A 72,089-nucleotide genomic window follows, 5' to 3' on the forward strand; every position below is an offset into this window, starting at 1 on the left:
CAGTTAACTTTTAGGGTAAGTTTAGAGTCGAAAAATAACCGCGTCCCCATTAAGCTTTGCTCTCTATTCGCTAAAGCTGTCCATCAAATTCGAAAAACCCTGGAACATTTTGTAAACAGCACATCCAGCCCGGGCACGTCTGCGGAGACCCGAGAATATGTGCACGTCACCCACTCGTTCCATTTTTAAAGATGACGCCCGACGATATCCACTCGATGGTGGGTTCTGCTTGGAGTTTTCTAAACCCCTGCTAGAATTTCATTGACTGACTGTCACCAAGACGGAGACCCCCGCTGATGGGCTTTAAAGGGGAGCACAGCAAGGACTTTGCTCACTCCATCTCACCTCCCTGGTTGCTCTCAAGCCCGGGAGCCCCTGTTTCACCTGGTTACGCAGCTTCTATCAAACCGAGAGGCACAGAGAGCTCAGTGGGGAATCCTGTTCATTCGCCGTCTGGAGCCAGCGGTAACTTGGTGGAGCTTTGTATCCTTTGATCCCTGAGAGTGACGGCTCGGCAACCGGTCCCCAAATCCTTCTCTGTCCCGATAAAGGGACTCGGAGCTCAGAACAGATGCACGCAGAGTATTTACAGCCTATAATCGGAAGCCCGGCTGAGCAGTTCAGTTCTTTGCAGAGAACCAATATCTGCATCACCCCCGAGAAACTCTCCCTACGTTATAATAGGACCTCCATCGTTTGCCGGAAGGACCCAAGATTTCAATAATAGCGACTCCTAGGAGAGAATATGAAGGCGAGAGTCGAAACCTCTTTGTCGTTTTGATTTGCGTCTTCCTTCTGATACGACTTCGTCACATGCCAGGTCTTCTTTTAAATGTGTTTATTGAGGTCTATGGCTTTTTTTTTTCCCCTATTGGGTTATTTGTGTATCCATGGAAAAGAAAATGTAAGAAAAACACAGATAAAAGAAGAAAGGATGCAAACCTTTCGTTCAGAGCAAAATCAAGAGAAAAAGGGGAAAGAGAGAGAAAGGAACAAGAAGGTATGTAACTTTTACCAAATTTTACCTATACTGATAGTTTTTAATGATAAAAGTCACACCAAGGAGGGTACAAAATCAATGCAATATTCAGAACCACACCACAAAGAAAGCATGCACAAGGAAGCACTGGAGTCTAGCTGCCACAGGTAAATGCGATTGAAGAGCCTGCATTTACCCCTTCAAGAATATTTACAAATGGACATGCCATAAGATTATTCTTCTTTATGGCTGAATAATATTCCCTTGTGTGCAAATGGACATAACTACACATGCTTTGGGAATCTCGTTAAGGCAGTCTGGTCCTAAGCCGACCTGATGAAGCTTGAGACCCACTTTTTCTTCTGTTAGGTGCAGGGTCTCTGGTCTCATTTCTAAGTCCTTGATCCATTCTGAGTTGAGTTTTGTGCAGGGGGAGAGAGAGAGGTTTCATTTCATTTTACTGTGTATGGATTTCCAGTTTTCCCAGCACCCTTTGTGGAACAGGCTATCTTTCCTCTATTGTATGTTTTTGGCACCTTTGTCTAGTGTGAGGTGATGGATTTATGTGAGTTTGTCTCTGTGTCCTCTATTCTGCACCATTGGTCTGCCTGTGTTTTGGTGCCAATACCATGCTGGTTTTGTTACCATTGCTCTGTCTTATAGTCGCAGGTCTGGTATTGCGATACCCCCTGCTTCACTCTTCCTGCTCAGGACTGCTTTGGCTATTCTAGGTCTCTTATTCTCCCAACTGAATTTCATGATGGCTTTCTCTCTTTCTATGAGGTACGTCATTGGGATTTTAACTGGAATTGCATTGAATCGGTATGGTGCCATTGGTAGAATGGACATTTTGACAATAATCCCATTACTACGAACCAGGAATGAAAGAGAAATCGCCAGAGAGAAGAAAAAACAGCAAGGACCATTCTCAAAAACAGAACGGAGAAAAGATGCTCAAAGTCTGTGGTTCTCTATATTAGCCACTGATCTAAGGCATAGCATGTGCTATGCAATTTATTATTATTATTATTATTATTATTATTATTAAATGAGCTTTTAGTTCTGGAGATCAAACCACAACCTCACAATGCCCGTCGAGTGCTCCACCACCGAGCTACCCGGCTGTTCCCGTTGCTGGGAGGTTTTAAATTCTTTTACACCGAGCATGAATTTTTGCAACGGCTCCGTCCTTTAGGATTATCTCAGCCATTTAGGTGCATGAGTTTACCCATGTCTCATTAGAATGTGTAGCCCCCAGCCCATCCCCTGCAAAAACAATTCCATGGCCCTCAGTTTCATATTACGGCTATGTAATAAATGCATCCCAATTTCGTCTCAGCGCTGGGTGTCTTTAAATGCGACGTTTTATGCAACAGGTGGGTTTTCTGTGCCTGTTTTGGTCATTGTGCTCTGTTATTTTCAGCTGAAAATATGATTCTTGTTCTTTTCCTTGGGAACTAGATGTTGTCAACAAACACAGGACCCTGGGACATGTTCGCTCTCGTGAAGAAATTTCCCAAGAATATTCAGGAAAAATGCTGCTGATGGGCACTTGGATCATTCAATCAATTTCGGAAACACTAGAAAGAAAAATGCTGGTTTTTAGTGCATGATCAGGCGATGCATGAAAATGTTCGCCACCGTCTCTGGATCCAGGCAGTGATCAACAGGTTGGCGTATTTAAACAGACTTTAAAGTACGGAACTTTCTAAGAATCTCCATCCCATAGAAAGGATCCAACTTGTTGGGCTATGATGCTTTTTACATGCTTGTGAATCATTTCGAGGGGTTTATAGGAGAGAAAGCAGCAGAGGATTTTGCAAGAAGGGCTGATGCCTAAGTATTTAATGGTCGTTTCTGCAAAATTAAACTCTTCCTTGACTTTTCCTTCTCAATGGTGACATGCTTAGCGCTTAGAACCCTGAGCTGTGAACTGAGAGAACTTTCTGAGGCCCTCGGCAAACCCTTCCCATCCTACAAGCCTGTAAGAAAATTATGACCTCCTGTCTTGTGTTCTCCAGAATTAAAAATGCTCATATTCCTGTAACTTCCAGTTGGGAGGTATTTTCTCTAATTTTTGGTTCTAGAGGAACATTGAATCAGGCGCTTTATTTTAATGATTCCCTACTGGGCATGATTCTCCCTTGTTTCCCATTCTACAGGAATGCAGAATGCCGCTCCTCATTGCAAGACCGTTTCTAGATGTTTCTTCAGGAATCTGGTTCCTTGTCCACTTACTGCAAAACACTGTATGGTCGCACCCGTAAATCAGGTGGCTGCTCTGCTGTGTGTAATTCTATGAGCTAATGTTATGGTTTAAATATGAGGCGTCCCCTCAAAGGTTATGTGTGAGACAATGTGAGAAAGTTCACGGGGGAAATGATTAGGTCACATGAGGTGTGACCTCATGTGTGGATTAATCCACTTGAATGGACTCGCTGGGTGGTGACCGTGGGCAGGTGGGGTGTGACTGGAGGAGATGGGTCAAATCCCTTGGGGACTATATCCTGTCCCTGGCTCCTTGGGGACTATCCTGTCCCTGGCTCCTTGGGGACTATATCCTGTCCCTGGCTCCTTGGGGACTATATCCTGTCCCTGGCTCCATGGGGACTATATCCTGTCCCTGGCTCCTTGGGGACTATCCTGTCCCTGGCTCCTTGGGGACTATATCCTGTCCCTGGCTCCTTGGGGACTATATCCTGTCCCTGGCTCCTTGGGGACTATATCCTGTCCCTGGCTCCTTGGGGACTATATCCTGTCCCTGGCTCCATGGGGTTTAGGTCTGGTCCCTGGTGAGCAGAGCTCTCTCTGCTTCCTGGTGCCACGTCCTGAGCTGCTCTCCTCCTCCAGGCCCTTCCGCCATTTTGTTCTGCCTCACCTTGGGCCAGAGCCATGGAGTCGGCCCACCATGGACTGAATCTCTGAAACCATGAGCCCCAGATGAACTTTACTTGTTCTGTGGTTCTAAAAAATATTAGTTCCATTTTAGATGGATTTGGAACTGTTAATAGTTGCCCATTTAAGTCACAATGTATAACTGCATTTTTTTGAAACTGATATGACTGGCCTATGTGTTTAAAAATAATAATAACCTAATATTTGGGTTTTTCCCAAGTTTCTTTAAAAAAGAAAAAGGATAGTTTATTTTATTATAGTCTTTCAAGGATAAAAGAAATGCCAGATAAGACCAGAATAAATGAGGGAGTGTGATTTTCTCAACTGTTTGGGGTACTTTTATAAGTTGATATGGAAAGTTGAAGCTTTCTTTGTTTTTTTTTTTTTTTTTAGATGAATCGAAATGAAAGACCCAGCGCATGTCCTAAGACAGCACCCTATGACATGTTTGGCTGGCTATGGAAACAAGAAGGCTCGTGTAAGTAGAAAACACAGAAAATGAATCGGCCGGATATTCAGCTCCTGGGGCGTCAGGCTACCTGAGCCGAGGTGAGCGGAAGTCCTTTTGCATGACTACTTCTTCTCTATTCATATGCACGTGAAGTCTGAGCTGCGGTCTACTGTCGTGTACAACAAACTGGAACAAATAAAAGAATCATTTTTTAAAAAAGGAGAATGAGCTGGAACCAAGTAAAAGAGGTGATATTCCCCACGGTAATGCTGACATGTGTCTCAAGGAGAGAGAAAGATTTTTTTTTTTTTCCTGCTGAGTATTTCATGGGAATTGACAGCACAGGAAAGTGTGCCAGGCAGGGTAGGAGAATTTTGATGGGAGCTAAAAATAAAGAGAAAGAGCTTATGAGGCTGGGCACACGTCTCAGGCATCCGTCCCTTTGCACACAATCGATTCTTTGCTGTGATCTTCTCAAAATGTCCTGCCGATTATCAAATCTTCCCGTTCCATCCTGGCCCGGCTGGCCATTGGCACCAGATCTTACGTCCTCCTGAACCGAGATGGACGCCCTGATCAAACAGAGGAGAATATGGATGACCAGGGACCTGGAAGGGCCGGACAGAGGGAGGAATAAATGGATTTTGGACGATCCTATCAAAATCCAGCGAGAAGCAATGAGCGGTAGCTGACTGTCAATCACTTCTGAGAAGCTGGGACTGACTCGTGCTCTTGACTAGAAAGATGTGGGCCCCCACGTTCCACGGGCTGTCGAGAGAGATCCGGTAAAAGTCCGTCAGCACATGAAATAGGAGATCTTTCTTCTCGAATTGGAAACGAAGGTTGGTTGGCTAATGTGTTTTGTAGCCTCTGTGGACGTGTTTGGAAAGCATCCCCAAGGGGGGCGTTTTGGTCCTCCCTGGCCATTGATTTCCAGCAAAGTTACTTTGCAGATTCGTGATTATTTTATTAAATATATGTAGTTAATCTTTTATGAAATGCAGATGATATTGATCTACCTTACATTGTCCTATTTGGAATTATATATATAATTTATTTTTTATTGTATAATTTTGTATAGTTTGTATATATATATGTGTGTGTGTGTGTGTGTGTGTGTGTGTTATCCAAAGGGTATTGAAGGAAAAGAGGTCATAATCTTAAGTAATTCAAACTCTAAATGTTGTCTATCCAATAGGGATTTTTAAAATGATCTTTGAAGTTCCCGATTTTATATTTTTATTCTTTTACTCAACTTAGAAATTATTTTCAAAGTCTTTTTATATGATTGAAATCTTCAGTCAGCATTTATATGATTTTATTATTTGTTTGATTTCCAAATTTTTTTATTAATTTTTTAATTTGTTCTAATGAGTTGTACCTGACAGCAGAAGGGATGGATGCATTTTGACAGATCAGACATAAATGGAGGGTCGTCTCTCATCTTTCTGATGGTCTGTGTTGCAGGATCACATGGTCATGCAGTCACACAGGTATGTGAGGTCATAAGTAAATATTTGATTTCTGCAAAGACCCACAGAAAAGATTCCTGAGATATTCATCAACTGAACAGGGTCTATTGTTAAAATTTGGGGACGTGCACATTTATATTTGTAAACATCTACCTTAGCAAACTGTTAGACGCACGCAAAAATCTCTTTTTATTAATTCACTAATTTTACATAACAGGCTTCTTTTAAAAATATGTTTGAATACTTGTAATTTTACATACAGGGCCACGTTGCTTGTGAGAAAGCCACAAATGTATTACATTAATGAATACATAATAGCGGATAAGAAAAAGGAAAGCAAAATTGAATGCCAGTTTCCATGTGAAATTCCGTTTTCCAAACTATTTGAACACATACCCTAATATCAAAAGCATCTTTGAAAAACGTGATTTAGAGAGTGTCTGAATGGTTTCTCTGAGAAGTAGGTCTCAGAACACTGAGTGAAATACATAAAAATCCCTAATTAAAATACCTGCCTGCTCATACAAATCTGGTCCCTGCTGCTTCCACGGAGATATGGATTCTGTAAATTCCCGGCCGGAAGGCCGTGTTTTCAAACGACTTGACGAGGCTGAGGATGCTGCACTTTCCAGAGATACCTGGCTTTCATATTTTAATGAGATGATGCATCTGGGTTCCTTCCAGGTTTCTGCCATGATGTGGATATTTAATGTGATTTTTTTTTTTTTTATGTACATGAATCGCGGGTGTATAACTGTGTGTTATAGTGTGGATTTCCCCGTATTGCTCCATGAAAGGCCCAAATGAGCATTATCATCCTGAGTGTCTTTATTGCTAAGCAAGAACAGGAGTAAAAACAACGTTGGAAAGAGAGTAAAGGTCGGGTGCTATTTGACCAGTTCTGGTAAAATCCTTCTGGAATAGCTCGGCACAGGGATTGAACCCAGGGGCGCTTCTCCACTGAGCCACCTCCCCAGCCTTTTTTATTTCTTATTTCGAGACAGTGACTCACTCAGTTGCTCACAGTTTTCCTAAGTTGAGGCTGGCCTCCGACTTGCGATCCTCCCGCCTCGGCCTCCCGAGTCACCGGGATCGCAGGGTGCACCACCACCGCTGGACGCCATTTTAATTTTAGCACGTCACGATGTCCCCCTCTCTCTCCTGCAACTAATGGATAACCATTTCCCTAAAGCCAAGTTGAGGGTAACACTTTGTCACGTCTTAAGATGACATGCTCTCTTGGAGGTTTTATTTATTCATTTTTTTTCTTAGAACTTTCCACGCTCTCACTCGATTTTCATCTTTAAAAAGCAAGCCGCGAGCTGGAACAGCTTCCTTCCACGTGGTAATTGCGTTGTGCGACTCGTGACTGGCTGTGTGTGTCTTTGGGGGAAAGGATTTTCTCCTTGACGATTTCGATTTTCATTTTTCCTGGGACCTAGGAGGTTTTGGGATCGCATAAACACTGGGCTCCGGACGTCTTTGCCGGAGAAGGTGGAAAGAGCGTCCAGTTGCCAAAAAGACTGAGGAAAACCCGCAGCTGAACAGACTGCAGGTCGACCAGGAATTCCAGAGCTGTGTGGACACCGTGTGAGGCATGACGCGATTAAATACGCTCTAGCAAGTTCCTGGCCACACCCTGTCCCGGATCCCTTCTAACCAAAGCCGGTGAAGGTGTCCAGGGGTAGCTGGCTCTCTTGCGGAGCAGGTCTGGATCTGCAGAACGATTTGCTCCTCGGAAGTCCCTTTAGTCAGAGAAAATAACTTGGATACCACCTCCACTCAAATGTGTGAAGATATCTCACGTGGCTTCCATTCCACCAGAACAAAAAAATATCTCTACCTTTCAAAAAGAGTTTGGCTGCACAGTGATTCCGTTTGCCTTGGCCTTTCTCGGCAATGTTCTCTCACTACTAGACAGAATCCCTTCATTAAAGCCGGAAGCTGGCAACTGAGACACAATTCTCGGGGCTCCAAATTAGCACAACCACTTTGGAAAGTCGTGGAGAGCTTCCTCAAAAGACTCGGAATGGAACCACCATGTGACCCAGCTCTCCCGTTCCTGGGTTTATATCCCAAAGAACTAAAATCAGCGTGCTGTCACCGTACAGCCACAATAACCAAGCTGTGGGACCAACCCAGAGGCCGATCAGAGAGTAATGGACGAAGAGAATGTGGTATATACACATGGTGGAATATTACTCAGCCATGAAAAAGAGGTGACATCCTGACCTTTGTTGGGAAAGGGATGGAAATGGAAAACTCTCGTGCTAAGTGAAATCAACCAGACTCACCGAGTCCGACGTGAAAGCTAGAGCACAGCAAGAAAAAAACAGAAGCGGGGCAGGTCCTGGGTGAATTGGAGACCAATAAGGTGGGGAGGGAGGAGGGACAGAAACAAGGAAAGACTGTAGAATAAAACAGTCCAGGTTATGCTCTGTATGTACAGGGATATCCCACAGTGAATTCCACATTTTTGCATTTCTGTGAAGCACCAGATGAAAAGACTGATAAATAAACACACGGAACACCAGTCGAGTAGAGGAAAGGGGACAGGGACAGGGGCGAGAAGAGGGGAGGGGAAGGAGAAGCCCTGGGGACTGAAGTGCAGCGTATGATATTCCACACACAGGTGATTATGTCAGAAGGAAACCCAGCGTTGGTTATGACGCTAACGCACTCAAGAAAATACCTTTCAAAAGTAAAAGCTTGGTCTCGGGTCATGAGCCACCCATCAGTTCACCATGGTGGACGGAATTTGGTTCTGGGACCAGGCTGGATGGTTTTTGTGAGGACACATGGGTCTTCTCCATAAGCCAGTCCCTCACCTGCAGAATGGCAGCCACCAAGCGGCTACGTGAGGAAGCGCATCAGAAATGACTCTTCTTCAGTTATTTTGAACCTCCATGCAGAGAACTGAGGTCCATCCGTCTTCAGTCGGGCTAGATGGTTAGAGATCCCCAACTCTGTCCATCAAGGTCCAGCCACCCAGTCCTTCCAACCCCACATTGTCTTCCAGGGTCAGCGTTAGACGGCACACGCTGGGTTGAAAAGAGCAGTGCCCAGTGGCGCCTCAACCAGGTTCCTCCCTGTCGATCTTCTTTCCCAAAACTTCACTCCCCTTGACCTGGGTCCCTTAGCTGCATGTCAGATTGTGCATCGTGATGACCAAAATACCAGACGAGAACAAAACAGAGGAAGGAAATTTATTTGGCTTCATGGTTTCAGTGATTCAGTCCATGGTGGGCGACTCCATGGCTCTGGCCCAAGGTGAGGCAGAACAAAATGGCGGAAGGGCCTGGAGGAGGAGAGCAGCTCAGGACGTGGCGCCAGGAAGCAGAGAGAGCTCTGCTCACCAGGGACAGGATATAAACCCCATGGAGCCAGGGACAGGATATAGTCCCCAAGGAGCCAGGGACAGGATATAGTCCCCAAGGAGCCAGGGTCAGGATATAGTCCCCAAGGAGCCAGGGACAGGACATAGTCCCCAAAGAGCCAGGGACAGGACGTAGTCCCCAAGGAGCCAGGGACAGGATGTAGTCCCCAAGGAGCCAGGGACAGGATATAGTCCCCAAGGAGCCAGGGACAGGATATAGTCCCCAAGGAACCAGGGACAGGATATAATCCCCAAGGAGCCAGGGACAGGATATAGTCCCCAAGGGATCTGACCCATCTCCTCCAGCCACACCCCACCTGCCCACAGTCACCACCCAGTGAGTTCATTCAAGTGGATTAATCCACTGATGAGCTTATACCTCTCATAACCTGATCACTGTATCTCTGAACTCTCTTGCAAGGTCTCACCCATAAGCTTTTGGGGGACAGCTCACATCTACGTCAGCCATATGTATACATGAAGCGTGGTTGGAGCTGCTGGGTTCTGGCCTCTCCTGTCTCTGACTCTCCTCCGACCGCCCTACATATTGAATATCTAAGCTGTTATATTGTGACTGTGCAGGACCCCCCCCCCCCGTATCACTGAGCTATTAATATGAGTCTTCCCTAAGGCAGCCAGTGGTGCCTACTGGCTGCTCCCTCCTCCCACCCTCGGTGTGCTCCTTGGGTTTACTGACTGCTCAATGCAGTCTTCAAATTAAATATCCAATTTTCTATTGGGATTTTACCTTGAGAAATCCAATATGCATTAGTCTCCTTTACCTCATCTGCAGTTTCCAGGAATTTTCCTCAGCACCATTCGTAGGTGTAAAGGTGGATGGTTTCTTATGCCCTCCTGCACCCTACCCAGCACGATGCCCCAAATTGCCTCTGACGCATTTCCCCAATTTTTCTCAGGTAAGAAAATGCACACATTGCTCATTTCCTACATAAAATCCTATTTACCAATTCTCGAATTCTCACTCCATCTGGTAAACAGGTGGAGCTGGAGAATATCATGCTGAGCAAAATTCATGACGGACTTTCTTCTGATTCCCAATCATTTGGGGATCGCATGGAGTTCATGACTGAATTTGCCAAGAAGGTTTCTCTTCGGTTATTATTAATTTTTTTCCAGCTGCCAAAGAAACAGCTGGGAAAGACTCCCAGCCTGTAACACCTGGTCAATCCATTTTTATTAAGAAAGGAATGATAAGGATTCTGAATAGGGAAAGAAGATGCCTGTTCTATGATGCACTTGGAGGATACCCCACAATGGTCTGAATTCGATTTTAATCCACAAGACCTGCAAATATCAGCCCTGGTTTCTGATGTGGATTATCCACTCTTATCTGTGCTTCTCAACTCCCAGTTTTGAAATATTGGTTGACACACTTATTGGGGGTTCATTAAACCCTGCCGACATCTCGAGAGACCGTCTTTCAAGCCCACATGAACGCAGCCTCGTTAACCCTAAGACTTCAAGGCAGCCGCTCCTTCTCAGCCGTGCATCATGGCAAATGTCTCTGCAGACATTTCCAGAGATGGAATGTGTACCAGGTGCGTCTTAAGTGCACGTCCCTCATCTGAGACTCGTGCACGTTGACATGACGCCTTTGGTTCCTGAAAGAGCGTCAGAGCGGTTGTTAGTGGTAGAGCAGAAAACAGCACTAGTGACCTCTAACGAGGTCCCCGGAATTTTGAGATGTTATCCGTCTTTGGGAGAAAGTTGGGCATGGGAATATGAGGGAAAGAGACATTAGCATTCAGGTGGTGAGAAAAAGTCACTTCTATCATAAATCCAGGAATCCAATGAACTCGGCTTTCAAGTTTTAACGTCATTTAATTAGAAATTTGAGAACATGCCTATAAAATTGCGAAGGAGAATCTGTGACTTATTTAAGAATGTGAATACATTAAACCCTAAGGACTTAAAATCAGCACCCTACAGTGAGGCAGCCACATCCATGTTTACAGCAGCTCAACTCACAACAGCTAAACTATGGAACCAACCTAGGTGCCCTTCAGCAGATGAATGGGTAAAGAAACTGTGGTGTATATACACAATGGACTATTACTCAGTCAGGAAGAAGAATGAAATCCTGGCACTTGCTCGTAACTGGATGAAGCTGGAGAATATCATGCTCAGTGAAATAAACCAAACCCAAAATCCAAAGGCTGAACATTTTCTCTGATAGGCAGATGGTAATTCACAGTACAAGGCAGAGATAGGGAAGAATAGAGGTACTTTAGATTAGGTAGAGGGAGTGAAGGGAGGGAAGGGTGTGGGGTAGGAAGGACAGTAGAGTGAACAGACGTGATGACTCATGTGCATGTGTGACTGCATGACCATGTGATCCTGCAACATGGACAGTCAGAAAAATGAGAGATGACCCTCCATTTACATCTGATATGTCAAAATGCATCCGTGCCTTCTGCTGTCAGGGACAACTCACTAGAACAAATTTTAAAAATTTCAAAAAATAATGTGAATGCAGATAATCCTACTGACCACGGTTCACCTTAATGCCCTTTTAACCTCAGGGAGATCTTCGGCACATGTCTGAAGGAGGCTCGGGCGATCGTGGTGCGGCAGGCGCAGGGAGGTGGATTCACTGTGCGTCGTCACAAACTCAGCTGAAGGGCGGGTTCGCTGGGATCTAAGAAGGAACCAGTCCCAAAGCAGCTGCTCTGGTTGGCGGTGAGGGTCCCCCAAAAGCTCACATGGGAGGCCGGGCAGGGAGGTCCAGAGGAGGCGTGACTGGGTTGTGAGAGTCTCAACCCACCAGCGAGTTCATCCTTGAAGGGGTTAATTGAAGTGGTGGGGCGGCTGGAGGAGGCTGGCTGTGGGGTACGTTTTCTACCTGGAGGGTGGACTCCCCCTGCTTCCTGATGCCGTGAGCTGCTTCCCTCCACCACGATGTTCAGCCTCACCTCCGGCCCCGAGGAAAGGAGCCAGCCTGCCATGGACTAGGCCCTCTGAAACCGTGAGCCCCACGTTGACCTTCCGTCCTCTCTAACTGTGCCGCTCAGAGCGTTTACTCACAGTCAGGAAAGAGCTGCCGAGGCAGCACCTGCAGCTATTCTGCGCTCATTCCGGAGCCCGGCGTGGAGTGCACGGCAGTGACAACATTCCATGACCCTCATTTCCAACGCCTTCGGTTGTTCTCTGCTCTGGAAAGAAAAGTTACAGCCAGAGAGGACGAAGAGAGGAGCGGCACACTTCAAAGCAGCCACGGTGGCTTCCTCTTCGGATCCACTTCCCGTGTCTTACTTATATATATATATATTTTTTTTAATGCAAGTTCCCCGGAGGCACGGAGGCTGACCACCATTGGTAGGAGGTCCCCGGGCTCTCGGGGTGAATGTGCTCCATGTGCGATGCTTCCTGCAACCCGGACTGTAACGTAGCAAGAGCTTCGGAGGGAAATGGGCAGTTGGTGGACACTGTGGTCCCCCTTCTGAATGGCATCGTTAAGATAGTGACGTCCCATGAATCCACGTTGACTGACGCTCGTTCTGCCTGTCCTGAGGTCCGATTTTAACCCAGGATTGGAACTGTCTCTAGAATATGAGGGGAAAAATTTCCAAATTTCCCCAACAGAAACTCTTCCAAGACAAATGCTCTCTCTCCTCTATTGACACCCCGTTATACGTGCCCGACTCCTCGGCATGTGATGACTTGTTAGGGGGACAGGGGTTACCAGGGATTGAACTCAGGGGCACTTGAAACCTCTGAGCCACCTCCCCAGCCTGATTTTGCATTTTATTTAGAGACAGGGTCTCACTGAGTTGTTAGGGCTTCGCTTCGGCTGAGGCTGGCCTCCAATGTGCAATCCTCCTGCCTCAGCCTCCCGGAGCCGCTGGGATTACAGGTGTGCACCGTCACACCCTGCAGGCGATGACTTTTTTTTGAAACGATCTAAAGAGAAACTTCAATTACTTCTACCAGAAAATCAATTTTGAATGCTGTCTTTGGTTTCAATCTCTGTCATGACCCATTAGGACAGCAGAGTAGCCTGACTGGTTCCACATGTCCGGGTGGGTCTTTCCATGTTACCTGGACCATCTTTCTCTTTGCGGATTCCCCCTTCCATTTTCCATAACCTTGAAGAATCACATTGATGAAACCGGGTATTCCACCCAGAGGGATCGCCATCTAAAACTCGATAGATTGGAAGGCTTCATTTCACCTGCAACTGAATTCCCCTTTGAAAAGTAACAGGAGGTATTCACAGGTTCGCTGGGAACATCCTTTCGGAAGGCTTTTGTAGGTCTGATGAATGACCCCATCTTGGCCCACACCAAATCTTCCTCTCCAGTCCCAATTCTGAATAGGTCCCTTGAGGGCGCCATATTGGTTTCTGAAAATATTGGCTCTTGCCTCCCAAAGCCTGCAAACCATCGTTGGGTCCTTCGGATTTACCTCCCGAATTGTGTTCTCAGACTTCAATGCCTGCCGGGGGTCTATGGATTTGGAATTCTGGGATGTAAAACCATGTTAGATAAGAATCGTTCTTCAAGGTGCAAGATGGGTCTTTTGGTGACCAATCCAAATGCCAAGATGTGAGGTTCTGAGTGGTCAGGAAACTATAATCCCCTAATTTGCTATGAAACTAACATATACACACTTTACCTTTGATGTTCTCCCACCACCAGGTCAGGTGTGCATCCCATATCATCGAGCCGATTAATGCTTCTGAGCATTTGAAAAACTTCAGTGAAAAATTGAAATAATCATGTCAAGCTGGAAAATAAACTTTCCTATTTAATTTTTTTTATTTGCTCTAATGAGTTGCACATGACAATAGATTGCATTTGTGCCTTTTGATAAACCAGACATAAATGGAGTCTGATTTCTCATTTTTCTGGTTTTCATTAAGACATGAGCTATATGGCTGAGCTCACCCAAATGTTTTATTTGACGGCCAGAGAAATGAATCTGCAGAGGCTGAGAATTTTTGTGAATGTTCATAGGATGGCAATTTTTTTTTTTCTGTTTTATATTATGGAAGCCGTGGCAAAGAGTCTCCTGTGAAGTTAAACTCTCTGCAAATTTTATCCAGGTCTCCTGCACGCTGGGTAACGCTCTCTCTGAGCCCCTTGCCTGGCCTCTGGGCAGCGATCTCAAACATGACTCCAAGGGCTGAGGACATCACAAGTCAAACTTCACACCCAGCATCGTCCCAGTTTCTGTTTTCCATAGTGAACATTGACTTCGAAATCCTCTTCAGACACCAGGGGAGAGAATCTCACCGGCAGCAGCTCCTGTCAATCACCGGCACCTTAGGTCCAGGTGAGAGGCGCCCACTTTGCAAAACGCAAAGGAGTTTGCAGAAAAAGAAGCTGAGGTGTGCGTTGTGGAGACCTGACCCGGATACGATGTGATTCAGAGCCCATGAGAGTCACAACCCGACGCACAGACTGCATTTGAATATTTTATTAATTTCAGCACTGCTGGGGAAAAAGACATTCCATTAACAGACCCAGGGCATGATATTTCCATGCAAGCACTCTTGAAAAAGTCCAGTGCTCTGTGGAGAACGGTGTTCTTCAAGTCTTTGAAGCAATAAACTGCTGAAAAATCTTCCCTAGACTCTCCTAGGAAGATTACCCTACCCATTCAAATTCCCTAAAAGAATTATAAATCTTCTTTGATATGAGTAACCTTTGTATCAGCCAAATGATAACAATGGCCGGGTCTTCATCTCCTCACCTGTAAAAGAGAAAAATGCAATATCATCTTCCAAAGTAGAGTTGTCATCCCAAAGGGATCATAGGATAAAATTCGCAGAGAGTTTTACCTTCACAAGAGACTCTTTGTCTTACTCCTAGATGTATGGCATCCATCTTTCTCTGATCACCCCCCAACACAGACTTTGGTCATTCCAGAGAGGAACAGAGGCATAAGTGCTAACCTCACAATGTCAATCACCTGGTGGACAGAGAAAGAAAGTGTGGTACATGTGCACAGTGGAATATTATGGAGCCAGAAAAAAGAGTGAGATTCTATCACTTACCAACATCGATCGAACTGGAGGTCATAATGCTAAGAGAAAGAAGCCCAGCCAACTTATTAATAATAATACAGGTCTTCACACCTTACCTTGGGGTGGCTTATAATACCTTACACAATGTAAATGTCTTCTAAATAGTTGTCACGTGGTATTGCATAGGGAATGAACCTGAAACGGTCTGTGCAGGTTCAATGCGCACCTAACATTATTTTCAAGCACTTTCTAATCTGCAGATGCATGCAGGCAGCAGAGGATTGAAAGGGCAGGTGGTATCATCAGCTGGCTGTACCACGGAGCTCCCAAAGTCACCTGGGAATTCGTATGAGCTCAGAGCTCCCAGCAAACCCAAGCTCCATCTGCACTCTGGGTTTTCTGTCTTGATACCCCTTGTTCTTTGTGGTGCAGCATCGATCCTTCCAGTCTCTGAAAAGGCAGTGCCCGCCGTGATTCTGCAGCCCACCAGCCTTCGTGCATACAAAGGAAGCTCCAGGCGATTGCTCTCCGGATGCCGCTCTCCTGGACGAAGTCAGCGACCGTCAACCCAACTCAGCAAAGTTCCTGAGGATGAGAAATTAACCTGCTCAGTTTCTGCAAAGGGAAAGGTGTTCCCTGGTGGTCGTGTGGTGAAGAGCTCAGGTCTGGAGACCTTGAAAAGACGCCCCACCGTCCCTTCCCTTTCCTGCACACAGTGGCTAACTCGGATGCGTTCATAACTCATTACACTAAATGCCTTGGGACGTCCACTTTGCAGAACAGATTGCTATTGCCAAGGAATCATTGGCCAGCGGGGACTTTTGGTGGGGCCCTGAGTTGATTCTCCATTTCCATTTTGCTGGTCCTGGTGGGATTCTCTTTATCCCCGACATAGCCACCGATAAATGGTGGGAGATACACCTTCTCAGCCACTTAGCCCTGACCCACTGCGAGATTCCGCTTCTAAAACAGAAAACAGGGCTTCGAACGCAGCTCCGTGGTTAAGCACCCCTGGGTTCACACCCCGGTACCAAAAAGAAAAGATGTTTGCATGGATTTTTTCGTGTATAAATGTCTACATGTCGTGCAGACGTAGACACATCTGTCTGTACACGCGCGTATCCATCGATAGATGCAGAGAGAGATGCATCAGTTAATGCATCGCCTTTTAAATCGGTAGAAGAACAGATTTTGGAAAAGAGGACTTAGGGTGCGGATCTCAGCCTGGCCCCACAAATAAGCCCCAACGCGAACGCGCAGGACGCCTCCTGGACCCGCAGGTGTCCCCAGGGTGCGCCTCGCTGCGTGCCGGCCACCCGGGGACCCCGACTTCCAGGCCGGGTGTGCGTCCTGGATCTGATCCGCGCATCCAGCGGGGAGCCTGGCCCGGCTCCCTCTGGCCAATGGGAAAAGGGGGCGCAGAGTCCACCAGGTGCCCCTCTGGTGGGCGAAGGGCCGGTTCCCGCCCTCCGGCGGTGCCTCTTCCAGAACGCGCGCCAGGCAGCGTGGCTGCTGGCGGGGACCCTCGCTCTCTGCGTCCCCAGCACAAGGGTAGCTGGTGAGGTGGTTCCCGCCCTCGAAAGGGACCGTGGAGCATTCGCGAGCGCCCGGCGGGGGCTCCGCGGGGCTGGATCCCGGTGCGCGGAGCCCGGTCCTGGTGCGCGGAGCCCGGTGCTGGTGCGCGGAGCCCGGTCCTGGTGCGCGGGGCTTGGTCCTCGTGCGCGGGGCTCGGTCCTGGTGCGCGGAACACGGTCCCTGTGCGCGGAGCCCGGTCCTGGTGCGCGAACCCGGTCCTCATGAGCGGGGCTCGGTCCTTGTTCGCGGGGCTCAGTCCTGGTGCGCGAAACCCGGTCCCTGTGCGCGGAGCCCGGTCCTGGTGCGCGGAACCCGGTCCTCATGAGCGGGGCTCGGTCCTTGTTCGCGGGGCTCAGTCCTGGTGCGCGAAACCCGGTCCTCGTGCGTGGGGCTCGGTCCTGGTGCGCGGGGCTCGGTCCTGGTGTGTGGGACTCGGTCCTTGTTCGCGGGGCTCGGTCCTGGTGCGCGGGGCTCGGTCCTGGTGCGCGGGGCTCCGTCCTCGTGCGCGGAACACGGTCCCTGTGCGCGGGGCTCGGTCCTCGTGCGTGGGGCTCGGTCCTCGTGCGTGGGGCTCGGTCCTGGTGCGCGGGACTCGGTCCTGGTGCGCGGGGTTCGGTCCTCGTGCGTGGGGCTCGGTCCTCGTGCGTGGGGCTCGGTCCTCGTGCGTGGGGCTCGGTCCTCGTGCGTGGGGCTCGGTCCTGGTGCGCGGGGCTCGGTCCTCGTGCGTGGGGCTCGGTCCTGGTGCGCGGGGTTCGGTCCTGGTGCGCGGGACTCGGTCCTTGTTCGCAGGGCTCAGTCCTGGTGCGCGAAGCTCCCGGGCGCAGCCCCTCGGTGGCCTGCGCGGCCTCGCTGCCCATCGCTGCTTCTCTGAGCACCAGGGTGTCGGGCCGCCCCTGCGGTGGCTCTGCGCCCCTGTCACCCGTGGGGAGCCGGGACCCCGACCTGGGCAAAAAAAAAAAAAAAAAAAAAAAAAAAAAGAACCAGATGAATCAGTGAAGTCATATTTACAGTTCAAAATGAATCCTAGTTATTACTGTTTTTATTTTTTATTTGTTCTAATTAGTTGTACGTGACGTAGAATGCATTTATACATTTTGACGGATCATACATAAATGCAAAATGGTGCAGCCACTCTGGAAAGCAGTCTGGAGGTTCCTCAGGAAACTTGGAATGGAACCACCATGTGACCCAGCTATCCCACTCCTCGGTTTATACCCCAAGGACTTAAAATCAGCACACTACAGTGACGCAGCCACATCAGTGTTTATAGCAGCTCAATTCACAATAGCTAAGCTATGGAACCAACCTAGGTGCCCTTCAGCAGATGAATGGATAAAGAAAATGTGGTACATAGACACAATGGAATACTACTCAGCGATGAATAAGAATGAAATGATGGCATTTGCAGGTAAATGGATGGAGTTGGAGACGATCATGCTAAATGAAATAAGCCAATTCCAAAGAACCAAAGGCCGAATATTTGCTCCGATATATGGATACTAATTCACAATTATGGGGGTGGATAGGGAAGAATAGAGGTATTTTAGGTAGAGGGGAGTGAAGGGAGGGAAGGGTGTGGGGCGGGAAGGACAGTAGAGTGAACAGACATGATGATTCATGTGCATGTGTGACTGCATGACCATGCGATCCTGCAACATGGACAGTCAGAAAAATGAGAGGTGACCCTCCATTTATGTCTGATCTGTCAAAATGCATCCATGCCTTCTGCTGTCAGGTGCAACTCATTAGAACAAATGTAAAAAAAAATTTAAATTATAAAAATATATGACTTGTTAAATATTTTTAAAAATCAGAAAAATGCACATACAGTCAGAATAACGTCCCTTACACTTCCTACGCCTTGCACTATCCCACTTTTGGAGATTTTTGTTTGTTTGTTTTTGTTTGTACCAGGGATTGAACTCAGGGGTACTGGACCTCTGAGCTGCTTCCCCAGCCCTATTTTGTATTTTATTTTTAAAATATTTTATTTATTTTAAAATTTTTATGTGCAAGCAATAAAAACCACAATCTGCCTCCCATTGCAAAAACAAACAAACAAACAAAAAAGCCCTTTACAATAACACTGCATTGCTTCGGGCCTCACTTTTGCTGAGGCTGACTTTGAACTCCCGATCCTCCTGCCTCAGCCTCCTGAGCTACTGGCGATCATTCATTTTTGTGCATCAAATGCTGTGTCTTATTTAATTGCCTGACCCCAGGTAAGAATCTACGTGAATGTCCTTATGCACTTGGAAGCATCCCGTGACATGAATGTGTCACGTATATTCTTTTTTCTTTTCCAAATTATTTTTTTAATTGCCCGTACGTGTGGGGTGCAGTGAGATGATTCAGAGCCGTGGTCTCTCTGATGATCAAACAAGGGCAACTGGCTCTTTCATCTCGTAACCACAGACAGTTTTATTTTCAATTGACGCCTAAGCATTCTCCCCATTGATGCGGGGAGAATAATTTCCATAATTGGTTTCCCCATTTGCACAGTGGTAGAGAGTTAACTTGCTTACCGTTTTAGCAGTTGCAAGCAATAAAAATTAAAATTGACCTCCCATCCTGAAAAAAATAAATACATAAAAGCCATCAAGAAACGACAGTCTCTCTGTGCCTTTTCTTCTTCTTCTTCCGATGGGAGCATAACATGAGCTGCAGACATAAATGCCCACCCGGAAACAAAAGTTGAAGGAATGGCAGAGAGTGTTGGGATATATTTTATGGAGCCCTCTGTACAGAAGCGGGAGTGGACAAACAGGCAGAGCGGGAAGCAGCTGTGCTCTGTCCTTCCTTGTCTCTGAAATTCGGTGCGGATGGTGAATGTCCAGCGCATCTCCGTTTGGACTCGGCTTCAGTGAGCCTCCCGGGTCACCTGGGGGGGTCTTCCATCCTGCGGGGTCAAGTCCGTCCTGTGCCGTCTCCCCACGTGCTGCCCAGGGAATTGGAGATGCAGGGACGTCTCCGTTCCAGAGGGGAGAGGCTGCAGGATGCAAGTCCAGGCCAGGTGTGGTGGCACATGCCTGTCCTCCCAGCGGCTGGGGAGGCTGAGGCAGGAGGATGGGGAGTTCAGAGCCAGCCTCCACCAAAGCGAGACCCGAAGCAACTCAGTGAGACTCTGTCTCTAACTAAAACGCAAAACAGGGCTGGGGAGGTGGCTCAGGGGTCGAGGACCCGGGAGTTCAATCCCCGTACACCCCAAAGAAGAATGGAAGCCCAGTATCCATAGCACCCTTTTAACTCTGCCTCAACAGAGAGACCACCACCATCTGCGTGTTGGCCCTGCATCCCCTAAATGCGGGGTTGTTAGAGTTCCTCTGAAGTAGAACCGTTCATGAACCTGGGCTCTTTTCAAGGGATGACCTTGAGCGAACTTCGATAGCAGAGGACGCTCCTGAATGTGGCTGAAGGGATCCATCCGTCCTTCCTTCCGTCCTTCCCGATGTCCTCAGGAGGGACCAGTTACCCTCCGGGGGGAAGTGAAGGCAGAGAGGGAAGTCCGCCCCTCTCGGAGCTGGACGTTCGCCCAGGGTGGAGGTGACGTAGGTGGGGAATGGACTGTGCATGCAGAAGCTGCCCATCAACATCCGGCCGTGGGTACGGTCATGGATCCAACCTGGCAGCCTCACGAGCCACCTCCCCGGGGTTATTTAGAGGCAGGGTCTTCCTTTAAATTTTTTTATCGGTCAATCCATCTTTTTTATTTTACTTATTTATTCATGGGCAGCCTGGTACGTGCCAAGCCCTGAGCCAGAACCCCAGCTCAAGAGACAGGGTCTTGCCAATTTGCTTAGTGACTGAGGCTGGCCTCCAACTTGTGATCCTCCTGCCTCAGCCTCCTGAGCTGCTGGGATGACAGGTGTGCCCCACTGTGACCTGTGATTTTTATTGCTTTTATTTTTCATGGAAGAAATGAACTGTGTCTGTTCCCAACAGGCTTAGAGGTTTCCTGGCTTGTCATTTCCCCTAAACGATCCACTGCAGCAATGATTGACAGCCTTCACTCTGATGAGGCCTTGGAGTGTTGAAATTTGCAAAATATCAGCAGCCTTAGCTCAGATCTCACTGAAATTTGATGAAGATATATAAACATATGAATCAAATAAATATGAATGTGTAACTAAATCACAAAGTGATGGGTATATTTATAAGTGAATTGCTGGTAGTAGAAGTGTGTATACATGTGTCCAAACTCTTCAAAATTGTGTGCATGAATTATGCAAAAAATTATGTATGCAAATTATATCCCCATAAAGCTGCAAAAATCATAGATTACATTATTGTCTTTATCAAAGAATTTAAAATCAAGAATCGATTTTCTTTCTACCCTTAATTATAATCTTTTTTTTTGGGGGGGAGGGACTGAATTTCTTTGTGATTTATTTTAAGGGGACACATGACATTATACGAAGAAGACGTAACTGACTTCTTCATTCTCTGTCTCTTTTCCCAGCATAGGAATCTCTCAAGGGTCAGATTCGAGGCCTGGGGATGCTCTGTTCTCAGAAATCGATACCTGATAAAGCTAATAATAGCTACAATAAACAATCGGCAATAAATAAATGCACACACAGCCAAACATTCCCACACTCGCTCTCAGAACTCCTTTGACTCATCAGTGAACAACACCCACGTGGATTCATGGCAACGTGGCTGTTTTAATTTATTTTAAGGATGCCGGCCTCCAATCTGCAGTCCTCTGGCCTCAGCCTCCCGAGTCCCTGAGCAACTGCACATCTAGACCTTGATGTCCATGCACGGGGTCCTGCCCCTCCACAGTGGTCCTACACAGCCAGCTGAAGGGCAGGGCTGAGTCACACGCCCTTCAGACCTGGGTTCGCTGAAAACTCATCCAGTAAAAGGCAAACTCGGGAAGACGGTAGAGGCCTTCTTGCTGTGGTCCTGTTCTATGGGTCTCGTGAGATCACTCTCCATCTCAGGACTGACGGATGGTGTGGAAGCTGAATCCAAGGTCCCTTGGGAGTTGGGGGATCTGCAAGATGCAGGGGTTCATCAATAAAGCCACGGAAGAGGATGTGCAGAGAAGTGATTGGCAGACAGAAGGGACAGGTGTGCAAAGAAAGTCCGGAACCTTCTTCGAATGCCGCTCTGGGAAATTTTTCTCTGGCTTCCGCTACAGGTAGGAGCCTGGATGACCCAGGTGCTGGCTGTCCGTCAAAGGTCACGGGAGAGCATTCTGGATGGACTGTCTTACCAAGGGGACCATAAATAATCGTTGAAATGATAATTATAAATGTACCAATGTGTTCTGCTGTCAGGTACAGCTAAGTAGAGCAAATGAAAAATGTAAAAAAATAAAGTAATAAAAAATAAGAACTCAGGTGACAGAGGGCAGCACCTGCTAGCTGGGGCATCCCTGGTCTCTGAGTATTAGAAGACAGGCCACAGCTGTCAGGGTGGCTGAGTTGCAGTCACAAAAATGACAAAAGAACTAGAGGCCAAAGATCGAAGTGGAGACTAGGGAGAGAAAGAAAAATTTTAAAAAACACCTCAGAAAACCACCATCTGACCCAACTATCCCACTCCTCGGTTTATTCCCAAGGGACTTAAAATCAGCACACTACAGTGACGCAGCCACATCCATGTTTATAGCAGCTCAATTCACAATAGCTAAACTATGGAACCAACCTGGGTGCCCTTCAACAGATGAATGGATAAAGAAAATGTGGTACATCTATACACAGTGGAATATTACTCAGCCCTGAAGAAGAATGAAATGATGGCATTTGCTGGTGAGTGGATGGAGCTGGAGAATATCACCCTAGATGAAATGCATGAGACTCAGAAAGTGAATAGTCAGATATTCCTTCTGATATTCAGAAGCTAGAAGAGAGGAATGGAATGAAAGTATTTTGGGGAACCTCATAAAAATCAGTAGAATGCAGGAAGAAAATTGAGAGGAGGGAGAAGGGACAGGAAATGGGAAGAACTAGACAAAGAAAGTGACTTAATCATCCTGTGTACATAGAAAAGAACAAACAAAAAAATTAAAAAAACAGTTAGCAAAATTGCAATTTGAGTTTGCAGATTCCCAATTCAAGAATCCGTATCATGAGACCCTTAATCGCAGGATCACACAGGGTGTCGGCTCTGGGTGGAAGGGAACATGGGAAGATTCCCTTAGCACCCGGAGCTGCGACCCCACGGTCGGAGGCTCCCCAGCGAAGTTCCCCGGGGGAGGCCGGGCGTCCTCGGAGGCCCAGGGCTGAGTCCAGCTCTGAGATCTGCTGCTGCCTCCCTGCTGCAGGTCTCCCCTGCACAAGCCCCGGGTCCTGGGAAACGATGTCAGCCGGTGTTACTTTCCGGAAATTTCTAACAGCTGGTGTCACATGTGACCCCGAGGCCGCAGAGACCTTTCCAAAGGGACTGACGAGTCCTGACAGGTTACCCTCCTTCTCAGCAGCGGAGACGTCTGTGCAGATGGAAGCAGCGGCTGCCGGTGGACCCTCAAAACAGCACAGCACAGTCATTGGGCATCGCGGCCCCTGGGTAGACTGCAGGTGAAGTTGCAGGCAAAACTGGACGCTTTCCTTTTTCTCTCCAACATATTATTTCCGATTTTCGATCTTTGTGCAATAAATGCATATGTCATTGAGGTTCAACGGGATAAGTCTACACATCTGTACCAAGCGTGCTGATTAAACCAGACCAATCGGCTGCTCCGATTTGATCATATCCAAGGGACCAAAGAGCCACTTACACACCCCAGACCTGGACGTGAAAACAATAGCAATCAGCTAAAAATCAATAATGACATTCCTGTCCAAATTCCCTCTGGAAGCTCATTTAAACTGAAAATAGATTCCCGTGTTGAGAACATATATCTTAGGATGAAATAGAAAAAGTCATCCTAAGCTTTGTTGCAAATTAAATCTTTTTTTTGGGGGGGGGGTGCTGGGGATCGAACCCAGGGCTTTGGCAAATTAAATCTTAATGATGGCATTACAAATATTTCTGTCATTACTATATGACATTTATTTTTACATAGACCTTTTGGTGATCAAACACATTTCAGCCTCTGAAGATATGAACTCCTTCATAGAAGGGCAGCTTTTAACAAGCAAATGTTGGCATTTGATTTTTTCAATCAGTATTCAAGAATCTGCTCTCCGCCTTGTGATTGGCAGAGACAGAGCAAAGACATATATCCTCTGCTTTAGAAAATTGTCGATTGCATGGATCAAATCAATAACTTGTCACTTAGTGTCCAGTTGATCAAATGAATGACACTTTCTCATTTAAGTCAGATGCTAGTGACTCTCCTTCTCTTGAAGAAACAGAATAACAGCATCCCTTCATGTTTATTGATGGACGTAACAGAGTTTCTTGCAAAGACAGAGATCCCAAGACGGCTGCAGACACGGAAAAGGGACTAGGGAGCAGGAGAATCTGATGTATCTGTCTTTCCGGAATTCCAATGCTGAGTCCTCACCAGGAGATGGTGTGGGAGGTGGGGCTGTGGGAGGGGCTGAGCTCATGGGTGCAGCCCAGGAAGGGGACCAGGGTCCTTCTACAGAGACCAGAGAGCCCCCTGCCCGTCCACCCTGTGAGGACCAGGAGCAGTGCCATCTGTGAGCAGGAAGCAGCCTCAGCAGCCCCGAGTCTGCCCCGCCTGGACCTGGGCTGCAGCCTGCGGAGCTGAGAGCGGTCAGGTCTGGGGTCCCTCAGCCCCGGGCTGGGGGTCTGGTCACAGCAGCCCGGGAGACTCACACAGGGATGCACCAGCCCTCTGAGCAGGGCAGGGACCTGAGTGTGTGTCCCCAGGTTCCTGTGCTGAGTCCTCACCAGGAGCTGGTGTGGGAGGTGGGGCTCTGGGAGGGGCTGAGCTCATGGGTGCAGCCCAGGAAGGGGACCAGGGTCCTTCTACAGAGACCAGAGAGCCCCCTGCCCGTCCACCCTGTGAGGACCAGGAGCAGCGCCATCTGTGAGCAGGAAGCAGCCTCAGCAGCCCCAAGTCTGCCAGGCTGTGGACTAAATTGGAGATGTAGTTCACCATGTCTCTCTCTGTTTCTTTTTCTCAGTGAAACTTTGGCCTCAGACGCCCCAGAGACTGAGGAGTGGAGGAGGTGACTTCACTACCCATCACGTTATCTGATAAGATTTTATGGACGAATCTCTGCAACGTCGTCAACCTCCATCGACAAGCTGCTACCATGAGCAGGATGCCGTTCTTCAGCATTCACGATGGTCTTGTTCTATGAATCCCCTGAGAATGATGAATTAGTGAATACAGAACCATATTTCCTGGATCAGGTCCAGGTTAGCTTCAGTCACTCTGGGCTGGAGATTTTCATCTTTGAATCACGTACACACTTTCCTTTCTGTTCAAAGAGACCTTGAGAAGAAGATATGGTGGGTGCATTCCCATTAAATTCATGGCCAAGAGCTCTGATGCGTGCTTGACTCCGTCTTAGCTGAACACGTGTATTTATTCCATGAGGCAGATCGGTCTTCTTACACTCAGGAGAACTGACCTGCATCAAAGCACCCTGCTAGGGAGCTGTCTCCAAAAACAGCCTCACTAACAGAAAGACCAAGATTGAAAAGAACACAGCACGAAACAGACCTTGCAATTGTTTATAGCACAAGGGCTGATGGGAGACAAAGTATTGCTTTATTCAAGGTCACATGGGAAATCCCAAGTCCGTCAACTCAAAGCGTTCACCGCTGTTCATGGGTCTGCAAATGATTTAAAAACCCCCTTGAGTATCAATCTGGGGGTCATGAATAAATTTTAGACCAAGGCAAATTTAAAAATGCAGAGTCCATAGAAAATGAAGATGGACTGGATCTCACAGTCTAAAAAAAAACAGGGAATCGCAGCAATTTCCAATTGCAGGGCAGCCCATACCCCTAACAAATAAACGAGTAAATGCATACAAATAAAAAGGGAAAAAAAAAAAATCCTTACCGACTCTCAATGTTTCTCTTTTGAATATCCCTCAACCTCCTGTTTAACATTAAAGTCAAAATATGATCCTAGGCCAAATATAGGCACCTGCAACATGCAAGAAAAAGAACAAAAATAAAGTATTTCCACCTGATAAACCCATCAGTAAAAGGTCTGTGGCTGGTTCCTATGGTTGAGTGGCAGATGACTTTTAAAGGGAGAAGATAATTAAGTTGACAATTAGAAGTTATATTCAGGGTACCCGAGGAGCAGGGCCATTTTAGTTAGTGTTTTATCACTGTGACCAAAATACCTGGCAAGAAAAAATTACTTTGGCTCATGGTTTCAGAGGCTCCATGGTTTCAGTCCATGGTGGGCTGACTCCATGGCTCTGGCCCAAGGTGAGGCAGAACAAAATGGCGGAAGGGCCTGGAGGAGGAGAGCAGCTCAGGACGTGGCACCAGGAAGCAGAGAGAGCTCTGCTCACCAGGGACCAGATAAAAACCCCATGGAGCCAGGGACAGGATATAGTCCCCAAGGAGCCAGGGACAGGATATAGTCCCCATGGAGCCAGGGACAGGATATAGTCCCCAAGGAGCCAGGGACAGGATATAGTCCCCAAGGAGCCAGGGACAGGATATAGTCCCCAAGGAGCCAGGGACAGGATATAGTCCCCAAGGAGCCAGGGACAGGATATAGTCCCCAAGGAGCCAGAGACAGGATATAGTCCCCAAGGAGCCAGGGACAGGATATAGTCCCCATGGAACCAGGGACAGGATATAGTCCCCAAGGAGCCAGGGACAGGATATAGTCCCCAAGGAGTCAGGGACAGGATATAGTCCCCAAGGAGCCAGGGACGGGATATAGTCCAAGGGATGTCCCCAGTGACCACCTCCTCCAGCCACACCTCACCTGCCTTGAGTTACCACCTGGTTTATTTGGGCTCATGGTTTGAGAGATTCCGTCCATGATTGGCTGACTCCATGACAGATAAATAATGCTTGCTGAAATGCCAAGTATAATGTCATTAAAACATAGACTCTCACATGTTACAAGGTCCTGTCAACACACATTCTTTAGAAATTGCTAGAAATAAGTCACCTGACAGCCTCCGAGTCTCTAAAACAAAAAGTCAGAACACCTGGCTTGGCAGGTGATGGGGAGCCGGCTTCTAGGTTCCGGACTCTGGGAAGCAAGCAGGACCCAGGTCCTGTCTTCCATTGGAAACCGGGACGTGAGGTCGGTATTGGCCAACATCCCAAATGGCATTTCATGGGGTGGTTGAACTTGAGGCAGGGACACGATTTCTCTCGCCAGGCTGTGGATGGTGGACTTGGTTTCAGAAGCGGAGGACTCTGCACCTGAAGGACCTTGAGGATCACAGCTCTTGACCCAAAGTTGGCTTTGATGATTGGACCGCTTTGGAAATGAGTTGTGGGCTCCCTTGTGGCTCTAGAGGGTGGTCACTGTTTTCTTTCTCCAGGAATCGGAAGCATGGGACCTTCTGAATGTCCACGGGACGTCCAATGAATGACCATAACGGGCCAATGAGCGATGTCCAAGGAATGGTCAAGGAAGCAGGGAGACCCTGCCCAAGAAGGGACCAGCGTGCTCACTCACAGAGACCTCCCGGGACTTGGTGCTGTGCAGAAGGAGCAAGGAGCACCACCCGTCACTTTAATAAAATGCATGTCACGATGTCACTTTATTAAAATGCATGTCACAATGTCACTTTATTAAAATGCATGTCACAATGTCATTTTAATAAAATGCATGGTGCCGACGTAGCTCAGGAATGGCTGCTGAGGTGATTAGGTAGATCATAGAGAGGTGGGCAGGCGGATCGAGGATAGATGATTGACAGATGCACAGAAGACGGATAAGACAGCCACGTAGATGATAGGTAGGTAGCCACGTAGATGAGGTAGGTAGCCACGTAGATGAGGTAGGTAGCCACGTAGATGATAGGTAGGTAGCAACGTAGATGAGGTAGGTAGCCACGTAGATGAGGTAGGTAGCCACGTAGATGATAGGTAGGTAGCAACGTAGATGAGGTAGGTAGCCACGTAGATGAGGTAGGTAGCCTTGTAGATGATAGGTAGGTAGCCACGTAGATGATAGGTAGGTAGCCACGTAGATGAGGTAGGTAGCCACGTAGATGATAGGTAGGTAGCCACGTAGATGATAGGTAGGTAGCCACGTAGATGAGGTAGGTAGCCACGTAGATGAGGTAGGTAGCCACGTAGATGATAGGTAGGTAGCCATGTAGATGACAGGTAGGTAGCCACGTAGATGAGGTAGGTAGCCACATAGATGAGGTAGGTAGCCATGTAGATGAGGTAGGTAGCCACGTAGATGATAGGTAGGTAGCCACGTAGATGATAGGTAGGTAGCCACGTAGATGAGGTAGGTAGCCACGTAGATGATAGGTAGGTAGCCACGTAGATGATAGGTAGGTAGCCACGTAGATGAGGTAGGTAGCCACGTAGATGATAGGTAGGTAGCCACGTAGATGAGGTAGGTAGCCACGTAGATGATAGGTAGGTAGCCACGTAGATGATAGGTAGGTAGCCACGTAGATGATAGGTAGGTAGCCACGTAGATGAGGTAGGTAGCCACGTAGATGATAGGTAGGTAGCCACGTAGATGATAGGTAGGTAGCCACGTAGATGAGGTAGGTAGCCACGTAGATGAGGTAGGTAGCCACGTAGATGATAGGTAGGTAGCCACGTAGATGATAGGTAGGTAGCCACGTAGATGATAGATAGGTAACCACGTAGATGATAGGTAGGTAGCCACGTAGATGATAGGTAGGTAGCCACGTAGATGATAGGTAGGTAGCCACGTAGATGAGGTAGGTAGCCACGTAGATGATAGGTAGGTAGCCACGTAGATGATAGGTAGGTAGCCACGTAGATGATAGGTAGGTAGCCACGTAGATGATAGGTAGGTAGCCACGTAGATGAGGTAGGTAGCCATGTAGATGATAGGTAGGTAGCCACGTAGATGATAGGTAGGTAGCCACGTAGATGATAGGTAGGTAGCCACGTAGATGAGGTAGGTAGCCACGTAGATGATAGGTAGGTGGCCATGTAGATGAGGTAGGTAGCCACGTAGATGATAGGTAGGTAGCCACATAGATGATAGGTAGGTGGCCATGTAGATGATAGGTAGGTAGCCACGTAGATGATAGGTAGGTAGCCACGTAGATGATAGGTAGGTAGCCACGTAGATGATAGGTAGGTAGCCACGTAGGTGATAGGTAGGTGGCCATGTAGATGATAGGTAGGTAGTCACGTAGATGATAGGTAGGTGGCCATGTAGATGAGGTAGGTAGCCATGTAGATGAGGTAGGTAGCCATGTAGATGATAGGTAGGTGGCCATGTAGATGAGGTAGGTAGCCACGTAGATGATAGGTAGGTAGCCACGTAGATGAGGTAGGTAGCCACGTAGATGATAGGTAGGTGGCCATGTAGATGAGGTAGGTAGCCACGTAGATGATAGGTAGGTAGCCACGTAGATGATAGGTAGGTAGCCACGTAGATGATAGGTAGGTATCCATGTAGATGATAGGTAGGTAGCCATGTAGATGATAGGTAGGTAGCCACGTAGGTGATAGGTAGGTATCCACGTAGATGATAGGTAGGTAGCCACGTAGATGATAGGTAGGTGGCCACGTAGATGAGGTAGGTACCCACATAGATGATAGGTAGGTAGCCACGTAGATGATAGGTAGGTGGCCATGTAGATGATAGGTAGGTAGCCACGTAGATGATAGGTAGGTAGCCACGTAGATGATAGGTAGGTAGCCACGTAGATGATAGGTAGGTAGCCATGTAGATGAGGTAGGTAGCCACGTAGATGAGGTAGGTAGCCACGTAGATGAGGTAGGTAGCCACGTAGATGATAGGTAGGTAGCCACGTAGATGATAGGTAGGTGGCCATGTAGACATATGATAGATTCGAGGGGAGGTAGATTCAAAGAAACCCACCACTGAGTGGGAACAGCAGCACTATTTCAAAGATCATCTTGAACCTGCTACATCGAAAAAAAAGAAGGAATTTATCTGTGGAAAACAGCACAGAGCCGCGCACCGGGGCGCACCCCTGTGCTGTCAGTGTCTCGGGAGGCTGAGGCAGGAGGATCCCAAGTTGAAGGTTAGCCTCAGCAGCTTAGCGAGGCCGTGTTGCAAAATAAAAGATAAAAAGGGCTGGGGATGTGGCTCAGTGGTTAAGCACCCCTGGGTTTCATCCCCAGGGACAACAAAAAAAAAAGGAAGAAAAGAGCGACGTGGCAAGTTTAGGCACGTTGAGGTGCAGAGGGCTTGTGTTATATCTGCTCGCTGACACAGGGCCTACCTGTGTGTGTGTGTGTGTGTGTGTGTGTCTGTGTGTGTCTGTGTGCGGCATGAGTCACACACTGGAACAGACTCACGGTATTTAGCCAGTGGGTAGCTCTGGGGAAGTAGAGGCCGCTGGCCATTTCTGCTCCATTTTCTTGCTGCTTGGTGGGGTTTACATCGCTTCCAGAGAGAAGCGGTTTCACCCGGGTTGGAATTCACCAGGGTTTCTGCTTCTCCAGGGAAGGCTCAGGAACACCACCAGATTTTACGCCTTTGGGGTCCTTTCTTGATCTCATGCCACATTATGTGGGAATGAGGTGAAAATGTTAAGCCCACGGGGATTGGAAGTGGGGGAAACGAAGGAGTGTGTATTATAAATAGGCAGAGATATGATGATACACCATATGATCATCCATAAATGAGTATTCACAGCAACCTCTTCAAATGCAAGCGAGCTTCATAGCACGACCCACACAGATGTTTTAGAGAACACAGAGATGCTCAGCTTCCTTACTCAACGTGGAACAGTCTTTGCCCAGGACAGAAGCCCACCTTCTGGTCCACTTGAACCACCTCTGGTTGACGTACACGTCCAAGCGCAACGGAAAGGCCGTGTCGATCCTGTTACACTGTGTTACTTAAGGAATGATCACAATGAAAACATCTGTGCGTGTTCAGTACAGGCACAGTTTTGGGATGAAATATTTTTAATCCTGGTTGGTTGAATACCTGGATGCAGAACTCAGAGATATGGAGGATACAGGGAATATGTGTCTGTTTGTCTGTCTGTCTGTCAATCATCTATCATCTTCCATCCATTTATACTGTCTGAATCTTTTTATCTGTCATCGTTCTACCATCCTCCTGTCTGTTCATTAACTGTATCTATCACTATCCATCCATCTATCCATCCATTTATGCTGTCTGTCTATCTACTATCCATTCACATATCCATCCATTTATACTGTCTGTCTATCTACCATCTATCCATTCATCCATTTATAGTTTACCTTTTTTATCCATCTACCTACCATCCATCCATCCATTGTCCATATATACTGTCTCTTTGTATCTCTACCTACCATCCATCCATCCATTTATTCTATCTAACTATTTATCTATCATCCTCCATCCATTTATATTGTTGGAATCTATGTATCTGTCATCTTTCTACCATCCACCCATCTATTCATTAACTCTATCTACTATCCATTCATCCATCCATCCATCCATTTATAATATCTCTATCTACTATCCATCCATCCATCCATTTATAATATCTCTATCTACTATCCATCCATCCACCCATCCATCCATTTATACTATCTCTCTCTACCTACCTACCTACCATCCATCTATTCATCCATTCATATTTTCTACCTTTGCATCTGTCTGTCTACCATCCATTCATCCATTGTCCATATATTCTATCTTTGTATCTCTATCTACCATCCAACCATTCATCCTTCCATCCATCCATTCACCCATCCATTTATAATATCTATCATTCATACATCCAGTCATCAATTTATACTGTCTACCTTTGTATCTATCTATCTACCATCCATCCATCCTTCATCCATGTATACTGTCTACTTTTGTATCTTTCATCCATCCATCCATCCATCCATCCATCCATCCATCCATCCATCTAGTTATACTATCTATCTATCTATCTATCTATCATTTACATTCATCCTTCCATCCATCCATTTTCCACATATACTGTCTACTTTTGCATCTGTTTACCCACCATCCATCCATCCATCCATCCATCCATCCATCCATTATACTATCTATCTATCTATCTATCTATCTAATTATCTGTGCATCTATGCATCTCTCTATGAATTCCTTATGCATATTATCTACTTATTCATCTAAAGAACATAATTTCCATGATGTCTCTTTTCTTCTTCCAAATCCTCTAGGCAATTTTATACAAATGGATTTAATGGGATAATATACTATGTTTCACAGCCTTTTGTATCCTCCAGAAAATATATTATGTCTTACCTCACTTGATCTGCTTGCCAATTTCTTCTTAGAAGGTAATTTGGCCACTGCAGACTCTCACCTTTAAATGCAGAGGAACAACATAAATCAGCCCGTGTCCTTGTGTCTGAAAGCAGTCTGTTGGGGCAACGTGTTAATTGATTTGGAAGAAACGAATGTGAGCTCTGGATGTTGAATGGCTACCACCATCTAATAATCCACTGCAGCCTTTGTTTCCAAGTAATCTTCCCCCATGTTTTGTGATATTTCCTAATCACACCAGGCGTTCCTACCCATTCTTAGGTCTGCTTCTCCCCAGCTCCCTGCAGATGAATTCAGATCAGGAGGCAAATACATTTCCTCGTTAGATAGCACAATGCAATTTGAAATCTAGAATGGAACAGATTCCAAGACGAAGAAATTAATTCCCATGCCCAAAGGCACAAAGTAATTATTTTCCAAAGAGTGTACCACTAATCCATAACAGCCAGATGCACAGAGCTTCAATAAAAGACATACCATGGGGGGCATTAAATCATTCTCCGTGGTGCCTATTAAATCCTTCCCTGGTTGTATGCCTTGGAATTTGCAGTTGTACAAACTTACTGCCAACTCTCTTAAAAAATTGGAGGCAGTGGTACCCTAGAATATTCTAATCATGCCATGTCTTCCTTCAGCTCTCTGCTGAGGTCTATGGTTTGGAATGTTCAAGTTCATGGTGGCTCTGGTCTTTGTCTTCTAACTATTCCCTGGGACAAACTTCTTCAGAGGATTGCTGAAGAGTAATGGACATGCATGAGTAATGGACACTCCCTAGAAGACTTCCATGACTAAGGACCTGTGGAATTTCATAAAACACCAGAACTTTCCTCCAGGGGAGGCTGAGCATGGTCCTATCACCAAGCCATGTGGGTACCATGACTTGCTTTGGACACGCCATAGCAACATGGCTTTGAGGTGCAGAGGTGACGCTGGAGGGTTTTCTGATCGCTGTTACTCTACTTAAACGTCTGCTTCACCCTTCAGTGGAAATGGGAAGGACAGGCTGTCCAGTCTCCATCTCCTGCTGGGCTAGTCTGAACCTGCTTCCTCTTGGAAGCTGTGACTCGAGTCCCACGGGTTCCCTACATTCAAGAGTTAACCTACCATCCAGTTGGGACCAATGGCTATGGAAACTATTTCCCATGCCCTGAGTTGCCTGGACAATATGGATGTTTGGCTAAATCTGTCTCAAGGGTGGTTCCAAGTGGGCTTTGATTAAATCAGAGATTTCTAAAGATAGGAACAGCTTCTGGCAAACTCAAGTGTAATAGTTCTTCATACAACAGCCAGGGAGAATTTAATGGCATGTCCGGGAGAACCTAGAACAGTGTCAGATGGGTGTGCATTCAGTAGTCACCATACCACAAAGCTCAATGGGGTGGCACTACTCTGCCAATTGTGCATGACTCCAATCCTTCTTTCTCTAATGTCAAGGCAGCTAGGAACGGAAAGCAGACACACGTTAAGGAAGGAGAAAATCCTAGATCAAGCTGGGACTCTTGTTCTGCACTTTAAATAGCAAACACATACACGCGCACCCCTTAGGAATGACATTTCATAATGAGGCATTCATAAAAATGCACAAAAAGGACAAACAGCTCAGTCATGCCTTGGTGTCCATTGGGGATTGGATCCAGGACCTCCTGTGGGTTCTAGAATCTTGGAAAACCCAACTGAATTATATAAAATGGCATAGGATCTGCATAGAACCCATGTATATGCTTCCTTGTATTTTAGATCATCTCTAGATTACTTTTAACAGCCAGAGACTAGAAATACTACGTGTGTTAGTCAATTTCTCATCACTGTGACCAAAATACCCAATTAGGACAACATGGAGGAGGGAAACTTTATGTGGGGCTCATGGTTTCAGAGGTTCAGTCCATGGTGGGCCGACTCCATGGCTCTGGCCCAAGGTGAGGCAGAACAAAATGGCGGAAGGGCCTGGCAGAGGAGAGCAGCTCAGGACGTGGCACCAGGAAGCAGAGAGAGTTCTGCTGAACAGGTACAAAATATAAATCCCAAAGCACACCCCAAAGACCTACTTCCTACAGACACACCCCACCTGCTTACAGTGCTTCTTTCAAATTTTTAACCTGCCAAACAGATTGATCCAGTGATTAGGTTAAGACTCTCATAACCTAATCATTCTCCCTCTGAAGATTCCTGCATTGTCTCATATCCGACTTTATTGAAATGCACCTCAGGCTCAAACCGTACCAGTATATAGTTATTGAACTGCATTGTTTAAAAACTGCATGACCAATGTGATCCTACAATATGTGCAATCAGAAAAATGAGAGATGACACTCCATTTATGTCTGATCTATCAAAATGCACAAAGGCTTTCTACAGTCATGTGCAACTAATGAGAACAAATAAAAACATTTTTTAAAAATGAGTAAACAAAAATGTACATGCCCAGTACAGTTTTTTTCTAAGCATCTTTCTAAGTATTTTTTGTCTATAGCTGGTTGAATCCACAAAGGTCAAACCTCCAGATATGGAAGGTCAACTGTGTATCAAACACTTTTATAAAGAAATATATATCTTTATATATATTTTGGGTTGCCTGGTGAAAACTAGTAAGTAATGTGTGATATCACATCAGATGGTAGCTAAATTGGGGCCACACCTTTGATGTCCACAATTTTACACAAGGGATTTAAGATAAAAACCAACACTTGGCAAAGAAAAAAATAAATAAATTAAAATAAGTCCAACTATTTCTGATACTTAGTCCAAAATTCTTTTGAGATCTCAGGAAGACACCGTGGAATTTGATGAAGCCTATGTTCAACAGAAAGCCGCCATATGCAAATTGGTTTCTGACTGGTTGTTTTCCTGAAGTACCTCAATTATCTGGTGTCTACCTCGCCAAACATCACTATCTTATGATATGATTCAGAAGCCAAGTGATACAGGATATAATTCTCTCTGGAAAAGTCTTTCTAGGTTACTTTTAAAAATAGTTTGAATCAACAAAGTAACTAAAAATGCAAGCACACGAACTTACACACACACAAGAAGATAAAGAATTGTGTTCTTAGGGAAATACAGGTGCACAACTTAGTTGGGGAAGCACTGATTTTGAAAAAGGTGAATGGTGTTCACAGCTAACTGAGTGGTCGATAAAGAATCAAGTGTCAATCTTCACCAAACTCCCCAAAGCAAGTGGTTTATGATGTATTCAAGTGGTAGCAGCCTCTTCGTCTCCCATAGAAAAGATGATTTTCTTCCATTTGTGCAAGTGGATAATATATTCTAAGAGAAGCAGGCTGCACAGCATTTACCTACACTCCAAATGGCCCCCAAATGACCAAATGGTACTCCAAATGACCCGTACGATGAGCTAGAACAAGTTTTCCCATCTACGTTCATTTGGTTTTTCTTGGATTACTAGTGTGACTAAGCATTTGCCATTTGTTGTCCCGGGCTCTTGTATTTCTTCTATGACCTCCTTTTCTTTTTTTAATAGCTCACCATTGTTTTATAGATCAAATTACCTTATTAGTATTTAGGTTTCTGTTCTGTTTCATCCGCTCTGTTTTTTCTTACAGGATGGATATTGGTTTAATGTGCTTCCTCTGTGTTGAAATGATGGGAGAAGAAGGCCACTTTTTTAATTTTATTTTTTGTTTCTTTGTTTAAGCTTCCATACAGATCGCAGAGCCTTCTCGGTTGACTTAAGTTCTCATCTCTGATACAGAGACATCAGCTCTCAGGCTACCATAGAAAACATAAGAAGTTTAATCTTTCTCCAGTCTTGGAAAATAATCTCTCTTTCTCCTCTTACAGCCAAGCACCGGATCTGATCTCTCTGGCACATCTGCCACAAGAGCAAAATCTCCAGTCCACTTTTGCAGAAATGACTAATTGCAGATCTGACGCTAAGTCGTGATTCTACCACCTGATCCTGAGAGAGGTGTTTCTGGAGTTTGAAGGGTGCCCTGCAAATCTCTCTCTTCCTCTCTCTCTCTCTCTCTCTCTTTCTTCCTATTACAGTAACAAAGTAACAAAATTAAATTCGGGTGCATCCTGACCCTCCTTGGGCACCGACGTTTGCTCTTGACGATCCTTCCCCTTCCTCAAACTGGTAACCTTGAGGCTCGATGGGGTAGCTTATTGGGCAATCGCCATATTATTGTGCAAAAGCCAGAGTGTTCGTCTTTCTCATAGAGGAGGCAGGGTCCTACCGGGGCCAGATCCTATCAGGGTAACCGGTCCTGCAAGGGAAGAATCTTAGGTGTGGATGGACCTCCGAGGTTTTGCACCTCGGTTCTTCCGGTTGCAAACAGCTGGTCTGACAGGTGTTTGCAAAACACCCGCTTCCATTTCTCTAGACACAACCAAAGAAGAGGCACCAGATCCTGGTGACAGAGACGCACAGGGATAATGTCTAACCTTGAAACTGGCAAGCCCTGGTGCACTTCCATGAACTCCATGAAGCGGAGTCTGTTTGTTGTTGTTTGTTTGTTTTTTTTGGTACCAGGATTGAACCCAGGACTGCTTAACCACTGAGCCACCTCCCCAACCTGTTTTGCATTGTATTTAGAGACAGGGTCTCTCTGAGTCGCTTTGGGCCTCCCTTTTGTTGAGACTGGTTTTGAACTCGCCATCCTCCTGCCTCAACCTCCCCAGCCGCTGGGATTTCTGGTTCTGCACCATGGTTCACTCCGGCCCTGATTCTATTTTGCTCTCAGTGTGCAGCTGATAATGGATCACTCTCCCTTCCTCTTCAGCCCACCCGGACTGCAGGAGGCCGGAGTCTGGAGCCTGTGTGCGTTTGAGAGCCACAGAAAGCTCCCCATTCAGTGGACAGTCTTGCAGAATGATGTGAGGATGAATAGGATTGCCAATCATTCAGCCTCGATTTGATGAAGAGACTGCAATGAGCGTTTTACGCTGGCTCTCTTTCCCAGAGTCTCTCGTTCTAGATGGAGAGACACAAGGCAAGGAGCTCTCATTAGAAATGATTTACAAATACACATTTAAACTAAATCCACCTGCTAATAACTTCTAGAGACCACAACAGGTAGAAGTGTGCTTTTTACTGCTGAATCTACTGAGGTCACAGTCACTGAACAGCTGGTCATGGTGGCCTGTCGTCCCAGCAGCAGGGGAGGCTGAGGCCAGCAGGGGAGGCTGAGGCAGGAGGATCGTGAGTTCAAAGCCAGCCTCAGCAACAGCGAGGCCCTATGCAACTCAGTGAGACCCTGTCTCTAAATAAAATGCAAAATAGGGCTGGGGAGGTGGCTCCGGGGTCGAGCGCCCCTAAGTTTAATCCCTGGTACAACCACCTTTTCAAAAAAAAAAAAAAAAAAAAAAGGTAACTGAAGACAACCCATAATGCTCTGTTCTAGAACATTCTATGACCTCCAAGTATGTGTCCCTTTTTTGCAAACGCTCACAACTCACTCATCACTTCTCATCCAGGTGTTCCCAACACAAACGGTCACAATCTGCTTTTCTGTCAACGGGAACGTAAAAGCACACGGCAGCGGCGGTGAATGGTGGTCCTGCTCCGGGGTCATTCACGATGTGGCCGTGGCCCCGTGGCCTTCCATTGCTACAGCACCCTTGTGAATCCCTCTCTTCTGATTCACGTCTGGAGCGTCTCCAAAACTCATACCTGGGAAACATGCTACCCAGGGCAGCTGGCTTGCAGGTAGCGATCAGGGCTCTGTCTTCACTAGTGGGTTAATCCAGCAAGTGGATTGATCTTGTGACCCCCGGACAGACTGCGGACAGGTGGGGTGTATTTGGAGGAAGTGGATCCTGGCAGGGAGAGCCTGAGACTATGTCTTGTCCCCGGCCTTCCCTCCTCTCCCTTTGGTTCTTGGCCGCCATGATTTCTCCACCCTTCCGCCATGATGTTCTGCTCGCCCTCAAACCCAGGGCTCTGGACTCGGCTGCTGGTGAACAGAGATCTCTGAAACCATGAACCGAGATAACTCTTCTTCCTCCAGGTGGTTTCTCTTAGGTACTCTGGTCCTAGCAGGGGAAGGCTGGTGAACCGGCTCTCTCTTGACTCTCCCGCTTCTCTGTCCTTGGTTATTTCTAGTTCGACAGTCGCATCTTTGCATATTCTTTGCACAGAGCACGGTGTTCCCTGTGGCCAATCAGGATACGCGTATCCTCAGCCACCACGTTGCTGGTGACCAGCTGGCTTTCCTTTCCCGTATCTTCCCTGGGCCAACCAGGCGGAGCGCTTCGTGCAGCCGAGTGCCCAAGGTCTCTGAATGCAGCGGATCTGTTGGGCAGCCGTCTGGCGGGTGTGGGGACAGAAACCATCGGTCCTATACTGGAGGCTGCTGATGCTCAGAAGTACAAACCCACCCACTCAGCAGCAAACGCTTTGCATTTGGAAAACATCTCGTTGGAAATGTTCGGAGCGTGTCGGTTAAACTTGGATGCCTGGAGTCTGGAGCTGACACAGAGATGTCCTTATCCTTAGTTTTAGTTTTAGTATCGTTCAGCGTTGCTCTTCTGCGGAGCGGGATAGAATCCCAGGCAAGAAACCCTGTGACTTAACGTCAGCCATATGTACCTTGGGGTGAAGCCTCCAGGATCTCCAGGATAAAATTACTCTTTTAGCAACTGCAACCGGCAATCGGCAGTGACGGACCCCTGAGTCCTTCCCGGAGCGACCGATAGCGTTTCTCCTCGTGACGTTGCCTCCGTTTACAGATTGGCACTGATCAGGCTCCGGTTCAGGGGAATTTCCCCCCAGATTCTCATTGCCCCTTTGTCTCTGGGTTGCACGGTTGACATCCGTGGATTTGTTCTTCAGCTGGAACTGGCTTCTAGGAATCGCTCGAGGACGAACATGTTGAGTTACAACTTGTCTCAGCCATTGAGGTTCCGGGAGTTTTGATCCGGACCTCATTGTAATAATGTTGAAGTTTAATCAAGCAGACATCCTCTGTGATTAACTGCTCACCTGCCAGAAAGGTAGTGTATGCTGATCCTTTACGGGTGAGCTTAAAGAGATATTTCAAATGTCTTTTATGCCCCCACTGAAGGCCTGAGCAATTGTTATTCTATGCACCTGCTGATAGTCACACGGGGGTGGGGCTGCTCCTGGCACCTGGTGTGTGGAGCCCAGAGAGGCTGCTCCACAGCCTGCAGTGCACAGCACAGCCCAGCACAGAGAACCCCCAGCCCCAGAGGCCACAGTGCAGAGAAAACCTGCAGGACAGAGTCTCTACCTACCATCTGTCCATCCAGCTGTCATCTGTCTATCTATCTATCTATCATCTACCAGTAGTGTCTGTCTATCATCCATCCATCCATCCATCCATCCATCATCTACCAAATCTGTCTGTCTAGGTGGCTGTCACAACCTGGGTGGGGCTGCTCCTGGCACCTGGTGTGTGGAGCCCAGAGACGCTGCTCCACAGCCTGCAGTGCACAGCACAGCCCAGCACAGAGAACCCCCAGCCCCAGATGCCACAGTGCAGAGAAAACCTGCAGGACAGAGTCTCTGTCTATCATCCATCCATCCAGCTGTCATCTGTCTATCATCTATCATCTCTCTATCACCTATCTCTCCATCCATCTCCCATAGATATCCAGAGATCTCTGCAGGTTTGCACAGCTCACATGCACATGTGTGTACGTGTGCACTTGGAGACGTCTCGTCCTCATCTCTACATTCTGTTTCAGCCCCAACCCTAGGAGAGCAGAGAGCAGTGAAGCAGAAGGGAAGCTCCCACTAGCCATGCTGATCGGAATCCACATCCATGACCTTAAAAATCACACCACGTATTTTCCCACACACGTGGGTCTGCGTTTTTGAAAATTCCGTGAGGTGCCATTGTGTCCCCATGCCACGTTTTGTCAGGGGCAGAAAGGCAGACACGGTGCCTGAGACCGTGAGCGCTGCGGATGGCCCTGTGGCCAGCTGACCGAGCCCAAGACGGAGGTCGGGAGAAGCGGGGCGCTCAGGGAGGCCGCCCCAGGGGACCTGCGACCGTGCACCCTTCCTCCTCGGTGCCGGGACCGCAGCTCTTACCGGTGAGCCGCAGCTAAGCAGCAGCAGCAGCGCAAAGCAGGAAAATACATAGAATCAGTTCATAACGGCAGCTGAGCTGAACGCCAGCACCGAGGTTTCATGAAGCAGGTTCCGCAATAAAAGGCACATTTGGCTCTGCACGTGGCTGAGATTCCACCGCGCGGGACAGGCCTTCCTGCCAACTCTCCTCCCTCCTGCCTCCTCCCTCCTCCCTCCTCCCTCCCTCCCTCCTCCCTCCTCCCTCCTCCTCCCTCCCTCCTCCCTCCTCCCTCGCTCATCCCTCCTCCCTCCCTCCCTCCTCCCTCCCTAGTTCCCTCCTCCCTCCCTCGCTCATTCCTCCTCCCTCCCTCCCTCCTCTCTCCCTCGCTCCTCCCTCCCTTCCTCCTCCCTCGCTCCTCCCTCCCTCGCTCCTCCCTCGCTCCTCCCTCCCTCTTTCCAGAGACTTGACCTCAAACCAGATCTGCCCCAGGGCATTTGCGCAGACCTGGGGCCCGCCTGCCCCCTGTGCCCCTGTTCACCCTGAACCGTGGAGCCGCGGTGGTGTCCCCGGTCACCGCATGGACCTTGTCTCCAGAGGCGGGTGCGACGCCCAGGACGCTGACCCCTCCCCCGGGGGTGCGCCCTGCCGGGCTCCCGCGCTCAGCTCGGCCGCTCCAGCCTGGAGGCCGCCCAGCCGCATCGCCAGGTCCCTGCAGGGCGGGAGCAACTGCCGTCCTCCTCAAAACCGGCCGTGTCGCTTTGGGTCCCCTGGGGACACAGTCCGCGCGGGGGCGGCACGAAGACGTCCCCAGCGTCCCGGGCCCCGGACCCACCAGGACGGGAAGCCATGAGGGAATCTCGCGGGGTAGCGGGGTCCCCGCCCTGGGAAGGATTCGATGGCCTCGGGTCCCCCAGGGTGGGACGCAGCCCTGCAGAGCGGGGTCGGTCCCCGAGCCTTGGACTCCGCTTGGCAGCTCGGTGAACTCTGGCCTCAGGGAGGCGCTCAGGCAGAGCTCAGCGGAGACCCGGGGCCTCCACACTCAGCCTCCGCCGCGCCCGCGGGCCTCCGAAGCCTCAGAGAAAGAATAGCCTCTACCTTGGGGTGCTCGGTTCAGCTGAAGCGGGAAGGGGACGATTCCCGCCGTCCACGGAGACAGGAGGACAGAGATGGCCAGCTGCCAGGGTGACTTCCAGGTCGACAGGCGACCCGGCTGGCAGGACCTGGATCTTGCTTTGGTTTGGAGGCAAGAGAGCAGCACAAGAGAAGCCGCGAGCTAAGACGCAACCAGGCGGAGAAAAGCGAAAATCAAGAGAATCCCCAAATCATCCAGGGCCACCGGCAAATAAGGGGTGAACTATTCAGTGCCTCTCGATGCACCTAACAGGGTCACCAAGAGGAGCCCAAAAGCAGGTGCTGGAAAAGTCAAAGGACGATAAGTCTGGCCTCCCAGCCCCTTAGGAGGCTGAGGCAGGAGGATGGTAAGTTGGAGGCCAGCCTCAGCCATTTAGTGAGGCCCTAAGCAACTTAGTGAGACCCTGTCTCTAATTAAAAAATACAGAACTGGGGAGATAGCTCAGCTGGTAGGGTGCTTTCCTCGCATGCACAAGGCCCTGGGTTCAATCCCTACCACTGCAAATAAAAAAAAAAAAAAAAGAAAATAGAAAGGGTTGGGGATGTGGCTCAGTGGTTAGGCGTCCCTGGGTTCAAGTTTCATCTCTGGGAACGGTGGACAAAGAAAAAGTGAACTTCAGCAGAGACCACACAGTTTAAAGGGATCAACAATCAGGGAAGCGGATTGAGCGGTCCCAGGTAAGGAAATCCACCAAATTATGGAATGTGCATGACAAATGTAGAGCAAGGAATCTCCTATCTCATATACTCATGTATGTATGTGGGATAATTATGTATATATGAGAATAAACTTTTTTCATTTCTTCTTCTTTTTCTCTTTTCTTTTCCCTTTTTTTTTTTCAGTACTGGAAACCTAACCCAGGTCCTTGCAGGTGCCAATCAAGCGCGCTACACCGAGCGACACCCCCAGCTTCCTGAAAGCCTTAGTTTAAAATGCTCTTGTTAAGAATAGGGACAAACAAATCAGTGGAATAAATAATGGAAACAGTCCGGAGACAAATGCAAAAATACACAGAAAATAGATTCTTGTTTTCTGTTTGCATCCCTGGGGTATCGGTGGTACCCCAGGATACCAAGTGCTCTACTGCTGAGCCACGTGACCAGCCATTATTCTATTCTATTCTATTTTGTGTTTGTTTGTTTTTTATTTTTATTTTTTTTTGTACTGGGGATTGAACTCGTGGGTGCTCGGTCACTGAGCCACCTCCCCAGCCCTATTTTGCATTTTATTTAGAGACAGGGTCTCACTGAGTTGCTGAGGCCTCACGTTTGTGGAGGCTGGCCTCGAACTCGCCAGCCTCCTGCCTCAGCCTCCCAAGCCGCTGGGATGACAGGGGTGGGCCCCTGCACCTGGCTCTATTCTGTTTTGAGACAGGGTCTCACCCAATTCCTCAGGCTGTCCGTGAACTTGAGATACCCCAGCCTCAGCTCCCCAGTGATGAGACTCACAGGCCTGGGCTGTTATGTCTGTTTGGAAAATGGATTTCTGAGAAAAATTTCAGAGTCCATTCTGCAGGGACAGGACGATATTTTAAACACAGGTGTGGCAGAACAATCAGATAGGCACAAGTGAGAAAAAAAGAAGCCAACCAAGAAAAATCCCCTCAATCTATATCTTGTGCCATATAAAAAACTTAAACTCAAAATTTGAATGTAGGTCTGACTTTAAATTTGCATTTAAAACCTAGATCCTTCGTGCATCTAGAAGAAAGTCTAAGAGACATAAATGTGACCCACTAGTCAAAGATTTCTTGGAATTGACAGTCACAATCACCTTTCATTTTAAAGCATAATGAACGAGACAATTTTTCAAAAAATGTGTGCTTCCAAAGCTCCATTAAGAGAATGAAAAGATAAGCTGCAGGCAGATAGAAATTGTACGTTTGAAAAAGACATTGTGATAAGAACTCAGAGAAACTGGAAAAAGGAATAATTGGAAAGAAACAGTTTGACTTTAAAAAAAAAAAAATGGGCAAGTATTTATAAACACACTTCACCCAGGAAGCTGCATTGTTGGAAAACAGAATATGGACATACGCACCATTTATTAGTCACTACTAAGTGCAATCAAATCACAATGGGATGAATAACAGTTCGAAAGCACTCCACGGTAACTTTTGTGCAGATTTGCCAGGTGTCCTGGTACACAATTCTAATCTCAGAGGTTTGGGAGGCTGAGGCAAGAGGATTGCAAGTTGGAGGCCAGCCTCAGCAACTTGGTGAGGCCCTAAGCAACTTTAATGTGACTCTATCTGAAAATAAGAAATAAAATGGGGTGGAGATGTGGCTCTGTGGTTAAACACCCCTGGGTTTAATCCCCAGACAAACAAACAGAAGAAAATAAAGGCAGTGGCACTCTTCGGCAATATGAAGTCAGGAAGCAGCGGTAGGTTTGCAGAAGTGTTATTATCCGGGTCTTGGAAAAAAAATCACTGAGGGCAGCAGCATCGGCGAGGGATCCATCGGGGGAAGATTCCGTTCCTGAGAAAGTACCAAAAATGAAAATGCAGAAGCTTCAGGAAGATAGGAGAAAACAGATCAGCATCTGCCGGGAACAGATAGCGTGTGCAAATATGTGTGTGTGCGTGGCTGTTATATTTATGTGCTTGTTCACTTTACATCTCTATGTGCAGGACCGATCTATAGGGATGACCTTTGAACTCTAAATAATTCTATCATGAGGCTACATATCGATATCAATTGATTTTCTTGCAGGCTTTGAGTTCCTGTGCTCTGTCAATCACACCCCAGTAAACGTGTTGCAAGACTGAAGGGCGAGAGAGCGTTCCTGGGTCGAGATTCGCGATTCGAGACTCGCGATTCGAGATTCGCGATTCGCGATTCGATTTGCGATTTGCGATTCGCGATTCGCGATTGTCGGAGTCCTGGGTGCTCTGTTGTGGGTCCGCCTCTTCTGTTGTCGTTCTTTCCTTCTATTTATTCATGCGGCTGTTCAGATAATGCCGTGACCCCACCCCACCCCTTTTTGATCTTGATGTTGAAATAGTTCTCAGATATGTGGACGCAGGTCAAATGCCCAAGGCGGACACATTATCCATATTTTAGCAAAAGAGAAGCCGGCATCACTGCGGGAATAGCTTTCCAGGTCACTAAGTATGAGTGACGGGCCGTGAGCCGGGGACATAGTCCACAGTTAGATTACGAAGCGGCTAGTGAGATGCCAAGTTTGGGGCAAGAGTCTGGAAGCAAATTGCAAATCTACCCTTTAAAGGGCGCTCGGGAGCCTTGGGGAGGAAAGCCTGGGGCCCGGGGCTGCGAGACCTGCGCCTGCATAGAATCCAAGACGTCACATGCATCCTCCCTTCCCGGCCTGCGGCCCCTGTACCCTCCAAGTGACCTTCAAAGGTTGTGCAGATTTAGGGGAAACCAGACTAAAAGCAAAACCGGCAAAGGGTTTACCAAACGCGTTCACCTGCAAGTTGATCACTCTGAAGTCAAGCAAAAGCCTAAGCATTCCGCCGTCAGGCAGGACGAATTAGCAGAGATCTAAAGACACTTGACAAAGAAGGAGATTCTGTGAAGCCTTCCTTCCAAAACGCTGAACCATCTGTAGCAACACATGAATCAGTAAGTGTCCATGGTACATTGCTCATTTTGCCCAAATTTGCCTAATTAATTCTTGCCTGTTTTAATAGACAATGTGCAGGCTGCTGATGAAACGGTGAATAAGAGGGATCTCGGGGTGCAGCAAGATGGGAAAGCCTAACACTGAGTCAGAATATAGTGTAGGAAAGGTAACTGGGTTCAAGCTGTAGAAATTAAAACCACAGAGAGAGAGAGAGAGAGATGACAGATAGATGACAGATAGACGACAGATAGACAGATGATAGACAGATGACAGCTGGATGGATGGATGATAGACAGAGACTCTATCCAGCAGGTTTTCTCTGCACTGTGGCATCTGGGGCTGGGGGTCCTCTGTGCTGGGCTGTGCTGTGCACTGCAGGCTGTGGAGCAGCCTCTCTGGGCTCCACACACCAGGGGCCAGGAGCAGCCCCACCCAGGGTGTGCCAGCCACCTAGACAGACAGAACTGGTAGATGACAGATAGATAGATAGATGATTGACAGGTGATAGATAGATAGATAGATAGACAGATGACAGCTGGATGGATAGATGACAGATAGAGACTCTGTCCTGCAGGTTTTCTCTGCACTGTGGCATCTGGGGCTGGGGTTCTCTGTGCTGGGCTGTGCTGTGCACTGCAGGCTGTGGAGCAGCCTCTCTGGGCTCCACACACCAGGGGCCAGGAGCAGCCCCACCCAGGGTGTGAGAGCCACCTAGACAGACAGAACTGGTAGATGACAGATAGATAGATAGATGATTGACAGGTGATAGATAGATAGATAGATGATAGACAGATGACAGCTGGATGGATAGATGACAGATAGAGACTCTGTCCTGCAGGTTTACTCTGCACTGTGGCATCTGGGGCTGGGGGTTCTCTCTGTGCTCGGCTGTGCTGTGCACTGCAGGCTGTGGAGCAGCCTCTCTGGGCTCCACACACCAGGGGCCAGGAGCAGCCCCACCCAGGGTGTGAGAGCCACCTAGACAGACAGAACTGGTAGATGACAGATAGATAGATAGATGATTGACAGGTGATAGATAGATAGATAGATAGATAGACAGATGACAGCTGGATGGATAGATGACAGATAGAGACTCTGTCCTGCAGGTTTACTCTGCACTGTGGCATCTGGGGCTGGGGGTTCTCTCTGTGCTCGGCTGTGCTGTGCACTGCAGGCTGTGGAGCAGCCTCTCTGGGCTCCACACACCAGGGGCCAGGAGCAGCCCCACCCAGGGTGTGAGAGCCACCTAGACAGACAGAACTGGTAGATGACAGATAGATAGATAGATGATTGACAGGTGATAGATAGATAGATAGATAGATAGACAGATGACAGCTGGATGGATAGATGACAGATAGAGACTCTGTCCTGCAGGTTTTCTCTGCACTGTGGCATCTGGGGCTGGGGGTTCTCTCTGTGCTGGGCTGTGCTGTGCACTGCAGGCTGTGGAGCAGCCTCTCTGGGCTCCACACACCAGGAGCCAGGAGCAGCCCCACCCAGGTTGTGAGAGCCACCTAGACAGACAGAACTTGTGGATGACAGATAAATAGATAGACAGATGATAGAGAAATGAGGAAATTTGTAAAGTAACCTGCTTTTACGTTTCGAATGCTGTTTTCATAACTGAAATCAATACGGACAAGCAAACACCTTTAATAACACTGGACAAATAGCAACTCCTCAGAATTTCCCCCAAAAGCACGCTGGACTTTCAAAGAAAGGCGCAGAGACAAGTGAGGAGCCAGGAAGGAAGTCCTGGATTTTCAAACGCTGGAGGAACCACTGCGGTCAGAAGTCCCGGGCCAGGCGGAGACAGTGGAGGGAGCGTGTCCTCTCCCAGGAGATGCCCATGCGATGCCCAGGGATGCCCAGGGGAGCCCCACGCTGTCCAAGCCTCGGTGCTGAGCAAGTCCGTGTCCCGCGGGACTTGCCAACATGTGTCCCCTGCTCAGGAGAAAAGGAAAAGAAGCGGATTTATGAAGAGTCGTCCAGGCTCTCAGCGTTCGAGCCCCTGGTTTGCAAATATCTCCCGGAGGAGCCGCAGGAACAGGCTGGACTTCCTGAGGGGGACGTGGCAGCTGCTCCTCTCCTTGGAAGCCAGCTTTGGTCACCAGAGGGAACGACCTCCACCCATGTGTCCTTCCCGGAACGAATTTGCTGGGCAGCCTTACGGAAGGTCATTGCAGCCCTTGCCCTTGGAAGAGGCTGTGGTCATCTCTGCAGACCCCCCGGGGTTAGTGGTTGGAATGGGTTTATTATAAAAGACCAAATCTGGCTCCCTGTCTGGCTTCGCATCACGCAGTGTGATTTCCTCCCGTGTCCTGGGCTCCTTCCATCGGGACTCCATCCACCGGGGGATCGTCCTCACCACCCAGAGGAAGCCAGTGCCGTGCCCTTGCAACTCCAGTACTGTGAGCTCAGTGCACATCATTTGTTTATAGAATTACCTGGTCTCAAGCCTTCCATTGTAGTAACAGAAAAATGGCACCTGACTTTTTTTGTTCCTAAAATCACCTGGTCTCAAGACTTCCCTTGTAGAAAAAGAAAAATGACACCTGACCTTTTTTTGTTCCTAAAATCACCTGGTCTCAAGACTTCCCTTGTAGAAAAAGAAAAATGACACCTGACCTTTTTTTGTTCCTAAAATAACCTGGTCTCAAGCCTTCCATTGTAGTAACAGAAAAATGGCACCTGACTTTTTTTGTTCCTAAAATCACCTGGTCTCAAGCCTTCCATTGCAGTAATAGAAAAATGGCACCTGACTTTTTTTGTTCCTAAAATCACCTGGTCTCAAGCCTTCCATTGTAGTAACAGAAAAATGGCACCTGACTTTTTTTGTTCCTAAAACCACCTGGTCTCAAGACTTCCATTGTAGTAACAGAAAAATGACACCTGACATTTTTTTGTTCCTAAAATCACCTGGTCTCAAGCCTTCCATTGTAGTAACAGAAAAATGACACCTGACCTTTTTTGTTTCTAAAATCACCTGGTCTCAAGACTTCCATTGTAGTAACAGAAAAATGGCACCTGACTTTTTTTGTTCCTAAAATCACCTGGTCTCAAGACTTCCATTGTAGTAACAGAAAAATGACACCTGACTTTTTTTGTTCCTAAAATCACCCGGTCTCAAGCCTTCCATTGTAGTAACAGAAAAATGGCACCTGACTTTTTTTGTTCCTAAAATCACCCGGTCTCAAGCCTTCCATTGTAGTAACAGAAAAATGGCACCTGACTTTTTTTGTTCCTAAAACCACCTGGTCTCAAGACTTCAATTGTAGTAACAGAAAAATGACACCTGACATTTTTTTGTTCCTAAAATCACCTGGTCTCAAGCCTTCCATTGTAGTAACAGAAAAATGACACCTGACATTTTTTGTTTCTAAAATCACCTGGTCTGAAGACTTCCATTGTAGTAACAGAAAATTGATAAATGTGGTATCTTTAGTCAGACAGCTTTCATCAACAAGCATGTAGGGCTGACTGGGGCATTATTAGCTGTCTCTGGATCCACTTGTCTCTGGATCCACTTGTCTCCGGAAAGTGTGCAGAAGAGCTGGTGCCGTGGAACTGGGCCATTCTTCCCTTGTCAAAAGATTCTAGTTAGGACTCTATGGAAACTTTCTTAAAGAGCAGTCAGTAAATGACAGAGGTGATGGCGATAAGTTATTTGATCCCCACCATTTTAGGTTAAGGGGTCCCTGTAATAAAGATAGCTCATTAGCCCAAACATCTCTACATTAGCCGATTTCAGTGCTGTTGAAAAACAGATTTTTTTAAGCTTTCAAAGATTCAGAATACCAGCCGGGCATGGGGGTGGAGGGGGCACACCTTAATCCAGGCAACCCGGGAGGCTGAGGCTGGAGGATCCCAGGGAATTGGAGGCTAACCTCAGCAACTTAGCAAGGACCTCAGCAACTTATTGAGATGGGGGGATGTGGCTTAGTGGTTGAGCACCCCTGGGTTTGATACCTGGTGGTATCGTCACCACCACCACCAACAACAACAACATAATAATAATAATAATTCAGAATGCCTCCATTCATTTGAAATTTGGAAACTTGCAGAGAAAACATAGTGGAAATAACTAATTAGAAAAAATTTTTAAATTTTTTTTTAAAAAGTACAATAAAAAATAGTGGAATCAAGTTCATATGTTACCGTCTTTAGGCACATGTCAATTTGAAGGTGGACGGACGTACTATGGTGTATATACATACATGGTGTTTATGTTTTTGAAGTTTGTTCTGTAGACCTTATATTTCCAGAAAACAGGATTCTGTTAAAAATAAATATACTCAAGTGGAATCATCAGTAAAATAAAACCAGAATAAATTAAAATCTACCGTGTGTACCCTGAGCCGGTCAGTATATTAACCTTCTTTGCAGATCATCAGAATCCTTTCCAAGAAACAATGATTGTCAAGCACCAGTAGCTGCCAATCAATTGTGATGGACATAGGTGCAGCTTGTTTACCAGAAAGCTTGGCCCAGACTCGTAGGCAAAGAGGTGCATAAGGAATTACTTTGTGCGAGATGATAACTTACTCATTGACAGGCGTGCGTCATAGTGAGGACGTTGGGCTGAAGTACATTCAGCGTGTGTTTCAAGACCTGGAACCCAATAGCCAAGGGCTGTGACCATGCTGATTTTCTCAAATGGAGACTGATAATTAAGTCATCAGACTAACAGTGAGAATACCAGCCGTCAGCCTGAGTGACAGGCACACAGACCGTTAGAGAAGAAAAACTAAGAGGGTTCCCACTGACATAATGCAGATGATTCGTGAGAAACCTCGGTACCATTTTGGGGGATATTTTAAACCACTATTTCTTAATGCATGTTTTAATAAACTTTTTATTTCTTCTAACGAGTTGCACCTGACAGCAGAAGGCATGGATGCATTTTGACAGATCAGACATAAATGGAGGGTCATCTCTCATTTATCTGACTGTCCATGTTGCAGGATCACATGGTCATGCAGTCACACATGCACATGAGTCATCATGTCTGTTCACTCTACTGTCCTTCCTGCCCCACACCCTTCCCTCCCTTCACTCCCTCTACCTAATCTAAAGTAACTCTATTCTTCCCTATCCTGCCCTTATTATGAATTAGCATCTGAATATTAAAGAAAACATTTGGCCTTTGGTTTTTTGGATTTGGCTTATTTCACTTAACATGATATTCTCCAACTCCATCCATTTACCAGCAAATGCCATCATTTCATTCTTCTTCAGGGCTGAGTAATATTCCATTGTGTATATGTACCACAGTTTCTTTATCCATTCATCTGTTGAAGGGCACCTAGGTTGGTTCCATAGTTTAGCTGTTGTGAGTTGAGCTGCTATAAACATTGATGTGGCTGTGTCACTGTACTGTGCTGATTTTTAAGTCCTTTGGGTATAAACTGAGGAGTGGGATAGCTGGGTCACATGGTGGGTCCATTCCAAGTTTTCTGAGGAGTCTCCACACTGCTTTCCAGAGTGGCTGCACCAATCTGCATTCCCACCAGCCACGTGTGAGTGGACCTTTTCCCCACGTCCTCGCCAGCACTTATAGTTGCTGGTGCAATCATGAAATTCATTTGGAAAAATAAGAGGCTCAGAGTAGCCAAAGCAAAATCCTTAGCAAGGAGAGTGAAGCAGGAGGCTGCTGAGAACCACCTCTGAACCCCGGGGGTGAAGGCAACCCCAGGCCAGGAGGTCGCTGTCCGGGGGAGCCCAGGCAGAACCCCTGGGTCTCCACGGCCCAGTGCTTGCTGCAGCCTGACCTGCTCAGGGCTCAGGAGTGAAGCCCAGACCTCTTGCCATGGGCGTGACCTGCCAGACGCCAATCAAGCTGTTCACTGACAGATGCTGGCACACGAGCAGGCGACAGGCGACAGGCATCCTGGCGCTGGAAGCTACCCCGCCCTCCACGTCTTCCCCCTGCAGTGAGGAATCGGGGTCTTTCTCAGGTCTTCAGTTCCAGTTCCTGGAGGAGCAGGAGGAGGAGGAAGAGGAAGAGGAGGAGGACCTGGAGGAGCAGGAGGAGGAGGAGGAGGAGGACCTGGAGGAGCAGGAGGAGGAGGAGGAGGAGGACCTGGAGGAGCAGGAGCCAGAGGAGGAGGAGGAGCAGGAAGAGGAGCAGGAGGAGGAGGAGGAGGAGGAGGAGGAGCAGGAGGAGCAGGAGGAGGAGCAGGAGGAGGAGGAGGAGCAGGAGGAGGAGGAGGAGAAGGAGGAGGAGCAGTAGGAGGAGCAGGAGGAAGAGAAGGAGGAGGAGCAGGAGGAGGAGCAGGAGGAAGAGAAGGAGGAGGAGCAGGAGGAGGAGCAGGAGGAAGAGAAGGAAGAGGAGCAGGAGGAGGAGCAGGAGCAGGAGGAGGAGGAGGAGGAGGAAGAGGAGGAGGAGGAGCAGGAGGAGGAGGAAGAGCAGGAGCAGGAGGAGCAGGAGGAGGAGGTGGAGGAGGAGGAGGAAGAGCAGGAGCAGGAGGAGGAGGAGCAGGAGGAGGAGGAGGAGCAGGATCCAGAGGAGGACGGAGACTTGCGGGGTGGACGGCGTGTCCACCGCAGTGAGCACTTGGAACTCTGGCGAATAAGCATGGATAAGCTGCAGCCGATGGACGGATGGATGGAGGGATGCATTGAATTCGGGGACCGACCCCTTTGCTGGGCCCGGTTGGGCGCCGGATCACAGCCCCACCTGGACCTGCGGTCTCATCCTCGACTCCAACACTCCGCTCCGACCCTGAGCGGCGGCCCCTGGTCTGCGCGAGCCATGAAGAAGCAGGAAGGCCTCTGCGGTCACCGGCGACCATGGGAACCATTGGAACCAAGGTCAAGGAGAGCGGGGAGGCCGGGGTCCTGGAACCGCTGCCCCTGCGAGCGCCCAGGTGGCGGGCGCCTGGCGCTGCGCGGAGTCTTCCTTCTTGTGACGCTGGGCGTCTCTGGGCTCGGCCCCGGGACGACCCGCCCGATTCCGGGACAGCGTCCAGGGTTCCCATGCAGCCCGGCCCTCGCTGCAAACCGGCCGGCGAGGCCACTCGGGAGGCTGGCTTAAAGCCGAATATTTGTACTTACCCCACCCGGATTTAGGGCACCTTTTATTGTATCCTTGTTAGAAACATTTTCGAGTCAGGTTTTAAATCAGGGTGCAATTTTCCTTGATGACAAGAAAATAAAATCATAAAATCTCCCCACACAAAGGCAGCAATCTCCAGATCGATTGGTTTTCAGCCAGAATAAAGAGAACTTTTCTTTTTTTTTTTTTTTTTTTTTTTTTTTTTTTAAACCAGAGATTGAGCCCAGGGCTGCCCTACCCCTGAGCCACATCCCTAACCTTTTTTATTTTTTATTTTGAGACAGAATTTTGCTCAGCTGCTTAGGGCCTCTCTGTAAATTGCTGAGGCTGGCCTCCGGGTCTGGATCCTCCTGCCTCAGCCTCCAGGTAGCCTCTAAGATTACAGGCATGTCCCACTGCATCCTGCAGAAAAAAAATTTTTTAAATTATCTCTGGTAGGTTTATGATGATAACAAGCATGCTTTTTAAATGAATAAGTGTCAAGCTAGGAATACTTATTAATATTTTTATTGGAACAATTTTATATGATTTTGTATTAGATTTTGTTAACAGTATTTTTAAATGTGTGCAGATGCTTCGAGGGGAAGCCTGTTCTGTGTGGCCGGCCCTTCAGGGAAGCAGAGTCAACCAAGGGTGGATTGAAGATACTCAGGGAAATCGTAGTTAGACACTCTCTCTTCTGCAAGCCTCGTGCACTGTGATTTACACAGCATTCACCCTGAATTTGGTGTTATACCGTCACCTGTCACTCAAACAGGGGGCATCCGCAGAGCTCCCTGCCAATACTGGGCCATTTTATAGAAGCGAACTCAGCGTCTGAGGATGGTGGTACCTGGTGGGATGCAGATGAAAATCGGCTGTCTGACGGCAGAATTCAACAGCACCCAGAAAAGTACCTCGAAATGATGGGATCCTGGAATATCTTGAGGTCAGAGCAGGCCGACATGGCTCGGAATTTTCTTTTCTTTTTATAAAAACTGGTACTATTTCCCAGCCGAAAGGCATCAAGGAGGATAAAGTAGTCCGCGTTCCATGAAATATGCATGTCCTACCCATGAAAAATGCACAAGGCTCAAGGTCAGATGCGCCAAAATACAGAAAAACCACAAGCCCTACATTTGCTATACAAGTTGCTGCCTGGTTAATAATTGATGGGCAGAAGTCAGTCCTCCTGGGTGGCTTGGGGCTGCTCCCGCGATGGTCAGCGGATGGAACCTTCCAGAGGAGAGTCCACGGTGCGCACCGAGGGTCAGCTCGAGCCCTGTGCACCGGAGTCCCTGGGCCCAGCCATCAATCACTCTCCATTTCTCCATCTGGACACCGAGAGCCACTTCAGAAAAGGAGACTCCTTCCCAAGGCGATGGGACCCCCTCTCCCCATGCGCAGCAGCGAAGGTGGGTTCGAACTGTGCCGCTGACGCTCACCCGGTCCTTCCCGGCCTCTGCTCTATGGCTGGATGCTTCCAGGAAACCAGCCTCTCCCCTGCCGTCCGGTGGAGGACAGCCTCCGGACTCCGGAGGACCTGTGTCTCTGTCGCTGAGAGACTAGCTTCTCCTTTCCTCTCCACGAGCGGACGCTGGCTTTGCGCCCAGACTTGGGGAACCGCACCCGGAAATCGGCCTCTTCCGAGATGCGGGTTCATGATAACGCACGGGAGGCTGGGCCTCCCTCGGATCTGTGCACCTCGGATCCGGGAAATCAAAACCCACGATTACGGAGAGCAAATACTAAAGAGGGAAAAAATAGAAATGGAGAGGGCATTCCAAGAGGAAAAAGAAGAACCTGAAAAGTATGTTGGCTTGTTAAAAATAAAATAGAGTTTAATTATGGTGGCAAAGCATGTTTTAAACCTCCATTTCCACCGGTTACTTTAAGGACGGTTTTGCAAAAATGCCATCAGTGAGTTACTTATGAAATCGACTGGAAATATCAAATGGATCACATGCTTCTCACTTCCCGCCTGCATGAATAAATCAGGAGAATTGAAATCCAAATAAGCATTGATGTGTATTCCCTGTGGGTGCAGTAAATACAGAAAATCTCTCTCTCTCTCTCACATGCACACACACACACACACACACACACACACACACAGACACACAGAAGCATAGTGAGACAAAATAGATCAGAATTGCTTTTCCTCACTTGGTTCAATCTTAAAATTCCTATGACCCCTTCTCTACCCATAAACGAACAAAAATATTCCCCCGCACACAATCCTGAGATGGTAAAACCATATCCGTGAAACTGCCCCCAAAGGCAATCTGCATTTATAATAATGTTGATTGGTTTCTTGTTCCAACAATTCACCCTCCATGAGAAGGTGAAAAGAAATCAGATTTCATTAATGAATATTGGAGGTTGAATAGAAGCAACTTTTTTTTTTTTTTTTTTTTTTCCGAGTCCTGGCAAAACTCACACCGGCAAATTTCATCTTCAACTCAGGTTTTAGGGAAATGTAAGACATGATTGGAAGATAAATTCAAGTACTTCAAAGAAATTTCTTTTTTTTTTTTTTTTGGCACATCAAACCTCAGTTTTCATTCACATCGATGTGGTCAGAATGATAAGTTGGTTGTAAAAGACAGGACAGAATTTCCATTGAGGTTCCTAACGAGGTTTTCTAGCATTATGAAATAGATTTTTCGTTTTCACGTTTTTTTTTGTTTGCAAGAAAAATTTATCAATATAAAAAAATATATATAGCCATTCTTTTTTGTGACTGAGTAATATTCCATTTGTGTGTATGGACCACATTTTCTTTATCCATTCATCTTGGAAGGGCACCTAGGTTGGTTCCATAGTTTAGCTATTGTGAGTTGAGCTGCTATAAACATGGATGTGGCTGCGTCACTGTAGTGTGCTGATTCTAAGTCATTTGGGTATAAACCGAGGAGTGGGATAGCTGAGAGTTAGTTATGACATTTGCCAATTGATGGAAGGATCTGCAGTCCATATGATGCCAAGTGAAATAATCTAATCCCCCCAAAGCCAAGATAAAAGATTTTTTGCTGATAAATGGAAACTAAATCCCAATAACAGGAGGGAAGATAGAAGTTCAGCAGATTAGTCCAAGGGAAACGAAGGGGAGGGAGGAGATAGAAATAGGAGAGACGGTGCATGCATCTCACATAATCCTCCTGTGCACACCTATGGAAATAGCCACGTGAACCCACCCTGCCGCCCACCACAAGAACGGGTCCTGATGAGAGGGAGATGTAGTGCGTGCTGCTATCATTTTATCAAAATGAAAGCTACTGTCATTTTTCCTGGTTCTAAGAAGAACCGGTAAAAAGTTGTGCCGTCCGCATTATCAGCAAACGTCTGCTGCAATATCTTAGTTGGTGCATTTCGACACATGTATGCGTTGGTGGTTAACAGTCGAAGAACAGAAAGAGAGGTGGAAAAGGAAATAGGTCAAGACTCTCAAATTTGGTCGCAGCCCAGGTGAATAGGCGTGTCTCTTTTAATTCCTTAGATCTTTCACGTCATGAGAGGCTCTTCTTGTTTTTGTGTTTGTTTTGGTTCCGGGGATTGAACTCAGGGGCACTCGACCCCTGAGTCACCTCCCCAGCCCTATTTTGTATTTTATTTAGAGACAGGGTCTCACTGAGTTGCTTACGGTCTCATTAAGTTGCTGAGGCTGGCCTCCAACTTGTGATCCTCCTGCCTCAGCCTCCTGAACTTCTGGGATTACACCTGGCCAATACAGGTGTTTTCGTAGATATGTTCAAACATGCTTAGCTATTTTTTTTCTTAAACACGGTCTCGCTGAGTTGCTTAGGGCCTCACCGTTGCTGACGCTACATTTCTTTGCAAATCATGTCTGTATTGAATTAAGATCTTCCAAGGAGTCCTGTACTCCATTCAATAAATAGTATTTCATCTTTTTTGACTGCATGACCCTGTGATCCTGCAACATGTGCAATCAGAAAAATGAGAGATGACCCTCCATTTATGTCTGATCTGTCAAAATGCATCCATGCCTTTTATGGGCAACTCATTAGAACAAATAAAATATAAAAAATTTGTGAAAATCCGATTATTCCCAAGAACTCATTCTTTTCCACTTTACTTATCCAATTTACTGACTTTACTTAAAGTCAGGAAGCTTTAGCGACCATCTTACAGATGAATCAAAGTGTAAAATCGTTTCTCCAGGAAAAAAGAATATCAAGAGATCAACACCCATGCTATTTCAACAAAGGCCCCACTAAATAACAACAACACAAAAGATGAACAGGAAACTTTCTAGGCAACAAAACTTAAAACTGTGTCACACTATGAATTTCAGCATCTCATGCAATTTTCTAAAATGAGGGGAAAAAAATAGATACTTTCCGATCATCATTTAATGAACTAGAATTTCATCAGAGAAATGAAAAAAATTGTCATCCATAAAGAGAAACTGACAGATGGGAACTCACAGCCTCCCTTAAAACATCTCTTGGATCTCAGAGATTAAAGTCCAGCTGCTAGCTGATCTGAGAAATACTGAGGATGATTTCAAGTGCTTCTAATTAGATCTCGCAAGGTGACCCCAAAAAGCACTTAAGACAACCACCTGTTTGCACTTCTGAGCATTAAGGCAGAAATTCTAGAATAATAACCATTTGAAACTCAGCAGCTCCCCGTAAATATGGTTTATGATTCTCCAATTACAGATTAACAGGCAGAATGGAGCTCGCTGGGAACTGGTGCACACCTTTAGCCTCAGCCTCCGGGGAGGCTGAGGCAGGAGGATCACACGGTCGAGGCCAGCCTCAGCAACTTATGGAGAGCCTGAGCAACTTAGCAAGACTATCTCTAAATAATAAAATAAAAAGGTCTGGGGATGTGGCTCAGTGGTTAAGCACTACTGGGTTCAATCCCTGGTACCAAAAAAAAAAAAAAGATTTGAACTTTAAAACCACACATCCAAATTTATAATGTCACCCTGCTCAGAATTCTTTTCCTCTCTCTCTCTCTCCATAATCCCAATCATCCAAGCAGTAATATTATATAGTGTATTTTTGTGTCTCAATTCAAGAACAACATTGCCATGTAATTTTTTTAAAAAAATTAATTTGTTCTGATGAGTTGCCCTTGACAGCAGAAGGCATGGATGCATTTTGACAGATCAGACATAAATGGAGGGCCACCTCTCATTTTTCTGATTGTCCATGTTGCAGGATCACATGGTCATGCAGTCACACATGCACATGAGTCATCATGTCTGTTCACTCTACTGTCCTTCCTGCCCCACACCCTTCCCTCCCTTCACTCCCTCTACCTAATCTAAAGCACCTCTATTCTTCCCTAGCCCCCCTTATTGTGAATTAGCATCCGCAGATCAGAGAAAACATTCAGCCTTTGGTTTTTTGAGTTTGGCTTATTTTACTTAGTATGATATTCTCCAGCTCCATCCATTGACCAGCAAATGCCATCATTTCACTCTTCTTTAAGGCTGAGTAATATTCCACTTTGTATATATACCACATTTTCTTTATCCATTCATCTGTTGAAGGGCACCCAGGTTGGTTCCATAGCTTAGCTATTGTGAATTGAGCTGCTATAAACATGGATGTGGCTGTGTGACTGTAGTTTGCTGGTTTTAAGTCCTTTGGGTATAAACTGAGGAGTGGGCTAGCTGGGTCAGATGGCGGGTCCATTCCACATTTCAGGAAGGATGCTCAATCTCATCTGAACTCCAGGAGAAAGAATCTAAGAAATGTCCCAAGACTGAGCCAAAGAAAGATTACTCGGTTCCCAGAACGTACTTGGGGGAAACTGGAGAAGGGATTTTAGGGCTCAATGCCAGGAAGAGATTGAAGATCATGGCTTGGAAATCTGCAGGCCCTGGTAGGTTGGTTTGGATCCCAAGAGGTGCCCTCCTGGGAGCCACTCGACAATCTCCAAATCCCAAATGAAGAACAGTCCAGGAAATAGTGCAGCAGGTGCGAAGGACAGGACCAGCCACCAACGTGCGTGGGCCCTAACGGGGACACTGCTTCTGCCTGCTGTTCTCCTTTCCAGCTGGTGTGTTTCTGCACTGTTATTGATCACGTATCATTTGCTCTTTGAATGACCTTTGGGTGTTTCCTATCCACTGGTCGTAAGTGAGGAATCTTTGACCATAAAGCAGAGTTTGGCTTGTCTGAGGACATAAGTCAAGACCTTGGACTTTATGATTCCTCTTCCTCGCTTGCTATCTATCCGTCTATCTTCCGTTTTCTGCCACACATCTGTCTTCTACCAGCTGTGTGTGTATCTACCTAATTGTCCACCTGTTCTGTCTATGTATCCATCCTAGTCATGTACCTACCTGCCTACTTACCTTCCTAGCTAGCTTGCTAACTAGCCATCCATCCATCCACCCATCCATCATCCATCCATCCATCCATACATCCATCATACCTATCCATCCATCATCCATCATCATTCATCCATTTATCCATTATAACTATTTATCTACCTGCCTATCACCCATTCTATCTATATATCCGTCCATCCACCCTTGCATTATGTCTATCCATTCATCTATTATAGCCATTTGTCTACCTACCTACCTATTATCCATCCATCATATCTGTCCATTACAGTATGTGTGTATGTATCTATGGATGTAGGTATACATGTATCTATGTGTCTCTCTATCCATCCATCCAACCAGTTAACTAGTGAGCTAACTATCCATCCATCCATCTATGCATCCATCCATCCATCCATCCATTTATCCATCCATCCATCCACCCATCCATCTATCCATCATATCTATTCATCCATCCATCCATCCATCCATCCATCCATATCTATTCATCCATCCACCCACCCATCCATCCATCATATCTATTCATCCATCTATCCATTATAGCTATTTATCTACCTTCATATCACCCATTCTCTCTCTCTATCTATCCATCCATCCATCCTTCATCTATTCATCTGTCTATCTATCTTATCTCTCTATCCAATTTCTAACATAACTAGGTAGCTTCCTGCATAACTACCTATCATTCACCCATTATATGTATCCATTCATCTGTCCATCTATCCTTTCTACATATATATGTGTGTGTGTATGAATGTAAGTCATCCATCCACTTTATCCATGCATCCGTCCATCCACCCATCAATCTCCCCATCCATCCATCCATCCATCCACCCAGCAATCCGCCCATCTGTCCACCATAGCAGTCTGTTGATCTCTCTTCCTGTCTATATCACACCCATCTGTCCATCATGTTCATCCATCCCTCTGTCCGTTCCCACTTATTCATTTATGTATGTCTATTTATCCACCAACTTTCTATTCTCTCTCTCTCTACCTGTCTGTCCATCCATCCTCTACTGGATGCACCTGTCATCTGTTCCTTATGGTATCTATCAATTCTTTCTTCCTGTCTATCCATCTATCTATCCATCTATCTATCCATCTATCTATCTATCTGTCTATCCATCTATCTATCCTTCTATCTATCCATCTATCTATCTGTCTATCCATCTATCTATCCTTCTATCTATCCATCCATCCAATTCATCTATCTATCCATCTATCATCCATCTATCCACCCGTCTATCCATCTATCTATCCATCTATCTATCTGTCTATCTATCCATCTGTCTATCCATGTATCTATCTATCCATCTATCTATCCATCCATCCATCTATCCATCTATCCATCCATCTATCCATCTATCTATCTATCTATCTATCTATCTATCTATCTATCCATCCATCCAATTCATCTATCTATCCATCTATCATCCATCTATCCACCCGTCTATCCATCTATCTATCCATCCATCCATCTATCCATCATATCTATCCATCCATCCATCTATCCATCATATCTATTCATCCATCCATCCATCCATCCATCCATCCATCCATCATATCTATTCATCCATCCATCCACCCACCCATCCATCCATCATATCTATTCATCCATCTATCCATTATAGCTATTTATCTACCTTCATATCACCCATTCTCTCTCTCTATCTATCCATCCATCCATCCTTCATCTATTCATCAGTCTGTCTATCTATCTATCTATCTATCCTATCTCTCTATCCAATTTCTAACATAACTAGGTAGCTTCCTGCATAACTACCTATCATTCACCCATTATATGTATCCATTCATCTGTCCATCTATCCTTTCTACATATATATGTGTGTGTGTATGAATGTAAGTCATCCATCCACTTTATCCATGCATCCGTCCATCCACTCATCAATCTCCCCATCCATCCATCCACCCAGCAATCCGCCCATCTGTCCACCATAGCAGTCTGTTGATCTCTCTTCCTGTCTATATCACACCCATCTGTCCATCATGTTCATCCATCCCTCTGTCCGTTCCCACTTATTCATTTATGTATGTCTATTTATCCACCAACTTTCTATTCTCTCTCTCTACCTGTCTGTCCATCCATCCTCTACTGGATGCACCTGTCATCTGTTCCATATAGTATCTATCAATTCTTTCTTCCTGTCTATCCATCTATCTATCCATCTATCTATCTGTCTATCTATCCATCTGTCTATCCATGTATCTATCTATCCATCCATCCATCTATCCATCCATCCATCTATCCATCCATCCATCTATCCATCTATCTATCCATCTATCTATCTGTCTATCTATCCATCTGTCTATCCATCTATCTATCCATCCATCCATCTATCCATCCATCCATCTATCTATCCATCCATCTATCTATCTATCTGTCTGTTTGTCTATCTATCCATCTGTCTATCCATGTATCTATCTATCCATCTATCTATCCATCCATCCATCCATCTATCTATCCATCTATCTATCCATCCATCCATCCATCTATCCATCTATCTATCCATCCATCTATCTATCTATCTGTCTGTCTATCTATGTATCCATCTGTCTATCAGCTGACTACCTACCCACCTCCCTGTCCATCCTCTCTCTCTGTCATTAACCAGTAACAATCCTGTGCGACTCACTCTGGAGTTTGCTTAAGAGGATGACAGTATAGTCTTTGTTTTAATCAGCTCTTTCGCTGCTGTGACTAAATGCTCTGAGCAGCACAGTTATAGAGGAGGAAAGGTTTACTGCAGGGCTCACGGTGTCTGAGGTCCTAGTCCATGGAAGGCCGGCTCCATTCCTGGGGCTCCAGATGAGGCAGAACATCATGGCGGAAGAGCGTGGTGGGCGGAAGCAGCTCACATGGTGATCAGGGAGCAGAGAGAGGCTCCACTCTCCAGATGCAAAATACACACCCCAAAGCCGCACCCCGATTCCCACCTCCTCCAGCCACATGCACCACCCCAACTCACCCCACCAGGGATGAACCCACTGGCTGGGTCAAGAGCCTACGACCCAGTGGCTTCTCTCTGGACCTTCCTGCTGGTCTCACAGCTGGGCTCTTGGGGACGCCTCAGTTTCCTTAAAAGCCAAGAAGAGAGAACAAGGGTCATGGTGGACCTTGGTCCCTGCCTCCTTGGAACCCCAGCCATGGGACGAGCTGTCTCTTTCTACTGGTCTTTATTTTTTCCTTGACCACCTCCCTTATCAGCACCTGCATCACAAAGAAAGATGAAGAGAAGAACTCACGTGTCCATTTGGGGGTCTTTCCTTAGCACCACGGCCTCCGTGGAGAGTCTCCTGGCCCCGTGGGAGGGATCCCAGCCTCTGGGTCCCTGCGGGACGGCAGAGCCCCGCCGCTGGCTCCTGGTCCTGGCTTTGCCTGCTGACAGCCGCTTTCTGTCAAGCAAACCACCTTGTACCTGTGCTCTGGCTGCTTGTCCCCCGCGGTTTTGTGGGTTGAAAATCGTACCCGTCGTGATGTGTTGAGAGCGTGGAGGAGGACTAGGTCCCCTGGTGCACGCCTGCCATCCCGGGACTCCGGGAGGCTGAGGCAGGAGGATGGCAAGATGGAGGCCAGCCTCAGCAGCTTAGCTAGTCTCAGCAACTCAGCGAGACTCTGTCTGAAAATAATACATAACAAGGGCTGGAAATGTAGCTCAGTGGTTAAGCGCCCCCAGGATTCCAATCACCAGCATCCAAACGCTAATAATTAAACTTAAAAGAGACTTAGAGTCGATGGATATCATAACCCATTTCCAACTCTTGCCTACTGTTGAGCTAATTCACTAGATATTAGTTTTGTCATGTAATTAAAATCCAACTGAATACGTAGCACCGGTTTCAGCTCTGGTCACACATTTAACTGGTTTAGGGTGTGCGGAAAAAAAGAGCCTTTTTGCATTTCTGGGAGTAAAGTCAGCGTCTCCACGGATTTTAAGAGTTGCTGAAGAGATTTCAATGCTCAGTCAGGTTGGAGCGTCATGGGGATGAGTATTTTGGACTTTTTGTGCAAGAGGGTTTTACGGGGATGTATCTATTACCTGGATATAAGTGAACACGTACACAGATCAACATAAACAGACTCATGCGTGCACAGGGAAATCTGCAGAGAGATAGCAAAACGTTATTCTTAAAAGAAAAATAAGAAGAGGCTGGATCTAAGCTTCCCGATGAGAGGCCGGGCTTCCGGGAGGTGATTTGGAGCAGGCGAGGTCCTCGCGGTGCGGCCCCCACCCGCCCGGTCAGGAATGCACCTGTCCTGGGAGCCCACCTGTCCGTCAAAGGAGGAAAACCCTGAGCTGAGCTCAGAGACCAGGAAAAACAGCTCAGGACACCCTCGGCTCAGAAAGTCTCCAGGACACAGGGTTTGACGGACAGGAGGACGTCCGTGGGAAATAATGAGGTTTGGGAGGAAATCTCCTCGTCTCCCTGACCATCTTGGAAAACGGTACAAGAGTCGCGTGGGAAGATGAGAGGTCAGAAAGCAAGCCGTGGGCGCTTCTTCCCTGTCTGCTTACCAGGATTCAAGACGCGTGAATGCAGATCACTGTCCTGTGCAACAAACCAGAACAGAAAAATCCACTTGAAATATAAAATGCACGCTCTTTCCTCAGCACACTGCGATAAAATGTTACATAGTAACACTGCAAAGACTTTTCAGCCGGAGATGTTGGGATGTTAACCATCCCGTAAGTCTGCAAAAACCTCAACCCCCGTAGTTTAGAAAACGTTGCAAAAGTTTAAAAAATGTTGCAAAAATCTCTGCTGCAGGTCAATCCTTCCGGTGGGCAGAGAGGCAGGGAGGAGCGATCTCGCAGTTGTATTTTTCCCAACGAGCAAAAACTAAAGAAGAACGTAACAGATAAAGAAAAACAGAGAGAGATTGATTGAGTCACTTTCTAAAGATTCCAAAATCAGGAAGGCAATCAAATCAATGGGAATGCCAGTTAATGGGAATTCTTAGCATTGATTCTGTGGAGAGAAAAAAATGTGTCCGGAATGCTCTTTAATATGGTGATGATCCAATAAAAGCAAAGACAGGGGAAAATGCATAAAATTAGAAACCACCAGAGCGAATCACAGCTACGGCAGGAGATTACAGAATCGAAACCCACTTAGTGGGATCCAGGCCAGACTCTGCTTCCAGTTTCTATTTCTTCTGGAAAAATAATAATAATAATAATAATAATAAATCATGCATGCATCTCTGGGAAATCATCCATTTCATCCAAATTTCCAGGGACGAACATAATCCTAGCAAATACAGGCGGTTAACTTGCATCCTTCGAAGGGGTTCGCTCAAGGAAAGTCCCCTCTCCTTCTTCTTTGAAAGAAAAAAAAATCAATAAAATGAAAATAGATGGATATTTGCTTTATATATGTAATATGCTTTTTAATTTGTTTTTCTTTTTTTTTTTTCTTGTATAGACCCCAAGGGCATCTCACCCCTGAGCTGCATCCCCAGACTTATTCCTGTTATTCTGAGCAGAGTCTCACTGAACTGCTGAGGACCGTGCTCAGTGACTGAGGCCGGCCTCCAACTTGCGATCCTCTTGCCTCAGCCTCCCAAGTTGCTAGGATCACAGGGTGCTCCGCAGTGCCCGGGTAGACGTGTAATGGGTATTTATACAACACGAGAGGTCAATACCGTGCTGCTCATACGTCATATGATGATATATGTAGACAAAACATTCATATGTCTAATGTGAAGCTGTCGCAGGATCATGATGTCGGTAATATTACCAAATTATACGGAGACGAAAGGCAAAGACATGTATATGGGATCCTGCAACATGTAGAACCAGAGAAATGAGAGATGACCCTCCATTTATGTCTGAGCTGTCAAAATGCAGCCATGCCTTCTGCTGTCAGGTGCAACCAATTAGAACAAATAAAAAGTGTTTTTAAAGGAAAGAATAAGAATGCAATAAGGAGGTGATTTTTCTTAAATTTGGTAGATTTCTGATGATCTGCATAGAAAATCCAAAGATGTGCACAGAAGAAGACGAGTGGTTAACAATGTCAGTGAGAAGTCGTCCTAGACACGCTGAAAATAATCTACGAGGAGACAGAATTCACGGAAACAGAGAGAAGGTTAATCAGACCGGAGCCCCAAGACTCTTACCAGGGATGGAACCCGGGGCACTGAACCCCTGAGCCACCTCCCAGCCCTTATTTTGTATTTTATTTAGAGACAGGTTCTCACTGAGTTGCTTAGAGCCTCACTAAGTTGCAGAGGCTGGCCTCCAACTTTCCATCCTCCTGCCTCAGCCTCCTGAGCTGCTGGGATGACAGGTCCATTCACTGCACAAGGAAAATATATACGTTCAAAGGTAACAAATGGTCATTTCTGTGTCGCCAACATGGAGAAGAAGGAAGCTTTTGTGAACATACAAAGGATTTCTGCTGAAAAAAAAATGATAAAATAAATTTTAAAAATGAGACCAAATCGGGTGGGAGACGGTGATGTAGCCCCCGGACCTGGAGAGTGAAGGAGTCCCACCTGGAACGGGTCAGTCTCTACAGGATGGACGGACGTGCGTGGGGCATCAGTGCCCGGCAGTGATGAGTAACACCTGTCACTCAACAGGATTGCACCATGTTCAGTTCGGAACCTGCCAGAAGGTTCTGAGACTCAGCAAATGTAATAGAATGAGCAAACGTCAGAGCAGGAAACAAACAAAAAAACAGCAGAAAAGAGAAAACCCTGCTCTGTGTTCACACCCGAGTCCACAGCGGGGCTGGTGATGCTGCCAACAGCGTGATTCAAACACATTCCCGGGATCTCTGGCGGTCACCGTTGCACAGGGCGTCTACTGAGCAAGTCAGAGGAGTCCTGGATTCCAGGCAGACTGGAACGCTGCCTATCATCTGCCAAAGTTCCGTTTATTCAAATTGATCCATAGATTCGGTGCAGTGTGTGTGTGCGTGTGTGTGTGTGTGCACGCGTGTGCCATCAATACCTCTCCTAAAATTCCTGGCTAACGTCAGAAGGGCATCGTCCACAATGCAAGCGGTGATCCATGCTGGAGAGGCCGTGGAGGGAAAGGGACTCTCTTCCACCGTGGGAGGGACTGCAAATGAGCACGGCCGCTTCGGAGATCAGTGTGGAGGCTGCTCGAAAGACCAGGCGGGGAACCACCGTGAGGCCCAGTTGGACCCCTCCCAGGTTTGTACCCTGAAGAATTTAAGTCCCCTTACTACAGCGGCCATGCCCACCCAGGTTGATAGAAGCCCGAGTCGCAATAGCCCAACTCTGGAACCGGCTCGAGCATCCACCAATAGATGAATGGATAAAGAGCATGCGGTACATCTATGCAATGGAGTATTACTCAGCCCTGAAGAAGAATGAAATCATGTCATCTGCAGGAAAACGGGCAGAGCTTGAGACCAGATGTCAAGCAAAATAAATCAGGCCCAGGATGGGAAGAGTCCTGTGTTTTCTCTCATATTCAAAGCTAGAAAGAAAAAAATAAAATAAAGTAAAATTTCCACTTAGCATCACTCATTAAAGTCAGACTCGGCACCCTGACCTCGTCCCCCTACAGACTCCTGCCTTTGTAGATAAGGATCACATGTGAGGACGTGTGGCTTTCACAGAGTCTAGTTTTTATTTAGCAAATGGCAGAATCTTAAAAAGATGGGCTTGCAGATCGTCAAGCCCAAGACAACCGGGTATCATCCAGTTTCATGCAGGAAGAAAACCTTGGTGTGTATTTCGACCTCGAAGGAGGAAGAGAAGGGAGGCTTCACTAAGGAACTAGGGCTGAATGAGCCCTTGCACTGAAGACACCCAGGGGCGTCATGATCGTGGGGACCTCGGTGGCTTCCAGGCCCCGGGACGAGTGGGACTGGACGTTGCCATTTAAAGAGCGAAGTTTAATTTCTGCCGGGTAAAGACTTCTGAGGACGGAGGCCGGTGTTGTTTGCACGGCTTCGCGTGCCTGGATGCAAATGTCCTGAGGTGAGAAGGGTCAGTCATATGTAAATCACGTGGTTCCACAAAGAAAAACGAAGATGCACTTTCACCCTCAGGCACCAACCTGAACTCACCAATGTCTTTTTTTGCGACTGTGAACCGGTTCTCCTTTGAAGAGCTGGTGACCGCTGCCTCCCATGTCCCTGGGGGAATATTCTGGAAGGTTCTAAATGAGGCTCCTTTCCTGTTCTCTTAAGCAATGATACCCCGGCCTCCTCTATGCTTGCAAAAGCATCTCCCTAAAGAATGACGCTCAACGGCGAGTATTTCAGCATCGACTTGGGCACAGAAAAAATAATAATAATAATAAAGAAATTACTAAAGACAAGGTCTGGTAGACGTGAGTTAGCTGTGCCAAGATTGTGTTGCCAGAGACCCCAAAGTGGTGAGACCAACTATCATGCACTGGACCCTCCAAAACCATGTGCAGAAGGAGAACCTTTCCTTCTGATAAGGAGGCACATAGCCCGAGATATTTGTTACAGTAACAGAAATAAGATGGGCACCGTCAAATCTCAACGCAGCCTCATATTGTCTCCTTTTTTGCTCCAAGGAAGGTCATGCTCCATGAAAACAATAAAAAAAAAAAAATCCCGATTAAGATGCAATTTGAGTGACAAGAGTCCAAAGACGGAGCAATCTCAAGGCAAATGGCTGCTTCCCCTTCATGCGCCCGCGGTGGGAAAATTGGCTCTTCTGAGCTCCTGCAACCTGGCCACCCTTAGGGTCGCAATTCCAGGGCCTAATGTGCAAAGGATCCAGGAAAGTCAGAGGGAAAGAGAGGGAAGGGAAGGAGGGCCATTTTCCACTTGCAAGATCAAAATCCTTCCTTCTCTATGCCCAGCGAGTGACCTCTCCAAATGACCTAGGTGGTGCCCACCATCCTGAGTCTGCAGGCTGCAGTCAGAGTCTCCACCAGGACTCTGACAGAGCAGAGATTTCACGGGCCTTGGGGTTTAAATGCACGCATCATATTAACTTGGTGACTGAGTTCCCAGAGAGAAGGTGTATTTTGAGACAAATTGTACAAGTTTTATTTGAAACTTTGCTCCTCCCACAATTCTGTTCTCACCTTCCTCCCAGAATCCTCTGCTCTGACCACCAGTCCTTCCTTCTCCCACAATCCTCTGCTCACTAGTTTCTCCCATAACCCCTTGCTTCTCCCACAATCCCTTTCTTGCCTTCCTCCCAGGATGCTCTGCTCTGACTACCAGTCCTTCCTTATCCCACAATCCTGTACTCACTAGTTTCTCCCATAACCCCTTGCTTCTCCCACAATCCCTTTCTTGCCTTCCTCCCAGAATCCTCTGCTCTGACCACCAGTCTTCCTTATCCCACAATCCTCTACTCACTAGTTTCTCCCACAACCCCTTGCTTCTCCCACAATCCCTTTCTTGCCTTCCTCCCAGGATGCTCTGCTCGGACCACCAGTCCTTCCTTATCCCACAATCCTCTGCTCACTAGTTTCTCCCACAATCCCTTGCATCTCACATAATACTCCCTTTTCTTATTTTTCCCATAACCCTTTGCATCTCCACAATCCCATTCTCACCTTCCTCTCAGGATCCTATGCTGACGTAGTCCTTCCTTTTACCACGATCCTCTGCTCCCTTGTTCCTCCCACAATCTCTTGTTTCTCCCACAATCCTGCTGTTTTCTCACATAATTCCTTCCTTCTCCAACAATTCTCTCACCTTCCTCTCAGAATCTTGTGCTCTGACCCAGCCCTTCCTTCTCCCACAATCCTCTGCTCACTTTCTCCTCCCATTACCTCTTGCTCCTCCCACATTTTTGTTTTCACCTTCCTCCCAGAATCCTCTGCTCTGACCATGAGTCCTTCTTCTCCCACAGTCCTCTGCTCCCTTGGTTCTCCCCCAATTCCTTGCTCCGACATTCTTGTGCTCACCTTCCTCCCAGAATCCTCTGCTCTAAAACACAGTCCTTGTTGTTCCCTTATTACTCCAGCCTCTTTCTTCTCCCAGAATCCTCTATTCTCTTAATTCTCCCACAATGCCTTGGTTCCCTCACAATATGGTTCTCACCTTCCTCTCAGAATCTTGTACTCAGACCCAGTCCTTCATTCTCCCACAATCCTCTGTTCACTTTCTCCTCCCATTACCTCTTGCTCCTCTCACATTCTTGTAGTCACCTTCCTCCCAGAATCCTCTGCTCTGACCATGAGTCCTCCCTTCTCCCACAATCCTTTACTACCTTGTTCCTCCCACAACCCCTTGCTTCTCCCACAATCTTGCTCTCACCTTCCTCCCAGAATCCTCTGACCCAGTCCTTCCTTCCCACAATTCTCTACTCCCTTTTTTCTCCCACCATTCCTTGCTCCTCCGACATTCTTGTTCTCAACTTCCTCCCAGAATCCTCTGCTCTGACCATGAGGCCTCCCTTCTCCCACAATCCTCTGCTCCCTTGTTCCTCCCACAACCCCTTGCTTCTCCCACAATCTTGCTCTCACCTTCCTCCCAGAATCCTCTGACCCAGTCCTTCCTTCCCACAATTCTCAAAACCTTTTTCCTCCCACCATTCCTTGCTCCTCCGACATTCTTGTTCTCACTTTCCTCCCAGAATCCTCTGCTCTGACAGTCCTTCCTCCCAGAATCCTCTGCTCTAACACACAGTACTTGCTAGTCTTTTATTACTCAACCTCTTGCTTCTCCCAGAATCCTCTGTCCTCCTAATTCTCCCACAATGCCATGGTTCCCCCACAATCTGGCTCTCACCTTCCTCCCAGAATCCTCTGCACTGACTTGCAATTCCTTCCTTCAACCACAATCCTCTGCTCACTTGTTCCTCCCACAACCCCTTGCTTCTCCTACAGTCCTGTTCCTTTTTATATTTTTTACTTGTTCTCAAGAGTCATCCATGACAGCAGAAGGCATTGGTGCATTTTGACAGATCAGACATAAATGGAGGGTCGTCTCTCATTTTTCTGATTGCACATGTTGCGGGTTCACATGGTCATGCAGTCACACATGCACATGAGTCATAGAGAGCTATTTAATTTTTGATTGACATGTCCTCTTCCTATGTGTCTAATGAACAGGGTGCGATATTTCAATGCACGTTAACCTACTGCAGTGATCAAATTGGAGCAAATTGCATGCCCAACGCTTCCAGCAGCGATCATTTGTGGTAGTGGAAGTGTTCAAAGTCTTCCCCTCTGGCTTTAGGTGATAAATAATCACCCACCAGACCTTCTGGGGATTGAACCTGGGGTGCTGAACCCCTGAGGCATATCCTCCACCCTTTTTTATATTTTATTTCCAGACGGGGTCTCACTGAGTTGCTTGGGGCCTCATTAAGTTGCTGAGGCTGGCATTGAACTTGGCATCCTCCTGCCTCAGCCTCCAGAGCTCATGGAATCACAGGCTGCACGCCCAGCCACATGGCAGAACTTCTTGCTGCTATGGGACCGTAACTTTATGTGGGCAGACGGACCTTTTGAAAGTTCCTTCCACTTCTCCCCGAGACCTGGCTACCAGTGTTCTGATTTCTACAAACTCCACCTTTTTAGATTCTGCCTTTGATCGAGATCATGCAGTCCAGACCTTTCTCTGCCTGGGTTATTTCACATAATCTGAGGTTCTCCGGTCCATTTCCATCGTCTCAGAAGATGGGATTCCATGTTCCTACAGGAGGACAGGATTCTGTGTATGTGTTTGTACCACATTTTCTTTACCATCGATGGGCTGGTTGATATCCAGGTCCATTCCCCATCTCGGCCTCCGAGAAGAGTGCTGAAGGGAGTGTCGTGGAGAAAAAGGTAACGTTTCCTTCGAATCTTGTCACAGTTTAGATGTGAGCTGTCCCCAAAGGTCATGTGCAAGACCAGGCAAGAACGTTCAGGGGTGAAAGGATGGTTTATGAGAAATTTAACCAAGTCAGTGGATTAATCCACTTGAATGGACTCACTGGGTGGAGACTGTAGGCAGGTGGGGTGTGGCTGGAGGAGCTGGGTCACTGGGGACATGCCTTGGGGACTATATCCTGTCCCTGTCTCCTTGGGGACTATATCCTGTCCCTGGCTCCTTGGGGACTATATCCTGTCCCTGGCTCCATGGGGACTATATCCTGTCCCTGGCTCCCTGGGGACTATATCCTGTCCCTGGCTCCTTGGGGACTATATCCTGTCCCTGGCTCCATGGGGACTATATCCTGTCCCTGTCTCCTTGGGGACTATGTCCTGTCCCTGGCTCCTTGGGGACTATATCCTGTCTCTGGTTCCATGGGGACTATATCCTGTCCCTGGCTCCCTGGGGACTATATCCTGTCCCTGGCTCCTTGGGGACTATATCCTGTCCCTGGCTCCTTGGGGACTATATCCTGTCCCTGGCTCCTTGGGGACTATATCCTGTCCCTGGCTCCTTGGGGACTATATCCTGTCCCTGGCTCCATGGGGTTTATATCTGGACCCTGGTGAGCAGAGCTCTCTCTGCTTCCTAGCACCACGTCCTGAGCTGCTGTCCTCCTCCAGGCCCTTCCGCCATTTTGTTCTGCCTCACCTTGGGCCAGAGCCATGGAGTCAGCCCACCATGGACTGAACCTCTGAATCCATGAGCCCCAGATAAACTTTTCCTCCTCTAAGTTGTTCTTGGGTCTTTTGATCACACAATAACAATGCTGACTGAACCAGAATCATATCCGGCCGTGTTCCTACTGAATCCTATGGAAATTCCCTTGTAAATACATTGGGGAATCTTCCAGAACCTTCTCCATCATGAATATACCAATTCACATTTCCACAGAGAGCACATCAGTGTTGCACTTTCTCTGCATTTTCACATTCTCTTGTTACTTTATTTTATTTTCTCTCTTTGCAAACACCTATTCCCTCTGGGATGAGGCGAGAGTCCCACTCTGGTCATTTAAACTCTTCTTCCTCAATGGCTGTGACTGGGATTTCCTGTCAACTGACCTACCTGACACCACGCAGTCTGGAACTAGACTCGGCCTCCTCCTGGAAGTACACTTCATTTTCCTGCCCGGGAGATATCGGTAGGTCTGTATTGAACCTGTCACTAGGTTTAAATTCCACTTGTTCCCTGTCGGGCTGCGAATTCAGACATTCGTCTTTCTGCGCCCGGGAATGACACATGGGCTCAAGAAGGAACATACGGAGATATGTCTGCATTTTTGGGACGGGTCACAAGGGATTGACCTCAGGGGCCCTCAACCCCTGAGCCACCTCCCCAGCCTTATTTTGCATTTTATTTAGAGACAGGGTCTCACTGAGTTGCTCAGGGCCTCGCTTTAGTGGAGGCTGGCTTTGAACTCGCCATCCTCCGGCCTCAGCCTCCCCAGTCACTGGGATGACAGAAGGTCCAACTCTGTGCTTGACTTAGAGAGAGAATTCTGGATCTTGGTTTAGAGTCCAGAACAAAACTGACCACAGAGTCGACCTTGTTGATTTATATTTCTGTAATATTCCAACTCCCATTGAAGACGCAGAATAAAGGTAAAATGATGGACTTCCAGCAGTCACGCAATTTCAAACCTGTCCTCCTTTGCCAAACACGTTTCGGCGGCCTCCAACCCACCTGTGGAAATACGGCTCAGTTACAGGGGAATTTTTTTTTTTTTTCTTTTCTTCCTCTGGGGCTTATGGCTATGTGTCCTGAAAAGGCACCAAGGAAAAAATGGATTCATTGAGGCACAAAGGACGTCATAATCTAATCCCCAGGCACGTCACCAGCCCTGTTTCTCTTTGAGACAGGGTCTCCTTAAGTAGCTTAGGTTCTCGCTGATTTGCTGAGGCTGGCCTCCAACTTTCCATCCTCCTGCCTCAGCCTCCCCAGCAGCTGGAATCACGGGTGCGTGCACCACCACGCAGGTCAATTTAAAATTTAAATAAGCGAGACGTTGTCAGTTCAGATCAGTGTTGATTTCAGTTGTAAGTTTTAGGGAGAAAAAAGCTGGATCAGGGACGAGGCACAACTAGAGGATAAATGAGTTTGGATGT

General features: G+C 47.2%; 1 protein-coding gene across 1 annotated transcript; it reads right to left on the reverse strand.

Moving 5' to 3' along the window:
- Positions 1–16,367: 16,367 nt before the first annotated feature.
- LOC124972241 (skin secretory protein xP2-like) lies at positions 16,368–17,594 on the reverse strand. The gene has a single exon (XM_047536508.1). The coding sequence runs from the start codon at positions 17,592–17,594 to the stop codon at positions 16,368–16,370; it is 1,227 nt and encodes a 408-aa protein (XP_047392464.1).
- Between the last annotated feature and the right edge of the window lie 54,495 nt (positions 17,595–72,089).

Source organism: Sciurus carolinensis, chromosome X, assembly GCF_902686445.1.
Source record: "Sciurus carolinensis chromosome X, mSciCar1.2, whole genome shotgun sequence".
Taxonomy (NCBI): domain Eukaryota; kingdom Metazoa; phylum Chordata; class Mammalia; order Rodentia; family Sciuridae; genus Sciurus; species Sciurus carolinensis.

Bases quoted from the DNA above. Each gene is read 5' to 3' on its own strand.
- LOC124972241 (XM_047536508.1), bottom strand. From the start codon at position 17,594: ATGGGCAGCGAGGCCGCGCAGGCCACCGAGGGGCTGCGCCCGGGAGCT.